We start from the raw sequence: 72,089 nt of genomic DNA, 5'->3' as shown, positions 1-72,089 counted from the left end.
TACATCCACATTTGTGCCGGAGATCTCAAAAATCTGCTGTTGTTTCCTTCCCAAGCTGTAAGGCGGGGGTTGTTGGGGGGAGCGGAGGAGTGGAGTTTAGCATGAGGGAAAGGAGAGAGGGAATGTGGTTGGAAAAGTGAGGAGAGAGAAGAAAGAAAAACTTCACCCAGTAAGCATTTTCCATACTTAATAATTTGATTTTGAAGGCTAGTCATATCAAAGAGCAAAATATTCAATATTGTTAATTCAGTTTTGCAAAATATATTCTTAATTTAAAAATGATTTTGCTCCGGGTGGTAGTGCAGTAATAAAGCAGTTATTGACCAGATCTTATTGATTGTAGAGTCTGCGGGCAAAGAGCACTGACCTCACTCACACTCTTATTGCTTCCTCCCTCCCTGGCCTTCTTCATCTATGCTCGCTCAATAATATATTATTAATATATATTTTTAGCAAAAACTGTATGTTACAAGGTTAAGGACTTCTTAGTGATTTTTTTCAAGCTACTCTCTGCCTTTGGGGTGTTAGGAGAAGAATAAACTCAGTAACCAAGTGTCTGGATATAAATGTCTTGTCGTGGAAATACTTTACCCACGACTGGGAAGCATGTCGTCACCAACCACTTCTTCTGTCACATAGGGCAGAAAGAAAAGACTACCTAAGCCAAAAAGGGTTGCAGCTTGGGCAATGGTGTAAGTATAGAGAAGAAAACACACATGGCTCTAAAGACCAAATTCAGGACATGTCTGTGTCTCTTCCAGGAAAGGAACTCTGAGCCCCAAAGGAGAGAAATCTGTAGTCATAACAAACTCAATGACCAGTGGTGTCCAAATCCTTCCACTCCTTCTGGAATCTCTTTCATGAGGCTTTCCCCAGCAGCTTCCTGACCATCTTCTTTATGTCACAGTCATGTATGTCATGCAGCAATTGCTTACCTTCAGCATTTGCACATAAACTATCTTGCACGTCTGCCTGGGGTTTTTCCCAGGTTGGCCATATTTCCCTAATAAACATGTAAGTACTTTGAAGGCAAATACTATGCCACATGCTCCTTCAATATCCCTTCTGGACCTGTCATGTGCTAGGTTCACAGAAAGCATCTGGTAAATAATTATCAAATTGGAGTGTAAAGGATGTGCACCTCTGTACTGAACTTCCTTTCAAAGAAAGCAAGAAAACAGAGCAGCATAGTACAGTTTCCTTCTGCCCTTCACCCTGGAAACCCCGCGAAGCATGTGTTTTACTTGTCTCCACCTGTGCACCAGGTGAGGGAAAGAAGAGTGGGGACTGTTAAGTCAGATGAATGTGGTAGAGACCGATCTCACCCTGTTGCATTATGAAGTAGAGTGTTTGGGTGGGCAGTTTGCTCTCATGTCATGTATGAAGAAAGAGGAAAACGCAGTGATCACACCTCCCAAATGCTGAATTCAGAGAGGCTAGCAAATCCCCAAGTGCACGGAGAGATTAGAATTGAAAGTGAATGGACATGATCGTCATCTGCTACTTCTGACTGTACGACTCCACCCACATCTCCTTGCATTGCACTCATAAATGTGGTACTTCCTCAGATGACAGAACAGACAGGTTTAAAAAAAAAAAAAAACCTGAATTTCTCTCATACCATTCACACTGTCTATGCCCACGCTTGGGTTCCTGCTTCTACAAAGAAGTCAGACCATGAAATCCAATATTCATAAAGAGTGGGAAAGATGGGACAGGATCCAAATCTCTTATTTGCTGGTGGTTTCACAGCCTGCTGAGAAGGAATGAAGAAGACACCAGTGATGCAGTGATGAGACATCGTGACCTAACAAAAACAATCCAGATGAACAAGGAGGAATTCTGGGCTTTCCCTACTTAGCTGTGTGGTAACTGGCAAGCCACTCATCTTGCCATTTGAGGTCCCAGCAGGCATCAGCTGCTTACTCAAAGAGTTTAATAGAGAAGAATGCAGGAAAGAACTTTTTATAGATATGTGGGGAGAATTCAGGGAACCAGTAAGAAATGGCAAAGGGGCTAGCATCCACACTAAGTCTATAAGAGCCGTAGATCTGAATGGGGCAAGATGATTCAAAAAGGTTGCTGAAAAATAATGGAAGGTGTAGGTGTGGAAAAGCAGCCACCAATAGCAATGTGGCCATCTATGGGAACACAGGTACTGCCACCACCAGACAGGTGGTAATAAAACCTCAACCTCTGCCTCCTAGTGCCGTCTAATCTCACAGAAAATCTACAAGGGATGAAGGGGTCCCTTGAGGTCAGCCTACAAGAGCAGAGAGCGAGGCAAAGCAGCAAGGGGAAATGGATCTGGAAGAGCAAACCAATGAAGAGCCCCATCTTTGTGCCTCATTTTCTATTTTTTCACACAGCAATAATTATGCAACCCTACCTACTCCATAGGGTTCTCTTAAAGATTGTGTGTAATCATAGCTGTGAATGCGCTTTGTTAAAGTTTCCAGCTTGGCACAGATGCTGCGTTGGAGAAGACCTGCTCCCTCTGCTCTCTGTGGAGTCCTCCACCCACGCCCACGCCCAGGCTACCCCACCCCCAACCAGAGCCCGAATGATGTGAACAGAGCAGAACAGGGCTCTGCAGGTGGCAGGGAGGGGGGAGCTGCACACGCAAGGAAATAATAGAGACTGGATTGTTTATGCTTGTGAGAAAGGGCGCATGAATATGGATAAAACCCTGTGCGCATTTTGCTAATTACCCAGCATCAGTGTTAAAGGAGAAAAGAGCCCACTGCAGATTTTCAAGCCAATTCTATCCCTTCAAGCCCACCCCCACCTTTGCACACACGCACACACACACGCACACACACACACACACACATCACTGCTGCCACCACCACCACTGCCACCACCACCATTTTCTCTCCTCTCATATAAATAACTGACAATGTTCCCCTGAATATAAACCACATGGACCCACTAAAGCTACATGCAAATTGACAGAAGATTCCAATCCTGCATCATGCCAGAGAGCTCAAGGAAGAAAGTCCTATCCTGCGGTCTCAGTTGGCAGGAGCCTCTGTCCTGCAATTTCCTGACCCGGTCAAAGCAACCTTATAACCTCACCGGCAAAGACATGAGATGAATCAAGAGGGTTAAAGCAGTGGAGAGACAAAGAATCACACAGAAGTGGAGGCCATTTCTACAGAGAGCCAAAATCATGGAACAAAAGAAAAAAACATCCTCAGTCTTTGGTTCCAGTCTAAATTGAGGCCTCTTTCCTTTTGCTGCCCACCTGAACTTGATTGATCAAACTCTGGCAAGATGTTTGGAGTTGTGCAAACCCAGCTCTGAGCAAAGTTAAGATGGGAGTTCTATCCTTTGTTTCCTGGAAGCTCCTGGACTCCTCCAGACATCCCCCAGGTAGATGTCAGCTGATTCATCTAAACATCAGCAGAAATTGGGGCAGTTGGGAAAAGTGCTCAGGGGAAGGGCCTATTCAGGATACAGATGGAGGGAGGAGCTCAAGCCAGCTGGCTTTGGTCCTGACGTCCATCACCAAAGGCTGCCAGGGGACACACTGCACCTTCATCTCAAGATCATTGAAGCTAAGAGATGGTCAGTGATCACCTGTCCTGAGCTACATGCTTTAGGGCAGTCGATACAGTCTTTTTATATTAACCCCTATATTTGTTCTCTGCAAAAAATAAAAATAAAAAGGCAGTCAGATGCACTAGAAAGGCACCGTCCTGGGAATCTGGAAACCAAGGTTCTTATACTGGCTTCATCCCATGTAGCTGTGTGACTATGACTAAGCCATTTAGCTCTTCTGGGCCTCAGTCCTACAGTTCTCTTCATCTGTTAGATTTTAAAAGCTTGGCCTAAAGGACTCTCACTGTTCTAAACTTCAAAAACTCTATAAATAACAATGCCAGTAGCTAACACAGATTAAGTTTCTCCTATGTGCCAGATATTATTTTACATACCTTCACTCAATATTTCTCAACAACTGAATGAGTTATGTTATCTTCATTTAATAGATAAGAAAACCAAGTCCCAGAGAAGTGAAGTCATTTTCCTGAGTTGGTAAGTGAAGTGGTAGGGTGAGAATTTGAACCCTACAACAGCATATTGATTGTATAGCATTTCTATTAAAAGCACAGACATTTTTCCAATTTTTTTATAGTGGTAAAATCATATAACATGAAATTTACTATCTTACCCATTTGTATGTGTACAATTCAGTGACATTAATTACATTCATATTGTTGTACGACTATCACCACTATCTGTAAAACAATAAGTCCCCATTTTCCTTTTCCCCAGCCCCTAGCAACCACCACACTACTTTCTGTCTCTATAATTTTGACTACTCTAGCTATCTCTTAGAAGTAGAATCATACAGTATGTGTCTTTTTGTCACTGACTTATTTCACTTAGCATAATGTCCTAAAGGTTCACTTCTGTTGTAGTATTGATCAAAGTATCCTCCCTTTTTAAGGCTGAATAATATTTCATTGTATGTATAAACCACATTTTGCTTATCCATTCATCTGTCCATGGACACTTGCATTGCTGCCACATTTGGCTATCATAAATAATGCTGCTATAAACACGGTTGTGCAAATATCTCTTAGAGACCCTGCTTTCAATTCTTTTAGATATATACTTGGAAGTGGAATTGCTGGATCATATGGTAAATCTATTTTTAATTTTTTTGCAGAACCATACTATTCTCCACAGCATCTGTACCATTTTACCTTCCCACCAATGGTGCACAAGTGTTCTCATTTCTTCACATCTTCATGAACACTTTTTGTTTTCTCTGTGTGTGTTTGATAGTCGCCATCCTAGCGAGTGAGTATAAGGTATCTCATTGTGTTTTGATTTGCATTTCCCTAATGATTAGTGATGCTGAGCATCTTTTCATGTGTTTAATCAGCCATTCACACACCTTCTTTAGAGAAATATCTATTCAAGTCCTTTGCCCAGTTTTGAATTGGATTGTTTGGGTTTTTGATGTTGAGTTTTAGAAGTTGTCTACATAGCGTGGTATTAGTACCTATCAGATACATGATTTGCAAATATTTTCTCCTATTTTGTGGGTTTGCCACTTTACTGCATTGATAGTGGGTTTTTTCATACCAGAGCTGATATCTGATGATAGTGTCTTTTGATGCACAATGTTATATAATGAAGTTCAATTTGTCTATTTTTTCTTTTGTTGCCTGGGCCTCTGGTGTCATATCCAATAAGTTACTGCAAAATTCACTGTCATGGGGATTTTGCTCTATGTCTTCTGCTAAGGGTTCTGTAGTTTTAGGTCTTACCTTTGGGTCATGGATCGATTTTGAGTTAATGATTGTGTATGGTGTTAGATAAGAGTCCAACTTTATTCTTTTGCATGTAGATATCCAGTTTTCCCTGCACCGTTTGTTGAAAAGGCTGTCTTTTCCCCCACTGAAGGTCTTGATGCTTGTCAAAATCATTTGATCACATATATATATAAGGGTTTATTTATGGACCCCATACTCTATTCCTTTTGTTTATCTGGCTGTCTTTATGCCAGTACCACACTGTTTTGATTAGCTTTATGGAAAGTTTTGAAATCCAGAAGTGTGAATCCTCTAGCTTTGTTCTTTTTCGGGATTATTTTGACTATTTGGGGTCCCTTAAAATTCTATGTGAATTATGAATTTTAGAATGAGTTTTTCTATTTCTGCAAAAAAAAAAATCATTGGAATTTTTATAGGGATTGCATTAAATCTGTAGATCACTTTGAGTAGTATTGACATCTTAACAATATTAAGTCTTCCAATCCATAAATGTGGGGTGTCTTTCCATTTATTTATGTCTTCTTTAATTTGAAAAGTGTGGGCTGTTCATCAATATGCTTTTCTATCTAGACTCAAGATTCCTTAGTCTAGTGTTTCTTCTACTACACTAAATAGCTCCTTGTCACTTTTCTGGAGGTATTCATTCATCTCCAGCTCAGTCTCAGAAAAAATCAAGAAAGGGCATTGCACCATGATCCAAAACTTCTGAACAAGTTCTGATGGTTATTCCATCTTTAGTGGGCTGATATGGGCAAAATAGAACTTCTAGGTGAAAGCTGGTCTCCAGCTCTGGCATACAGATTCTACACAGTAAATACTCAGTAAATGTTGCACATACATTGTACCTTGCAGATACTCAACAAATGCTTAGCACAATACCTAGCATACATTAAGTACTTGACAGAATCCTGGTACAGAGATTAGGAAACATGGCAGAGACTATCAGTTGGAATGGATGAGAAAGTTATTAAATGACATCAAAAATAAGATTAGATAATAAAGTGTACGAAGGCATTGTATTATTAACACTGGTAACTTCAAGCCATAGGATAACTCCTCCACCCCTGTTCCACCACTGACCCTATCCAGAGCTACCCATCTAAACCCACACTGCCTCCATGTGCCAAAAGAGAAAATTATCTCCTAAAACCAAAGCCTCCCTGGGCCCAGACATACTGCCATATTTCTGCCTTGGACTTTATATCTAACTTTTCAGCAGGGAAGGCTAGAGCTGATTGGATTATAGGAATACAAATGGATTAATTTGGGGTGGATTAGATACATCACAAAACATAAGTTTGACTTGCATTAACATAAAAATGTCATAAAAATGTAGATGCTGAGGCAGAGCTTATTTGTGATGCTGCTAATGCATTGTTACTCCAGCAAAAGATGTACACAATATTTACGCTGTATCTGACCACATAAAACATGCCATATACATATGCAATTTTTCATTATGTCGAGGGAAAAGAGCCAGAGGGCCCTTTAGAATTCCAATTCTTGGGCTTCTGATTTTTCATTCTTTTTTAAATTTTTTTCTTTATTTTCAAGAAACAAATACAGTTTTACCATCATTACTGTATTTTGAACAGTTAATATTTCATATTGTGACATCTCTACTCAGAGGTAACAGGTTTAGTTGATTACTATTTGTTTATAGAGCTGGAGAAACCTGCAATCACAGGGAACATAGAAGGATTGCAATTAGATCCATTGGCTGAGAGCTGCACCTCGCTGACCCACGGTTAAGTGGTTAGCGCTATCAGAGAGAAAATGCCTACTGGCAGCTGGCACATCTGCACATAATAATACAGGCAAAACTGACACGGCCACTAAAGGCTGCTGCTCTCCTCTTTACCCACAAGCTGAAAACAGATCATGCTTTTTAATAGTGCATCAACACATTTCTTCTGAATTAGCATAATCGTGTGAGTTATGGGAGGAAACGGGTACATCCTGGCTAAGCTGCTGTGAATTCTTCAACGTATTCAAATAACTTTTTATTTGAATATGGGGGGATATTCAAATTATGAGGTCCCCTCCCATAAACCTGATTCTATACCTAGCTCATATTTTATTAAAAAGAGAAAGGAGAGGGAGACAGCAATAGGAGAAAGAGAGTTAATCTAAGTGTTTTTAACAAAACAAGTAATGCCCCATATGTAGCCAATGTGGATACACATCACCTGAGGTAGAGGAAGGGGAGTGGTTAGCATAAATGCACAAACAGGATTCTATCAGAATTGCAATGCCGATGGCAATGTTGGTGATAACTGATTTTAAATAAGACCTCATTGTGTGCCTGGTACTGCATGAAGACTTTACAGGAGCTATCAACTCTCTGGCCAACACTTTTACAGCCAAGTATCCCAGCTCATCTCTCTCCACCCATCATTTTTGTAGTTTCCAAGATGAACAGGATTGGGCAACTCAGCTGAAGATGCTCTAGCAGGTTTGGAAGGATGACCTCTAGACAGCAGGCCAAGAACATTTCCATGCTGCTCTGAAACAAGAAAGGGTATCCAGGGTACTGGTGGCCTCTTACCCCCCACCGGGGGCACACAGAAGCCATAGGTGGTCTCTGGAATGTTATCAAACCAGCTGCCTTCTGAGTCTGGCCCTCTTGTGTCCCAAGAATATCACTATCCTATTGTAAAAGTAAGAGTTAAACTTTAATCCTTTGGAATGGTGATTCTAGTCCTTCGGTCTCCACCACATGGAGAGTCAATTGTGACTGGGCCCAACTGGCCAAAGCATCATATTTATTCACTCATAGGGATTCACTTAGCCATTCATTCTTTTATTTAAGATTTTGCACTGTAAGTCTTTAACAAAAAGAGAAGATTGTTGAAAAAACTGAAAACGAGAAATAAAAGAAGAGCCACAACAAAAAAAGGTTTTGCGATACACTAAGATGCTGACAAAACAGACTTTAAACAGTACTTTGAAAATTATTCTGTTGTGCATTCCAGATTCTGGGAAAATAATTAACAATGAAATAAATACGTACTCAGCACCAGGGAAAATTCATACCAAATTTTCGAGGCTCCTTATAAGTTAAGTTCACTTATATTACCAGTATGCTAGGAATCCCAGTTTGCACACGGTTAGAAATATCCTACAACAGGAAAGCTAGATTCCAAGGAAAATAAGTTATTTTCCAAGAAATTTTCAAGTTATTTTTCATGCTGGAGCAAACTGGTACCTAGACTTCCCAGAAGAGCCCAATAACAACCCAGCAAGACATCCACAAGAGCATCAGCTAGTAGGTAGCTGAGCTGGGACTAGAATCATAGTCTGCCAAACATTTAAGTATGCATTCTTGACATGTGTTAGGTGTAATAGACATAAAAATTGAAGGCATACAGTCACTGCCTTCAATTTTTATAAAGTATAATTCTGTACAAAAATACTTAAATCATTAAATGAGACAAGATTTGAAAACAACTTCACTTTCAGACCTCTTCAAATCCACAACCTCAGTCATAAAGCAAATCTTAGCAAATTTCAAAGAATTTCAATGGTCACAGCCTCTAAGCACAATGCAATTAAACTAATTTTTTTAAAAAAAACAAAAATGGAAAACTCTTATATAGCCCTGACATATAACCAATTGAAAGTCTGGAATGACAATAAAAAGATGATGAAGTAGAGACAGTATGTAAAAATAAGAATGATAACGGAAACAAAAACTTACCAACGCTAATAGATTCAAAATGTAGAATACATCCTGAGCTCAAAAAAATAAAAAGAAATACACGCCTAGATACATGATTGTGATAATATTGTATACCAAAGACAAGAAGTAGATTTTAAAAGCAGCCAGAGGAAGCAATAACATTATTTCAGAGGAATGACAACTACACTAACAGCTGAGCGCCCGGCAGTAGCAATAGCATCCTGAAGCAGTGGGGTAAGTATCTTCAAATTGTTGATGAAAGTATCTGTCGTGTTTATCTAGAATTGAATGCCCTGTTAAAATATCTTTCTAATGTCAGGAAAGAATTTTCAAACAAACACAAGCCAAGAATTGCTACCAATAAATGTCTACCAAAGGAGATCCTACAAGATATGTTTCAAGCTAAAGAAAAATAATCTTAGATTATTAGATTAAAGGTTTGTGATGCAAGAAGGAATGTTTTCTGATGGCAATGTAACATGTCAATTTGTCTAGGATAAACTACATTTTGCAAATTCTGTAGAATTCCCTTTCTTGTATGTTCCCAGGTAGGGTGGGTAACAAGGAAAGTTTCAGGAAATTTTGGAGGACAGCACAGTCCCCTTGTAATTGAAGCACACTGTTGCTGATCTGCTGACTCACTTCATTGGTGTGAAGCAGCTTGGGGCCTGCAACTGCCCTACTTTCCCATGGATTCTCCTTCAGCTTCTCTGAATGGTGGACCAGACGTGTATGTTTAGCTTCATGACAAAGGGCGTCATGTTCTGCAGAACACTCATGCTGCCAAGGTCAGAGGCACCAAGAACTGATACGAGTTTCAGTCCAACTTCACAAGTTTCCAGCTTGTACTTGTGGGGCCGAGCTTGCTCTTCATCTCCCTCACTTTGCATTCATCTTTCCTTTCTGACCACTTGGGGACTTCAAGCTCCAACAACAAACACGAAGACAACAGGCTTACAGAGCCTACCTAATAAGGTCCTACAATTGATTAAAGCCAATTCCCTATGACAAATCCCTTATATAACATATATGTGTACAATATATATAATTACACATTGCCTGGTGAAAATCACATATCATGCTGACTTTGAATTTGTGGGTATTAAGTTAAAGTGTATAATATAACTATATGTCCTATTTACATTATTTCCTTCTTTCTGTTTCCTTTGGAATCATTCTAATATTAGTATACATTGTTAAGTTGGATGCTTAAATCATTCATTTTATTACGAATGTTTAAAACTAAATATTACAAATGTTAACAACTAAATATTACAAATGTTTACAACTAAATATTTTAAACACTAAATATTTAATGATGCTTTAGCATCATTCCATAGAGTAGTAAATATGTGGATAAATCTAAACAAATATTATTTAAGATGTAACAATAATAATTATGTCTTCTGCAGTTTTAACAATCAGATGGGACTTAAACACATGACAAAAATAACATATTAGTTGGGAAAGTATTATAACAATACTTAAGTGTTAAAACTTAAGACGTTAAGTTTATATATTATTCAGAAAGAGGATAAGGATTTTGATTAATTTTAGACTTTAGTAAATCAACTATTTGTGTTAAAATTTCTAATTAGAATGGGAATAGAGTTTACAATTGTTAAAGTACAAAGAGAACAAGAAAGAAAAAAGAATCAGCCCCAGAGTAGACCACAGAGGAAAGAAAGAAACAGACAGGTAGAAAAAATAGAAAACAAGCCAGGCACAGTGGCTCATGCCTGTAAGCCCAGCACTTTGGTAGGCTGAGGTGGGAGGATCACTTGAGCTCAGGAGTTCGAGAGCAGCCTGAACAACATTGCTTGACCTCATGCTGGGCATGGTAGTGCATGCTATTAGTCCCAGCTACTCAAGAGGCTGAAGTGAAAGGATCACTTGAGCCCAAGAGATCGAGGCTGCAGTGACCTATGATCATGGCACTGTGCTCCAGCCTGGGCAACAGAGCAAGACTCTGTCTCAAAAAAAAAGAAAGAAAAGAAAAAATGGAAAGTGCAAAACAGCGTGGTAGAAGAGAGTCAAAATTTATCAGAAACTGAATATAAGGCAGAATAGGGGCCTGTGGACCTGAAAAATAAATAAGCTTGAACGACTACTTCACTAAATCTATAGATGGTACCAGAATTGGTATCATGACAAGTCAGGGCCAAGTAAGAGCTTCAGATGAGAAAAACACAAAGAGCCTCGGAGAAACAACCCATAGTCTGATAGTAGAATGCAGGAGGCTATCAAAGAGAAGCACAGTCATGAAACCACATTCCTAGAGAGTAAAAAAAGACCAAAAAAAAAGGAACTTCTGGAGAATGTCCTAGTTTCCAGGAATCACAGCTTCTCTTCCTGCAGCCAACTTCTATAAGACACAGGACACATCAGAATGTACAGCACCTTTCTGAGAATTAGAAAAAAGGTATGCACTCTTAGCAAACCAACTGGAACAAGGCAGCTCAACTAGGAAAAAAAAATCATAAGTAAACTCAAAAGACAAACAAACAATTGGGAAAAAATATTTAAAGAATGTTAAGAACCCCACACTTGCACAGGCACATATGTGGGTGGATAAGTGTGTTTATGTGTAAATTAAGAAAAATGTAAAAAAAGATATAAATATATTTAAAGAACTTCTAAAAGTTGATTTAAAAAGCAAAAATCATAGAAAAAAATGAGCAAAATATATGAACAAACAATTCCTCGGAATATATAAAAATAGCTCTGAAACATGCAACATTCAACCTCATTCCAAGTAAGATAAATGCAAATAAAGATACAATGAAATATCATTTCTCACTCATCAGGTGGACAGAAAATCAAAATCCTAACAACTCACTCTATGGCAATGTTACCAGGATTCACTCTCATACATTGCTGGTGGAAACTCAAAGTTGTATAGCCTGTATGAAAGGAAACTTGGCAATTTCTAACAAAAATTTCATGTACATTTTACCCTTCAACCCAGCAATTCCACTTCTAGTTATTTACCCTGTAGTTACACCTCTGACAATACAAAAATACGTACACATCAACTTAATGCAGCAGTGTTAGTAATTGCAAAATACTGAAACCCATCTACATGCCCAAACATAGGAGATGAGTTAGACTTTGGCATATACACATAATGAAGCAACTATTTAAAAACAAGCACACAAAACAGGAAGATCTTTATGAAGAAATATGGAACAATTTTTTGTGTGTATTGTTAAGTGAAAGAGTAACGTACAAAAAGGTGTTCTGCATGCTATGTTTTATACACGAAGGAGGGCAGTCAAGCATACACAAATATGTTTTTGTTGGGTTTTTTTTTTCAAAACAAAAACACAGAAAAGATAAAACAGGAAACAATAAAATTGGTAACCTACACAGGTAAGGCTGCTGCAAAAGTCATTGTGGTTTTTGCCATTACTTTTAATGGCAAAGACTGCAAGGACTTTTGTACCAACCTAATAAAAGTTTGGGTTAAAGGAATAAGAGCAGATGGAACTTCTCTCAGTGTGCTTTTGTATATAATTTTGATTTTTAGACATGTGCTAATGTTTTAATATTCAAAAGATAAAATTAAATGTAATTAATTGAATTTTTAATCTTCAAAAGATAAAATTAAAAGTAAAATATTAAAATTGAATGAAAACAGAAAAAATAAATCTATTTTTAAAATTAATAATATAAATATACTGAATGATATTTTAACAAAGGACTAATGCAAGTGACACAGCACAGGCAGGCAAGCTCTAAAATTGGGGCTTAGTCCGGGAGGGTTCTTGGCTTTGCCCAGGAAGGAATTCAAGGGTGAGACAGTGGAGTTAGACAGCAATCTTTTATTGAACTGGAGCTGCTCCTGTGGAGCAGGGGTGACTCATACACAGTGCACCCAGAGCCACATCTGTGGGCTATTGCAAATTATATTTATATCCACTTATATTCCACTTTTTTCATCATCATTATTATTATTATTATTATTTTAGATATATGTATTAGTTCATTTTCATGCTGCTGATAAACACATACCCAAACTGGGAACAAAAAAAGGTTTAATTGGACTTGCAGTTCCACATGGCCGGGGAGGCCTCAGAATCATGGCGGGAGGCAAAGACTCTTCTTTCATGGCTGTGGCAAGAGAAAATGAGGAAGAAGCAAAAACAGAAACCCCAGATAAACCCATCAGATCTCGTGAGACTTATTCACTATCATGAGAAGAACACAGGAAAGACCAGCCCCCATGATTAAGCTACCTCCCCCAGGTCCCTCCCACAACACATGGGAATTCTGGGAGATACAATTCAAGTTGAGATTTTGGTGAGGACACAGCCAAACCATATCAATATACAATCATTTTGTGTTTTATTTTTTTAACTTTTATTTTAGGTTTGGGGGTACATGTGAAGGTTTGTTACATAGGTAAACTCATGTCATGGAGGTTTATCGTACAGATTATTTCATTGCCCAGGAGCTAAGCCCAGTACCCAATAGTTATCTTTTCTGCTGCTCTCCCTCCAACCACCATCCCCCATCAAGCAGACCCCAATGTCTGTTATTTCCTTCTTTGTCTTCATAAGTTCCCATCATTTAGCCCCCACTGAGAGCATGTAGTATTTGGTTTTCTGTTCCTGTGTTAGTTTGCTGAGGAGAATAGCCTCCAGCTTCATTCATGTTCCCACAAAAGACATGATCTCATTCTTTTTTATGGCTGCATTGTATTCCATGTTGTATATGTACCACATTTTCTTTATCCAATCTGTCACTGATGGGCATTTAGGTTGATTCCACATCTTTGCTATTGTAAATATTGCTGTAATGAACATTTGCATGCATGTGTGTTTATGGGAGAATGATTTATATTCCTCTGGGTATATACCCAGTAACAGGATTGCTGGGTGGAACGGTAGTTCTGCTTTTAGCTCTTTTAGTAATCACCATACTGCTTTCCACAATGGCTGAACTAATCTACACTCCCACCAAAAGTGAAAAAACATTCCCTTTTCTCCACAACCTTGTCAGCATGTTATTTTTTGACTTTTTGATAATAGCCCTTCTGACTAGTATGAGATGGTATCTTATTGTGGTTTTGATTTGCATTTCTCTAATGATCAGTGACACTGAGCTTTTTTTCATATGCTTGTTAGCTGCATGCATGTCTTCTTTTGAAAAGTGCCTGTTCTTATCCTTTGACTGCTTTTTAATGGGGTTGCTTTTCTCTGGAAAATTTGTTTAAGTTCCTTATAGATGCTGGATATTAGACAGTTGTCAGATGCATAGTTTGCAAAAATTTTATCCCATTCTGTTTACTCTGTTGATAGTTTCTTTTGCTGTGCAGAAGCTCTTAAGTTTAATTAGATCCGACTTACCAAATTTTATTTTGTTGCAATTGTTTTTGGTGTCTTTGTCATGAAATCTGCCTGTTCCTATCCAGGATGGTATTGCCTAGGTTGCCTTCTAGGGTTTTTATAGTTTTCGGTTTTGCATTTAAGTCTTTAATCCATCTTGAGTTGATTTTTGTATATTACACCTTCTTTCAATTACATACAAATTAAGAGATAAGTTACTGCAAATTGAGGGGTGGGCTATTCAGAACTTTCTAGGAAAGAGATGGTAACTTCTGAGTCATTGCCATGGAAAGGGGCAGTAACTTCTGGGTTGTTGCCATGGCATTTGTATAGTGTCGTGGTGCTGGTGGGAGTGTCTTATGCTAATCAGTAATGAGGAATACTAGGAATAACTTTTGTCACCATCTGCTGGTTCCTGACAGTTTCTTTACTTATTCCATCAGAACAGGGCAATAAATCCTGTGGTCTCCTCCCTCACAAGTAAGTTTTGAACACAGTACTTTGATGTAGACCTTAAATCTAGGGAAAAATAAAACTACAAACAAATCTTGGACTCCTCTTAACTTTGTTTTTATAGCAGTATGTGCATAGCAATTTTGAAAGTATTATATGTGTATCATAGGATTGAGCAAATGAGTAAACATGTTGATGTTTTGGGGATCTGAAGTTCTCAATGTGGAAAAGACACAAATATAGAATAAGAATAAGAAAAAATACAACTCTGTGGGGGAATATTAATTAAAGGTATGGGTATAAACTTCTTTCATAGTCTAGCTTCATCTGCTGAAAAGACCTAGAAGTAATTGCATGCCAATAACAGTGAGCACAGCTAGCATTTGGATTTTGGTTTCTAAATTCCATTCTCCTCGGAAAGGAACCAGGGGTCTCCCTGGAGAAATAGACTATTGCGTGGCTGGGACAGAGATAATACAAGATAAGCCTAGAACATCCTCTTACTCCAGAAAGTAAGGAAGTCCTTCAAAAAACGAGGGAAACATGTCAAAAAAACATAGAAGCAGCTTGAAAAATCTCCCCATGGGTCACTGATCATTTGAGCATCAAAATGAATAACAGATTATAATCCACTGTAAAAAGTAAAAATTCATGAGTCCATATTGATTATAAATAGAAGAATATACATATAAAAGAAAAGGGAGGGCTTTTTCTTACAATAGAATGCTGACTGATCAATTTGAAGGACATGGTAGAGATGAAAAGTCACCATATTAAACCATCAATGAGCAGGAATTATAAACGGCTGTTAAATTTTGGGTTCAAAATTTGATGAGTCATAAACTGTGATCTTAAAGTGTGTCCCCACAGATTGTTTAATCATTACAAGGCTTTTTTTAAAAAAAAACTCACTACACAGTGGACACACCAGACAATATTTTCATCTGGTTATCAAAATTAACCTCAACAATAAGGATCAGACAGATCATGTGTCTCTACTTGTGTTACTCTGAGAAGCACACAATATCACACATATAGAATTCTGGCCAAGAATTCTGCATAACCTTTATCTCCTCATGAGAAATTATCAGATAAACCCGAACTGAAGAATGTTCTATAAAATAACTGGTCTGTGTTTTACAAAAATATCAGTATAATGAAAGACAAAGAAAGGTTAAAGAAATACTGCATTCACAACTAAAAGAGAAAAAACACACAACTAAATACAATACATAAGGCTGGATTGGGTCTTGTACTTAAGGAAAAAATAATATTATAAAGAATGTTATTGGTATAATTGACAAAATTAAAATAAGGACTATCAAGTAGATAAAAGCATTATGTCACTGTTAGGTTTCCTATTATTTGATAACTATATTCTGGTTACATAAGAAAATATCCTTGCCTTTAGGAAATACACACTGAAGTATTAAGGCACAAAGAATATGACACCTTCTTTCAAATGATTCAGAAAACAATACAATAGACAGATAAAACAAATGTGCCAAAACATTAAAAATTGTTGAATCTTGGTAAAAGGTGTATAAGTGTTCTCTGCATTATTCTTGCAACTTTCCTCTAAGATTGAAATTATTTCAAAATAAGATTTTTTTTTAAATAACATACGAAAGTGAGGAAAGAGAAAAGAAAATGGTGCCCTCTACAGCCCCATGTCAGAGTTAGCACTACTGAATTTCAGCACTACATTCCCCTTAGGGCACCTTGCACAATCCGCAGGAGTAGAATAAAAGGGGTGGGTTAGCATCTTTAAAGATCCCTATACTCAAATGATTGCTGCCTCTATAATTACAAGGGGAGGAGGACTCCACTTACCATAGACAATCAAAAATTTCCCATAACCAAATCCAAGAGTTCAGAATGTGTGAGTCTTTCAGATTCTCACTCTGAACAGATCTGATCAGTCCATGTTAAGAGTCTGAACTCAAACACAATGATATTGACAACTGCTCTCTTGGTCCCTTAGAAACCTCATAGACAAGGTAGAGAAAATCCAATAATAGACCACAATAGTAAACTTCTCTATCCAACTGAGACCTTTTCTTGAGATTTCTTCCCAGGTCCCTAGTCTTGGGCAATGTACAAGTTAATTAAAACAATGAGCATTTGGAGGGAAGAAATCTTGGAGTAGAATCTAGACCCAGCAAAACTGGAAATAAGCCTGGTCTACTCTATTTCAATAAGAACATGTCACTACAAATCTTACTGGGTCAAAGATAGCTAATCTACCTCCTAAGAATAGATAAAAGACAAGCAATTCTTGAGTCAAAACTCTCTTGGGTGAAGCCAAAATATGCTTTGTTTAAATATTATTTTAATTATTTTGAGGTTACAAAGGAGTTCATACTTGTGTAACTAGATAAAGAAACTTCATTGAACAGTTTTGTAATCTACCTGCATGATAATTGGATGTTTTGCAAAGCCTAGAACCCAACAAGTGAATCCAAATGAGAAGGACATTATAGTGGTCTTTCTTGAAAAGCTGAGCTATTTAGGGAGCTCTGTCAATACTACAGGGATAGTTTTAGGGGAAATTTTTAATTGGATGGAGGAAAATATATGTCCACGGAGTCTTTAATAGAGCTAAAACCTCCTTGGAATCCCTCACCCACCCACTCTAGCTTGTCACCTATGGGGGACGAAAGCCTCAACAGAATAAAGGAACGAATAGACACTAACAGTGATTTTGATGAAAAACTAATTAGGAATATAACAAGGAGGTTGTTAATTTCTGCCAGAATTAAAATTACAGACCTTATCATGTTGGAAATATGAATACTAGAAAAGAACAATTCTCAGCTCACGCTTTGAATACTGCCACCTGGAAGAGAAAGAACGATGAATTAAAATACCCTGAAGGGAATCAGAGACTTGGGAAAACATGAAGTTTAGTGGTAAAGAGTACATATGCGGATATTCTGAAATAGATGCAAGAATGAGAGGCCGTAATGCCCTGTGTGTGACTCTTAGAGAGTCAGAGTGGGTGATGGAGCGCATAGAACCAGAGCTGGAGCTAAGGCAACTGCTGACTCAAGGCAGAGTATCGAGAAGAAATGAAATGTATGTGGACATAGGGAGGGGAACATCACACACCAGGGCCTGTCAGTGGGTGGAGGGCAAGGGAACATTGGGACAAATATCTAATGCATGTGGAGCTTAAAACCTGGATGATAGGTCGATAGGTGCAGCAAACCACCATGGCACATGTATACCTATGTAACAAACCTACACATTCAGCACATGTATCCCAGAACTTAAAGTAAAATTAAAAAAAAGAAATAAAATGTATATAGAGGTAAATGGGAAGAAGAACTTCAACACTGAAAGGAAAATGAACTGTGTTCTACAGGCCATAAGAAAAGTAGGCTTTTAATTCTGTCTTCGTGTTTTCCCAGAGTTAAACCAAATAGGTTTTAAGATTTTTTCTTTTTTTTTTTTAACTGTAAGGAAATGTTGCAATTATATGCTAAATGAGACCTATGGTCAACTTTATGTGCTTTATTTCTAAGATGGTAGAAACTTTGGCTGATTTGATTAAATCCTTAGCCCAGGGACAGGAACCATAAGAGAATTCCCATTTTTTAGAGGAGAAGGGTAAATTCTAAGACAAGATTTAATGGCTACTTATTTAGCCACAGAAAGCTAATTCAAAGCCTTTTTGAAAATTGGGCTTCACATTGAGAAATCCTGCATTGGTGCTGGGCTCTACTGGGCAGCCCCTTCTCTATTCTCTGTCCTCACATGCCTCGGAAAAATGTATCTCTATTTTCTAAGATCATTTGTAGTTTTCTCTCCTCCCAAGTCCCCCATCAAGAGCTGGACGATGTTATAATTTTCTGTTACTAAAATTTTTATTTCTTTAAAGTGGTCATAAATGCTGGCTTGATGACAATCCAGAAATACTTCATATACTAAACACAAAAACTCACTATGAAAATTGCTTGGTTTATTTTTGTTTATGTTATTGAGTTCTTGCAAATGACACAGCTGAATGTTTATCCTACCATAGGGAAATGCATTTTGTTATTTGTATTTGTAGATTTTGGGTTTTTTTTCCTAGTTTTGCTTTAAAAGATAAGGGCAATAAGGAGGCAACTTAAACATACAGCCAGACCCTTCCCTAGCACCCCCTCCCACACACACAAATTTCAAATTTAGGAAAAAGTTACTTAACAACTTTTCAAAAATTTTTTTTTCATCAAGGTTTAAATAGCTCAAATTCAGTAATATTGAAACACAATTTGAGATAAACTAGACCTTCACCATTTTTTTCTATGCTGCCCCAAGACCTTTTCCTGGGATGGCTCTAGGAGGCCCATGAGCCTTCACCCCACCCTCGTGAAATAGGTCTCCTTGGATGTGGATGTCAGAGCAGGATGTGGATGTCAGAATGGACAGAGACAAAGAGGCCCAGTGAGAAGCAAAACAATGAGACCACAAGAGAAGGGCAGCTCTTGTTAATACCATTAGCGTATATAAGGCTTCTGAAATTATAGCGGCAATAGGCAATCTAACCAGATTTCAGGGAGACTGCTGTGAAATGGCAATTAAATCTACATGAATGAGTAAAGCAAATAATGGAGTCATAAGGGACAAGACATATGCATGTACAATCCCTTATTTTGCAATTAGATATAATAAATTAGAGTTTTGGGAGTTGTGCTAATAATTGGAATTACATACTTCTTGGCCACTGTTGGAAGGCATGTCTGCTCCAGACCTCAATTGAACCATTGTTAAGGCCTCACCTTGTCTTCTCCTTGATGGGAAGGGGGAATGTGTGAGCACCTGCATCATCATTTTATCCTTCTCTCTTTTCCATGACTCTGTCGGGTGAGCAGGTTGTGTTTTTCTAAAAGATGGCCGTTAGTCTCTAGCCCTCCAAACCTCATGACATTGAATGTTATAAAGAGGTGGCTGCTGGGCTTCCAAAAGTTGGCAAAGCCCACAGAGGAAACAAAAAATCCCAGTTGTATGTTTCTTCCTGGGGAGCAACATGCAATCAACTCATGGCAATCTCTTTTGAACACTTCCTTAGTGACAAAAATGTTTTAGATCATGAAAACATACATTCTTAGAAAGAAAAAAAAAGCCTGACTGACCATAGATCCCAAAGAAAAACATCAGCAACAGATGACCTCATGCACCCCTTGGGCAGTTTCCATCCTTATGGTTGCTGACACTGTAGTCACATGTCATTTTGGTAACGTAAATCTAGAGAGGCCATAGACTGAACAGCAACATGTAGATTATAAAGAGTATGGGCTTTGGATGGAACTGGGTTCAAATCCTGGCTCCTCTCCCTGGTGACTGTGGGGTTTATCTCTCTCCAGTGCCAATCTCTATAAATAGGGATAAGAGTGCCTACATCAGGAAGTCATGAGGATTAAATAAAACCATGCATGCAGTAGGCACTCAGTAAACATATTCCCCTTGCATTTAGTGTACAGTGCTTGTCTCCAGGAGGATCCCAAGTTTCCGGCGACAACATTCCTACAAACGCTCCACTCAGTACTTGCTCACACACTAAGGAAAGGCATCAGGAAGGAACCTTTGCACAAAATAGAAATTGAGGCCCAAATTGTGGAATTAAAACCCAGACATTGAATCCATTCCAATCATGGGACTGTGTCGGCTCCCTCAAACGAAGCTCTGTGCCATAAATTTGATGCTGGGAATGAACGTGAGATGATACATGGTTTCTCTGTTTGTTTCTTAAAATGTTTTCTAATGCTATATCATATTTAAAATAAAAACTAGGGAATTTCATGTTTAAAGTGGTTATTTTATACAAAATGCTAGAGCAGCACCACATTTTTCTCCTATAGAGCAATCTGGTAACTTAACTTAACTTACACCAGATTACCTGTGTAACAATATCAAACAGCACCCTGTAGTTTTTACAGTGAGTTCAGTGGAGCCATGAGGATCTGCATAGTTAGGGGTGGAGGCTGCTGAGTTGACAGGGATCCGGACCTCCACTTCCAGATCACTAGAGATCACCCCTACTTGAGATCACCAGATAGGGCTAGCCATGGTAGCTCATTGTGTCCTTGGTAAAGTATTTAACCACATGTGGCCTCTGTTTCCTCATCTGCAAAGTGAGGAGGATGGACCATGATTTGCAAGGTCGCTCAAAGCCCAGATATCTTCTAGTCAGACAATTAAAAGAGAAACAAACTCAACTTTACCCTTTCCACTCAGTAACACAGATCTAAACTGATAAATTAAGCTACAAAAAGGTAATGCTTTCAAAATTCCAAAGCATTCGCATTATAAGTTAAATGATTTTTTATTACTTTTTTTTCCTGATTTACTAAAGAGTTGAAAATACACTTCAACTATGTGTGACAGGCACTGGACCAGGTGCTTTACCTATAGCATCTCAGTTAATCTGAGCACCTGGATAGACAGAGGCAGGAACCAACACAAGATGAAGGCTGTAGGTGCCACATACTGGGCTGGATGAGTTACTCGAATTACCTCGCAAGGAGTGTATCAACATCCAGTGTACACGCTAACATGTCAAGTACGAAGCAAGCACAGTCACAATTCAAAGGCAGGTCTGACAGTTTCAAAAGCCCATAATCTTTCTTAAACTGCCTGCACCAAGTCAGAAGAGTTGGCCCATAGTGAGAGCTTTGCAGAAACAACATAACATTGAGCAGAAACTTCCTGTCTGCAGGCCTCGATGTTCTCACAATGAAATCCTTTAGGCTAAGCCTCAAAGTTCTCCAAGGACCTTACAGCTCTAAAATTCAATGATTATCTGGTCAGTGCAACAACCACAGAAAGAAAACATACTAAGTATCTGTGAAGCAGGGTTCATCTCTATGTCTAATTGGATTTCATTGCTATCTGAGTTCTTATCTCCTGGTTCATTCCCTTGTCCACACCCCCACCCCACAATAACAGATGATCTCCAGGGATTTGGATACTGCAGAATAATTCAAATTAGTGGAATAGATATTGCATGGTAATATACTTCACCATAAAAAAGGTGAGCAACCAGCTTATGGAAGCTTCCAAATCAAATGACTTATTTCTCTTCTCACAGCTAATCAACAAGGGCTCAAGGGACAGTTATTTGTTGATCTTTGAGTGTAGGGTGATGTCCTATCTGACCCTTTCAATTCAGACATCTACCAAAAGACTTGAGAAGTTACTGTATTTCTGGGACTTTTCTTTGTTTAAAAAAAAGTGCAGGAAGATATTCAGCGAAATAAAAGAGAAGCATCAACGTTTCCATTGGTAATCTGGTCCGTGTGTTCCCTGCTACTGAGCATTTTCAGAAGGCCTGACTGTCTGGGTTAATTGTTTAATGCTTTTAGTTAGAATTAAACTTTGCACCTGCTCTGACAGTGATAAATTAAATGTGCTCCTTTTCCAATACTGTTGCCCTCTTTAAGTAGAGACCAAGAAGTGTATCTCCCTTCTTCCCCTGCGTTTGAGGAATCTCTGCTACACTGGAGTGTAAACCAGCATAATTTGTCACCAGAGCTAGCGCCAATTAAATTGATTGCGTCGGACTGAACTCTAGGACCCCTAATGCAAGCACTAAGGGAAAAATGGGCTCTTTTCTGCCCATTCCCCCATGTGGCACTTAGGCATAGCTCAACAGTGGAAGGCTTTCAAGGTTCAAAAGGGTTTTATTTTCAAAAGAAATGGGCATTGATCAGCTGCATTTAAAGGCAAAGATAATTCCAGAGCTTGAAGGCTGGATTTGTGTTTAAGGTCTAAATCTCTTTCTTTAACCTTGGGGGGCCAGTATAACATAAAAGCAACAAAGAGATTAAGATTACAAAGGGTTTGCAAGTGTAAATGATGCGGTGGTATTCTCCAAACATAACACAGTCCCCATTCACAAGCCCAGGCACAGGCCAGCATTTGATCTGTTGGTTTTACACCTGTAAAAACAACTTGTGTTTATTTGTCACTCAGCAAACCGTTTTGGGCAAGAGGGGAGAAAAAAGGAAAGTGGAGGAGGAGTGAACTTGCTCATACCACAGAGTTCAAACGCCTTCCCCAAACCAACTGAAAAATAAACATGGTAAAGGTCAGCGTGGCAGACAAAATCAGAAAATCCCCACTCTTTGTCAGCGTAGCACACACCACACAGGAATACGAGAAGTGGGACACTGTTTCAAACCTCAGTTGTTTTCCTCATTATCCCAGCTCCTGATGCTTGGGTCTGTTATGCCACATCCTTCCAAGGGAGGTTGTAAACAAGCTGTAAGCTAATTCCAGCCCCTTCTTGTTCCTTTATTTATAGGCTACCAACTATGCATTCCTCCCTCTTGCCTTTTAGTTCAGTTTCCCACAATCAGTCCTGTAGAATGGCACCATTTGAATAATCTCACATATAAATCAAGTCTACCAAGTTAGCGACTCGGACTTCAAGTTAGTTGATTCTATCACCACACATGGTGAAACCGACACAAGTGTGCCAATTCTCTCAAGTTCATATATCATTCTTCATCTATTCTTTCATAACTTGTATCTCCCTCGGCAACATAGATCTTCTCACATTCACTCTATCCCCTAGTTCTTCTTTTCACAAACTGAAGCCTTCTCAGGGACCTCAAGCCTTCATTTCTAAACCAGGTGGTAACAATGGAGTCTTCTACTTTAAAGAAAGGAGAAAGGAACTGATGCTCATGGAGGTTTCCAAAGCCAGATTACACATCTGAGAACTCTGAGAAGGTTGGCAGTTTGGCATGAATACAGGTGGTTAAGAATTCAAGGCTCCTTTAAACTCATAGTCTTTAAAAGCAAACAAATAAGAGTTCATCATTTATTTAGGAGAGAAGCTATGCACCAATCAGAAGGAAATAGAAAGGGATGATTCAAGTGGCAGTTCCCTATTCTCCCTAGCTTCTTGAGGAGTTCAGCTCTGGTCCCAAACTTGCATACTCTACACAAAAAACAAAAGACCTATAAGGTAGTGACATCTAGTAATTATTGAATATGATTTTTGACAGTCTGATTCTCTTTCCAATAATTTGGTCATATTTCTCCTAACCCTATTATTGCATAATCTCCTCTGATAATTCTCCGTTTTTATAAAGTCCTATCTTCTTACATTTTCAAGGATGCTTTGCTATGCCAGTGATGTATTAGAGTCTGCTATTAGTTTTCTATATTGTGTAATAAATTATGATCAACAGCGTGGTTCAAAACAATACCCATTTGTTATCTCACAGTTCCTGTCCAACAGAAGTCTGAGTACGGGTTAGCTGAGTCCTCTGCTCAGGGTCTCATCAGACTAAAATCAAGGCTTCAACAGGGCTGCAATCTTATCCAAGCCTCGAGGTACTCTTTCAGGCTCACTAGTTTACTGGCAGGATTCACTTACTTCAGTTTCTGGTTTCTTACTGGCTGTTGGATTGGTCTCACTCTCAGCTACCAGAGCCACCCTCCTATTCTTGCTCTGTGGCCTTTTCATAGGCAGTTCACAGTGCTGTTTGCTTCCTGAAAACAACAAGAGAATCTCTGACTCCTTTTAAGAGTCTGCCTGTTTAGATCAAAGCCACCCAGGATAATATCCCTTTTGATTAGCTCAAACTCAACTGATTAGGGACCTTAATTGCATCTGCCAAACATCTTCACCTTTGCCATATAGCATAACCTAATCATGAGAGTGATGCCTTTTATATTCATATTTCCTGCCTACACTCAGGAGAGGCTTATACGTTGCATGTACACCAGGGGTAAAGAATCTTGGGGCCATTTTAGAATTGTGCCTATCACAGGCACCCTTAAAAAGAGATACCCCAGGCTGGCTGTTGACCTAGCTGTTGCTCCAAGCATTGTATTGGAAGTGCTACATACCTGGCACTTCTCTCTAGAAATTCTGCTCTGCTAAGATTTTCATTTGTTTATGAATTCACAAAAGAGCCACTGGCATGGGAGAGTTTTGTGAATGATAAAGGCAGCTAAAAGCCAGACAGAGAAAGAAAAAGAAAGGAAGGAAGGAAGGAAGGAAGGAAGGAAGGAAGGAAGGAAGGAAGGAAGGAAGGAAGGAAGGGAGGAAGGGAGGGAGGGAGGGAGGGAGGGAGGGAAAGTTTTCTCTTTTCTAGTTTACTGTGTTTTTATTGAGTTATAAGAGAAAATATGTGACATGTCTGTTAATGACAAAAAAGAAACGCATCCCTCTGATATGAAGGAATGTTGGTCCTTATTACTGCTACCAGATTATCCTTCCCAAAACACAACTTTCAACCACTCTCCTATTCAGTGACTGCCAATGGCATCCCATATTATACCACATCAAGCCAAATTGCCACATCAATTTTATTTTTCTCAGCCAGGCACTCAAAAGCCTTCTATAGACTGACCCTACTACTTAACAAACTAGATTTCCCAAAACTGCTTAACACAATTCCTATAAGTTTTTCCTGTTCCACAAGCAAAAATGCTCATTTCTTCTGCCATAGTTAGCCTATGTACATGCTTTACCTACCTTCTTACCTACCAACACCATTCTGCTTAATTCTCTTATTGCATTCCCCCATCTACAGTAGATTAGGAACTCAAGGCAGATTCATTCTCACGTGCTCCAGGAAAATTTTGCAAACCAACTTGAACCTCCTAGCTTTATCCTCCAAATTACTGATTTTACAGTCCAAATTGAATTTAGCCCTCATTGTGTATCTTTTCTAGTTTTTTGCTCCATGTATCTTGTTTCCTAAGATAGTTCTTTGTGTGCTCCAGAACAGGTTTTTTGTTTTTGTTTTTCCAACCATCTGAGTAATATTTTCTTTTATTTACTTTTTAGTTGTATAAAGTTATGGGGTACATGTGCAATTTTGTTACATGTATAGATCACATACATCTTTTAATAGTAAGATTTGAAATCAATTTAGTAGACTGAACCAGAATTTGTTAATTGAAATAGTTGAACAGGAAAGGGGAGGGAAGGTCAGTATTTTAGATATAGCAAGGATGTCTGGTTTTGTGAAATTTTTGGTTTTAATATGTATTTGTGTCTATGTATAAACTAAAACATAAATGTGTGATGTTACTGTGTGGTATTGTATAATTACATAAAATGTATTGGTATTTTGTAATATTGAAAGACAGTTTTTAAAGCACTTGAAGGCCTTGAAAAAAAGCAAAACTTCATGGCTGAAGTTCATGCAAAAATCAGGCAGGGTCAGAAAGACACCAAAGGTTTCTACAGGAAATCAGACACCCAGCAGCCCTAAACCAAATAAAGTACAGTGCCTTTGCCATCATGGAGGCAGATCTTGTGTCCGTACAGTCTACTGATACAAGGAATGATAATTAGTAATATTGACATCATTTTCTCATTTGCAAAGGGCTTTCACATTTTTTATGTCACCAGCACTTCCATAGGGCCAGCGAAGCAGACATTTCTTATGATTCCCATTTTTGAAAGGGAAGCTTGTGACTGGGCACGGTAGCTAATTCCTGTAATCCCAGTGCTTTGGGAGGCCAAGGTGGGAGAATCACTTGAGCCCAGGAGATTGAGGCCAACCTGGACAACATAGTGAGACCTCATCTCTACAAAAAACTTAAAAATTAGCCCAGAGTGGTGGCATGCACCTGTAGTCCTAGCTACTCAGAAGGCTGAGGTGAGGGGATCACTTGAGCCCAGGAGTTTGAGGCTGCACTGAGCTGTGATTGCACCACTGCCCTCTAGCCTGGGTGACAGAGTAAGAGCTCAAAAACTTTAAAAAAAATAAGAGTTTGAGAGGTTAGGTGGCTTGACCAAGGCCATATAGTAGGTAGGTCAATGTTAGAAAATGAACTCAAATCTTCTGACATGCACCCCAAGTTCTTTCCTTTTTGTACTTGGAAAATTATAGACCGATCCATCTAAATCCTTCCCACTGTTTTGTTGTGGTTGTTGTTGTTGTTTTGTTTTTTTAATTATACTTTAAATTCTAGGGTACATGTGCACAACTTGCAGGTTTGTTACGTACATATACATGTGCTATGTTGGTTTGCTGCACCCATTAACTCGTCATTTACATTACGTATTTCTCCTAATGCTATCCGTCCCCCATCCCCCCACCCCATGACAGGCCCCGGTGTGTGATGTTCCCCTTCCTGTGTCCAGTTGTTCTCATTGTTCAATTCCTACCTATGAGTGAGAACATGCGGTGTTTGGTTTTCTGTCCTTGCGATAGTTTGCTGAGAATCATGGTTTCCAGCTTCATCCATGTCCCTACAAAGGGCATGAATTCATCCTTTTTTATGGCTGCATAGTATTCTATGGTGTGTATGTGCCACATTTTCTTAATCCAGTCTATCATTGTTGGACATTTGGGTTGGTTCCAAGTCTTTGCTCTTGTGAATAATGCCACAATAAACATACATGTGCATGTGTCTTTATAGTAGCATGATTTATAATCCTTTGGGTATATACCCAGTAATGGGATGGCTGGGTCAAATGGTATTTCTAGTTCTAGATCCTTGAGGAATCGCCACACTGTCTTCCACAATGGTTGAACTAGTTTACAGTCCCACCAACAGTGTAAAAGTGTTCCTATTTCTCCACATCCTCTCCAGCACCTGTTGTTTCCTGACTTTTTAATGATCGCCATTCTAACTAGTGTGAGATGGTATCTCATTGTGGTTTTGATTTGCATTTCTCTGATGACCACTGATGATGAGCATTCTTAATGTGTCTTTTGGCTGCATAAATGTCTTCTTTTGAGAAGTGTCTGTTCATATCCTTTGCCCACTTTTTGATGGGATTATTTGATATTTTCTTGTAAATTCGTTTAAGTTCTTTGGAGATTCTGGTTATTAGCGCGTTGTCAGATGGGTAGATTGCAAAAATTTTCTCCCATTCTGTAGATTGCTTGTTCACCCTGATGGTAGTTTCTTTTGCTGTGCAGAAGCTCTTTAGTTTAATTAGATCCCATTTGTCAGTTTTGGCTTTTGTCGCCATTGCTTTTGGTGTTTTATTCATGAAGCCCTTGCCCATGCCTATGTCCTGAATGGTATTGCCTACGTTGTCTTCTAGGGTTTTTATGGTTTAGGTCTAACATTTAGGACTTTAATCCATCTTGAATTAATTTTTGTATAAGGTGGAAGTAAGGGATCCAGTTTCAGCTTTCTACATACGGCGAGCCAGTTTTCCCAGCACCTTTATTTATTTAAAGGGAATTTAGTAAATAGGGAATCCTTTTGCCATTTCTTGTTTTTGTCAGGTTTGTCAGAGATCAGATGGTTGTAGATGTGTTGTGTTATTTCTGAGGGCTCTGTTCTGTTCCATTGGTCTATCTCTCTGTTTTGGTACCAGTACCATGCTGTTTTGGTTACTGTAGCCTTGTAGTATAGCTTGAAGTCAGGTAGCATGATGCCTCCAGCTTTGTTCCTTTGGCTTAGGATTGTCTTGGCAATGCAGGCTCTTTTTTGGTTCCATATGAACTTTAAAGTAGTTTTTTCCAATTCTGTGAAGAAAGTCATTGGTAGCTTGATGGGGATGGCATTGAATCCATAAATTACCTTGGGCAGTATGGCCATTTTCAAGCTCTTCATTCTTCCTACCCATGAGCATGGAATTTTCTTCCATTTGTTTGTGTCCTCTTTTACTTCGTTGAGCAGTGGTTTGTAGTTCTCCTTGAAGAGGTCCTTCACATCCCTTGTAGGTTGGATTCCTAGGTATTTTATTCTCTTTGAAGCAATTGTGAATGGGGGTTCACTCATGATTTGGCTCTCTGTTTGTCTGTTATTGGTGTATAAGAATGCTTGTGATTTTTGCACATTGATTTTTGTCTCCTGAGATTTTGCTGAGGTTGCTTATCAGCTTAAGGAGATTTTGGGCTGAGACGATGGGTTTTCTAAATATACAATCATGTCATCTGCAAACAGGGACAATTTGACGTCCTCTTTTCTGAATTAAATACTCTTTATTTCTTTCTCTTGCCTGATTGCCCTGGCCAGAACTTCCAACACTATATTTAATAGGAGTGGTGAGAGAGGGCATCCCTGTCTTGTGCCGGTTTTCAAAGGGAATGCTTCCAGTTTTTACCCATTCAGTATGATATTGGTTGTGGGTGTGTCATAAATAGCTCTTGTTATTTTGAGATACATTCCATCAATACCTAGTTTATTCAGAGTTTTTAGCATGAAGCGCTGTTGAATTTTGTCGAAGGCCTTTTCTGCATCTATTAAGATAATCATGTGGTTTTTGTCATTGGTTCTGTTTATGTAATGGATTACGTTTATTGATTTGCATATGTTGAACCTGCCTTGCATCCCAGGGGTGAAGCCAATTTGATCTTGGCGGATAAGCTTTTTGATGTGCTGCTGGATTCGTTTTGCCAGTATTTTATTGAGGATTTTCGCATTGATGTTCATCAGGGATATTGGTCTAAAATTCTCTTTTTTTATTGTGTCCCTGCCAGGCTTTGGTATCAGGATGATGCTGGCCTCATACAATGAGTTGGGGAGGATTCCCTCTTTTCCTATTGATTGGAATAGTTTCAGAAGGAATGGTATCAGCTCCTCTTTGTACCTCTGGTAGAATTCGGCTGTGAATCCGTTTGATCCTGGGATTTTTTTGGTTGGTAAGCTATTAATTATTGCCTCAATTTCAGAGCCTGTTATTGGTCTATTCAGAGATTCAACTTCTTCCTGGTTTAGTCTTGGGAGGGTGTATGTGTCGAAGAATTTATCCATTTCTTCTAGATTTTCTAGTTTACTTGCATAGAGGTGTTTACAGTATTCTCTGATGGTAGTTTGTATTTCTGTGGGATCAGTGGTGATATCCCCTTTATCATTTTTTGTTGCATCTATTTGATTCTTCTCTGTTTTCTTCTTTATTAGTCTTGCTATCAGTCTATCAATTTTGTTGATCTTTTCAAAAAAAACCAGCTCCTGGATTCACTGATTTTTTGAAGAGTTTGTATCTCTATCTCCTTCAGTTCTGCTCTAATCTTAGTTATTTCTTGCTTTCTGCTAGCTTTTGAATTTGTTTGCTCTTGCTTCTCTAATTCTTTTAATTGTAATGTTAGGGTGTCAATTTTAGATCTTTCCTGCTTTCTCTTGTGGGTATTTAGAACTATAAATTTCCCTCTACACACTGCTTTAAATGTGTCCCAGAGATTCTGGTATGTTGTGTCTTTGTTCGCATTGGTTTCAAAGAACATCTTTATTTCTGCCTTCATTTCATTATGTACCCACTAGTCATTCAGGAGCAGGTTGTTCAGTTTCCATGTAGTTGTGCAGTTTTGAGTGAGTTTCTTTATCCTGAGTTCTAATTTGATTGCACTGTGGTCTGAGAGACAGTTTGTTGTGATTTCTGTTCTTTTACATTTGCTGAGGAGAGCTTTACTTCAAACTACGTGGTCAATTTTGGAATAAGTGTGATGTGGTGCTGAGAAGAATGTATATTCTGTTGATTTGGGGTGGAGAGTTCTGTAGATTTCTATTAGGTCTGCTTGGTGCAGAGCTGAGTTCAAGTCCTGGATATCCTTGTTAACCTTCTGTCTCGTTTATGACTTCCTTTATGACTCTGGATGCTCCTGTATTGGGTGCATACATATTTAGGATAGTTAGCTCTTCTTGTTTAATTGATCCCTTTACCATTATGTAATGGCCTTCTTTGTCTCTTTTGATCTTTGTTCGTTTAAAGTCTGCTTTATCAGAGATTAGGACTGCAACCCCTACTTTTTTTTTGCTTTCCATTTGCTTGGTAGATCTTCCTCCATCCCTTTATTTTGAGTCTAGGTGTGTCTCTGCATGTGAGATGGGCCTCCTGAATACAGCATGGTGATGGGTCTTGACTCTTTATCCAATTTGCCAGTCTGTGTCTTTTAATTGGGGCATTTAGCCCATTTATATTTAAGGTTAATATTGTTATGTATGAATTTGATCCTGTCATTATGATGTTAGCTGGTTATTTTGCCCGTTAGTTGATGCAGTTTCTTCCTAGCCTCGATTGTCTTTACAATTTGGCATGTTTTTGCAGTGGCTGGTACTGGTTGTTCCTTTCCATGTTTAGTGCCTCCTTCGGGAGCTCTTGTAAGGCAGGCCTGGTGGTGACAAAATCCCCCAGCATTTGCTTGTCTGTAAAGGATTTTATTTCTCCTTCACTTATGGAGCTTAGTTTGGCTGGACATGAAATTCTGGGTTGAAAGTTCTTTTCTTTAAGAATGCTGAATATTGGCCCCCACTCTCTGCTGGCTTGTAGAGTTTCTGCCGAGAGATCCACTGTTAGTCTGATGGGCTTCCTTTTGAAGGTAACCTGACCTTTCTTTCTGGCTGCCCTTAACATGTTTTCCTTCATTTCAACCTCAGTGAATCTGATAATTATGTGTCTTGGGGTTGCTCTTCTTGAGGAGTATCTTTGTGGTGTTCTCTGTATTTCCTGAATTGGAATATTGGCCTGCCTTGCTAGGTTGGGGAAGTTCTCCTGGATAATATCCTGAAGAGTGTTTTCTAACTTGGTTCCATTCTCCCCATCACTTCCAGGTACACCAATCAAACGTAAATTCGGTCTTTTCACATAGTCCCATATTTCTTGGAGGTTTTGTTCATTTCTTTTTACTCCTTTTTCTCTAAACTTCTCTTCTCATTTCATTTCATTAATTTGATCTTCAATCACTGATACCCTTTCTTCCACTTGATCAAATTGGCTACTGAAGCTTGCGCATGCATCATGTAGTTCTTGTGCCGTGGTTTTCAGCTCCATCAGGTCGTTTAAGGTCTTCTCTACACTGTTTATTCTAGTTAGCCATTCGTCTAATGTTTTTTCAAGGTTTTTAGCTTCCTTGCGATGGGTTCAAACATCCTCCTTTAGCTCAGAGAAGTTCATTATCACCGACCTTCTGAAGCCTACTTCTGTCAACTCGATAAAGTCAATCTCCATCCAGCTTTGTTCTGTTGCTGGTGAGGAGCTGCGTTCCTTTGGAGGAGAAGAGGCACTCTGGTTTTTAGAATTTTCACCTTTTCTGCTCTGGTTTCTCCCTATCTTTGTGGTTTTATCTACCTTTGGTCTTTGATGTTGGTGACCTACAGATGGGGTTTTGTTGTAGATGACCTTTTTGTTGATTTTGATGCTATTCCTTTCTGTTTGTTAGTTTTCCTTCTATCAGTCAGGTCCCTCAGCGGCAGGTCTGTTCGAGTCTGCTGGAGGTCCACTCCAGACCCTGTTTTCCTGGGTATCACTAGTGGAGGCTGCAGAACAGCAAATATTGCTGCCTGATCCTTCCTCTGGAAGCTTCGTCTCAGAGGGGCACCCAGCTCTATGTGGTGTCAGTCAGCCCGTACTGGGAGGTGTTTCCCAGTTAGGCTACACGGGGGTCAGGGACCCACTTGAGGAGGCAGTCTGTCTGTTCTCAGAGCTCAAACACCGTGCTGGGAGAACCACTACTCTCTTCAGAGCTGTCAGACAGGGACTTTTAAGTCTGCAGAAGTTTCTGCTGCCTTTTGTTCAGCTATGCCCTGCCCCCAGAGGTAGAGTCTACAGAGGCCGGCAGGCCTCCTTGAGCTGCGGTGGGCTCCACCCAGTTTGAGCTTCCCAGTGGCTTTGTTTACCTACTCAAGCTTCAGCAATGGTGGATGCCGCTCCCCCAGCCAGGCTGCCACCTCACAGTTAGATCTCGGACTTCTGTGCTAGCTGTGAGCAAGGCTCCGTGGGTGTGAGACCTGCTGAGCCAGGTGCAGGATATAATCTCCTGGTGTGCCATTTGCTAAGATTGTTGGAAAAGCACAATATTTGGGCAAAAGTGCCCCCATTTTCCAGGTACAGTCGTCATGGCTTCCCTTGGCTAGGAAAGGGAAATCCCCTGACCCCTTGTGCTTCCCAGGTGAGGTGATGCCCCACCCTGCTTTGGCTTGCCCTCCATGGGCTGTACCCACTGTCCAACCAGTCCCAGTGAGATGAACCAGGTACCTCAGTTGGAAATACAGAAATGACCCATCTTCTGGTCAATCACGCTGGGAGCTGAAGACTGGAGCTGTTCCTATTTGGCCATCTCAGAACCCCCTTCCCAAATCCGCCCCATTGTTAAGGCTCCAAGGCAAATCCTACCTCCTCCAGAAAGGCCGCTCTGATGGTCTCCATGACCTAAACCTGGACTACTAGCACTGTCTCACCTGGTTCTTGGGTTCTTCCAGATAAGTAATGCTTTCTCTCTAGCTCCATTCCAAGTCCCTAAAAGGTGGGGTCCGTTACATATTACTCTTGCTAAATTCTCATTTATTGCTTAACTGCTTCAGCCTGCCATAGTCAGGTTAGGCATTTCAGAAAAGTGAATAAACAGTATGGGACCAGGAATGTGTCAAAGCAATTGGCAAAGCTGAAGTCCAGCACCATGAAGCCCCAGCCTTTTATTTCAAACCATCAAGCATTTATAGGATGCCTACACCAGGAAAACACAGTAAAAAGTGATATGGAGCTTACAGCTTAATGGTGCAGACAGAGAAGTAGGCCATCAACTAAAGCGCCTGGCAGAAAGGAATGAGGGTTAACTCAGGTATGAGATACAGGCTGTGGAGATAGGAAAGGGTGATGAAGAAAGGGTAAGAGAGGGCTTCACTGTGAAAGTAGCAACTGAGTTGAGCCATGAAAATCAGTGAGGATGTCACCAGCAAAAGCCTTCAAGGCATGTCGTTAGCTCCATTTGCAAGACTCCTTTCAGATTATCTGGGGCAGCAGGATCAGGAGCAACAGAGATTAAAGCAGGAGATCACAGGCAGTCCAGAAGGCCCTGCCCCACTTGGCTTCAAGACCTCTGCCAATGTCTAGGCTTGAAAGAGGGCTGAGCAGCCAGAGGTCAGAGGTTTATCCTGGAGGCCCACTGCCTAAGTCATTCTGGTGGTCAGCTCCAAGTTGCAATGGAAGAGGCCTCGCCCCTGGCTCCTGGGAGCATGTAAAACCAATTGTAATCAGGTTGCTATTTTCCAGAGTGTAGATTGTATCAACTAGCAGCCCTAATCTGTGAATGTCTAGAATAGGAATGAGTGGATTAGCATTTCAAACCCTCTTGGATCAGGTCAAAGTCTTGCTGGGGCCAGTGCCCAGAGCCAGGTTGATCTACCCCTGAGGAAGGCTTGTATTTTTACATTGTTTGATCAATGGGAGGGAGATCTCTCTTCCCTTAATTGACAGTTTGTCTGGTTGCAAGACAATTTCACATTTCTCCTGGGGCTCAGGAAACCCCAGAGAGCCAGGGAGAAGAACCTATTAACTGAATTTTGGTCCACATGGACCCCCCTGCAGGGGTAAAGCCCATGACGCCAGGAACCTCAGACTTCCCACAAGTCCTCTGATCAGTTTTTTGAAGGCAAAGCCTGTTCGATTAAAGATTATTCCACACAAAGTTGCCAAGAACCAGCTGGGGGGATTTCCACACCTCACTTCCAACCCAGCAGAGGAATGCTGCATAACAGGATGCAGTCCTATCTTTCTCTTACAACCCAGAAGCCTGTGCTAAGGGTCTCTTCAGTCATTACCACCGACTCCCTCTGGGCTCTTTATGGCCAAAGGCTTAAGATTTCTGACGTGCTTATGAGTGTGAATTATAACTCCTTCCCACACCTATCTTCCTCCCTCTCCCAACGGAGGGCAGATGAATTATACCCATATGAGAGATGAGAAGACTAAGAGCAGAGAGAGATTAAATGTGCTGGCTCATTCTAGACCCACCTTCTCTAATCAGAATTCCCATTTCCCAGAGCCAGCGTTCAAGCCACATGAAGATTGGAGTGTGTGCTGCAGGAGAGCACGTGTTCCCAAGAGACTTGTTGGGAGGACTGTGTATAAATCTTACCAATACAGACTCCCTTCTTAAAAATAACATCTTTTGTTTCTCACTGATATAAAAGTAATAAATCTCCATTGAAAAAAATGGAAAATATAGAAAAGAAGAAAATAAAGATCACTCCACAATTCAATACCCAGCGACAACAATTGTTAACATTTGGTATCCTTCAAATATTTTTGGTATGCATGAATTTCTTTTCTCCAAACTAAAGTTACACTTCAATATACTTGAGCATTCTGTTGCTTTACACATAACAGTCTCTTGCTTGTCTCTGTGTTGATAACTATTATTCTACTACGGCATTTTAAGTAACTGCATGATCCTGCACTGTGGGGATGTGTCGTAATTTATCTTACCAATCCCCATTTTTGGACATTTGAGTTGCTTCCAAATATTCTCAAACATAGATAAGGCTGTGGTGGAAATACCAGCTATATTAAGGAAGGATGATACAATACGGCAAAAGCCCCAGGCTGGGCTTCATCTCTATAATTAATCTTTTTTTTTTTTTTTTTGAGATGTAGTCTCGCTCTGTTGCCCAGGCTGGAGTGCAGTGGCACAATCTCAGCTCACTGCAACCTCCACCTCCCAGGTTCAAGTTATTCTCCTGCCTCAGCCTCCTGAGTAGCTGGGACTATAGGCAAGCGCCACTGCGCCCGGCTAATTTTTGCATTTTTAGTAGAGACAGGGTCTTACCATGTTGGCCAGGCTGGTCTGGAACTCCTGACATAGGGTGATCAGCCCGCCTCAGTCTCCCAAAGTGCTGGGATTACAGGTGTGAGCCACCACGCCTGGCCAATTAATCTATTTTTTTATGGAAAGGGTACTCAAGTGAGGCTTGGTATCTCCTTCCCTGGGTCCTTTTATAAATAGGACATATGGCCAGCACATTTTGGTGGTACAGGTGGCCTCAGAAAGGGGAACACTAAACTAAGGGTTTGGAATGTGGATTCTATTACCAACTCATAATTCACTGTGTGACCTTGAACAAGTCACTTTATCTCTCTGAATACACTTTCCTCATCCATAAAATAAAGGGATTGGGTTAGATGACTTTAGTATTCTTTCTAGCCCTAATACCATGGTTCTACAATATTTTTAGAAAGACAACACTCAAAGCCAACTTAGTGAATTTTATAGGACTATCTATTATCAAAGGTCTTTTGTGTGATCTTTTGTGTGAGTCAGAAGAGCAGTTCTCAGCCTGTGTTGGAATGCAACTGTGTGTCCCTATCAAAAATGATGCACATCACAGGCAAATTGTTCCTCATAATCATTTATGATTTGAAAATAATCTATTTTGTTTTAATAATTGAGATTCAAGATTTCCCCCTGATAAGGTCCCTGTCACTCCCACTCTGGCATGTTTTTGAGAGGGCAAGAGAACTGAGTGGATTTGGAGTTCATGTGCCCAGAAAGGCACAGCACTTGGCATATATATTATTGGGTGGACTCCTTAGGACCAATCATCATGGTTTCCAAAGAGCCATAAAAGGGCATTACTGCTCCTGCCCACCCCCTTCACCCTCATTCCCAGGGGAAAGCAGACCAATTGACTCCATCTGAGAGACGAGGAGCCTGAAATAAAAATGTTTCTTCTCTAGACAACAATAAAAGAGACTCTCATGGTTCAGGCTCCTGGGCCTAAGCCTGCAGCACTCGTCTAACCTCAGCCCTTTGCTGCCTGATCAGGGCATGCCCGTGGCAGTACCTTGCACAACGCTGGGGAAACTGGTGGTCACATCCACTGGGCAACAGGATCACCACTACCCTGTGAGAATGGGGCTCCTCAGGGGAGCCGGTGAATAGACTGGACCCCAAGGGAAAACAGGGTGTGGACCAGCAGAGAGGAGAAGGGAAAAGAAATTCCCTGCAGGGTGAGCCAAAACCTCTGGGATCTGCATTCCTTCCCCGTGGGCTCTCAGCCAGTGCCATGCAGCCCTCGTCCGGCAGCCTGGGTTTCAGGGGCTGTCCCTGGCTCTGCCTCCATTTTCTCAGGCAACTAGCAACAAAGTGGCCACTTGGCTCACATCCAAACTTGTCTCTGCTTACAGCAATCACATTCACTGTGTCGGGGAGGGGGTCATCTCCATGAAGTTCTCGGTAGGCTCTGTGCCTGAGGGGCTCCCACCCTGTCTTTGAAATATGCAAGGGACACGAAGGCCAACATGAAGCTCATCTTCACTCCTGTGTCAGGAAACTATTCCTGAAGGGTACAGCCTCTGGTGAATCATCCCCTCAAAGCCAGTGAGTATAGAGTGTAGTTTATGCCTAGCTGAGAATGCAATACAGAACAAACTAAGAGAGTTGGCAGTAACAACCAAGAGCAAGAAAAGGCCTCCGGTGCAGAATGACACAGACTGACTCAAAAACTCAAAATTACTACCAGGGCCATGTTCCCAGAGGAAGCTCAGCTTAGGAGGGAGAAAAATTCAGTCAATCCAAAGTAGCCATAAATAGATGGATATATATCCATATATATCCAGATATATGTGTGTGTGTGTGTGTGTGTGTGTGTGTGTATCTGGAGAGAGAGAAAGAGAGAGAGAGTGAGAGTAGTGGGCAGGGGAAAAGAGCAAGATTTTTCTGTCCAGGGACTGCCACCCTCATTCAAAGCCCAGCTCTTGTTGGCTAGTCCAGAGACCTGAGATTCTGTAAGGCTACATTCCTCCTCCCTGTCCTGCTCCCCCCGCTCCTCCTCCCTCCTCTTCCTCCCCCCTCCCCCTCCTCCCCCTCCTTCTCCTCCTCTTCCCCCTCCTCCTCTTCCCCCTCCTCCTCTTCCCCCTCCTCCTCTTCCCCCTCCTCCTCTTCCCCCTCCTCCTCTTCCCCCTCCTCCTCCCCCCTCTCTCCTCCTCCAGAAGCTGGGTGACCCCAGGAAGTTCCCTGATCCTTTCTGAAGGACCTGGATACTTGAGAAAGAATAACTCATGGTTGGCCAGCCAAAGATTAGGAAGACTTTGAGGCAACTATCGGTGGAAGTTAGATTAGTCCCAGCTTTTTACCCCACGAGCCCATGTCCCAGGGAGACAAGGTATGGAGAGGAGCACAGAAGACTGGGCTCTTGTTGAACTTCTAGCAGGAACCCGCTATGGGACTTGGGGACCACGGAGCTTCAGCCAACTCAGTCCTCTTGCCTCTCAGTCTGGGGATTTCAATACACGCCCAGCCCCTCTTGCCAGGTTCTCATGAGGCTGTGTGGGAATAGATCCAGTTCAGCCAGCACAGAGTCTCCTTCCACGGGATGCTCCTGGAGTACAGACATGGGGACTGTAGGGTCCCCACCTGGCATTCCAATAGAGGTAACCCTTGTGTGAGCCAACAAGTTACAATGTAAGGCAACAAGCTTTTGCACCTGCAAAAGCAAGAAAGGATACGAATGAGGGAAAAAAAGAAAAAGACAAAATGCCTATGTACAAGGAACGCAGATGTATTGAAGCACAGGCTTCATTCTGGGGAGGCCAAACAAGGCTCTGTGGGAGAGCAAGACCTGGACTGGCTGCAGGTGGAACATGGAAGGGCATTCCAGCTAGAAAGAAATGTGTCTGCGAAAGCCCAAATGTGGTGTCTGTGGAGAATCCAAATCCCTTTTCCCAACAGTACCTCCCAGTCTGCAGTGCTTCACAGGCTCAAAGGGTGCTCACATGTTTTCCATTTTAGTCTTCAAAATTCTGTGAAGTAAGTGATTCCTCATTTCACAGGAACTGAACTTGTCAAAACTTAAACATTCATTGAGCACCAACTACATGATAGGCAGAAAAGCATAGTGGTCAGTAGCTCATTCACCAATTACATTGCCCAGCTACTCGTTCACTAGCTACATGACTGAGGCAAGGCATTTACCCCCCCAGGGCCTCACGTTTTGCACGTGCAAAATGAAAACAATAATTGTCTGACCTCATTGGGTTGTTCTGAGAATTAATTGAGATAACCAAGAGATAATGCAGAGAATTCAATGAAAGCATATAGTGTTCAGATTGGTGTCCAGCACATAAAAAACAACTGCTCAATTAACATTGGTGAGATAATTAGCACATAGTAGTTGAGTATAAGACCTGCTAGCTGCTGTGTGGTCTTGGGCAATTTTGTGTGATCTAATGCCCTTGGTCTTTCTGAACTTCAGTTTTCCTGTCTGTAGAACAACCTGGTTGGAGTAGGTCATCTCTGAATTTCCCATCAGCTCTAACATTCTGTAATTCTAAACAGATCAAAGCCTGTTATAAAGCATCTCAAATATAATCCTTCAACAAAATATTTCTGAACACTCTCTACCTGCCCAGCACTGTCCTGGAAACAGAGAAATTCCCTCAAGGATCACAGAGTTTGAAGGGGTAGATAGACATGTCAATGGATATTATGTTGCAATGGACTGTGTATCTATGGAGGTCTCAGATTGAGTTATGCAGTGGGGCAGAGCTTGCCCCAAGCTTCCATGGCTCTCCAAGCAGGGTCCCTGAAACAGCAAAATCAGCATCGCCTGGGAGCTTGTTAGAGATGCAGATCACCAGGCCCACCTCAGGCCTATGGAATCAGAAAGTCTGAAAGTGGGGCCCAGAAATCTGAGTTTTAACAAACCATCTAGGCAACTTGGACACAAGCTAAAGTATGAGAACTGCTGCTGTAGAATGACAGAGGAAGTCTCTGTGGCTAGGAGTCAGCCCTTGCTATCACTCAGCTTTCCTCATCTCAAATCATGAAAATCTAAGCAGAGGCAGCATGGGGAAGTTCCCCCAGCCTCCCCACCATGCCGTGTTTCTTTGCCTTTGGTCTCAAAGGTGACCAGTTATAAACAATCAGTCGGAGGCTGAGGCCAATTCGAACCCAAGGAGAGTGCCATTTCTGCATTCCCACCCTCCATCCCTCACCAGGTGATTCCCAAGACCCGACAATGCTACATCCAGAAAACATTACTCCGCAGCTCCACAGAAAGGGTCTGAAAACCACATGAATTGCTGAGGAGACCAGAGGAAATGTGAGGCCGCCTTGAGGGAGAGCCCTGGAGGGAAGGGAGTGTTTGTGAGGAGCTAACAGGAGGCCCCATGTCCCCAACTTCAGGTGTTTGGTGTCTCCCAAACTCACACCTCAACAGCAGGCAGTCTCAGGCCCCCAGCCCTGGGCCTCCACCCTGGATCCTGGAAACATCAGTCTAAGAAGGCTGCCCTACCACCCTCCTTCATTCCATCCTCTGTGGTCTCCTTTGTGGGTAACTAGAAGGAACAAAGCAAAAGTGTGTGTTTGGGTTTTGTTTAAGATTGGGCAGGGCATGTTTTTTTCTAACTTAGGAGAATCTTTTTTACATCTGGATAGATTTCTAACAGGCTGCAAGCCCTATCAGGAACATAGAACAATCACAAGGATCCTGGGCCCAGACAATATCCTACGCAGGCCAGGCACACTGTGGCAGAATGAAAGCGCTCTAGAGGTCTTCAAAGTGAAACCTTCTTCCTTCATCTCAACTCTCAAATTCTCCTGCTAATTCATTTCTTGCTTCTTCTGTTTCACAGCCTTCAAGGAAAGCCAGTGAGCACATTTCAGGCCCTTTTCTGGGCACAAGGCAGCCCCCTGGCTGATGGTTCCACACAGTGGGTTCAGGTACTTTCATAGTGAGGCCAGGATCACCTCCCTGCCTTCCCAGCACAGTCTGACTTTCAGGAACTTCTAAACGTGGTGCCGTGGGAACCCATGGACCCCGTCGCTCTTATCTACCTGTGCCTTTCGTTCCCCTCATCTACAATTCAGGAGAAAAGACAGAGACTAGGAAAGATAACCAAAGAGTGAATACTGAGATGACAAAGTATTAGTAAACAAATAGAAAGAACACTTGGGGATTCAGGACTGGGAGAGGGTACCAGGTGAGAAAAGAACCTCGATTTGGCTTCCTATGCTGTGACCAAATGGCATGGCACCACATTTTCTTTTTGAAAAGTTGATGAGTCTGTCTTTAGATTTATAGACAAAATGGTTGTTAATACAGAAAAACAGTCAATGTAAGATTTCCCACCACCTGTTGGTGGGAAATTTTACCTTCAACATTTTACCTTTCCTCTATCCCCTGGACAACTGTTGGATGAGCTGATCTCAACCTCTAGAGAGTAAAAGTAGGCAAGGACTTTAGACCTGTGACTAAATGATCAGCTTAAGCCATTAATAACTCATTACTCCAGCCAAACAGACTGTTAAAGCCACTTTTCTATCACCTGTCATCTGATGTCATCTTAATTCGCTTTGAAGGTTTAAAGACATTTGTGTTAAAAATATGACCATCCAGCCATCTTCCCAGGCAAAGACAAAGTCTTCCCCACAGACAATTAAGGAATGACATTGTTGTTTACTAACATTATGCTCTAAATGTGAGCTATCTAGGTTGGTGAAAAAGTCATTGCTGGTTTTGCCATTGAACGTAATAGCAAAAACCACAGTTACTTTTGCATCAACCTAATATTTCTGATAGAGTTTATAAACTTGGAAGGGTAGGTAGCCATGGAAGTTCGAAAATTATCTCAGCCTCATTGACATAATACTATTACCTTGATGTTTTACTTTTTCAAAAGAAAGTTTGTTCCTGAGTTCTTTTCTCTTCCTCCTTTTCCTCCTCCTTTTTCTCTTCTTCCCTCCCTTTCACCCTTCCTCCCTTTATTTATATTCTCCCTTTCATATCTCCTTTCTCAAACTAAAGTGATATATGACTTTGGCTAGGAAGAGTGATTACACACAGATTCAAGTGGAAGAACTTTTATGCATTCTTTTCTCTTAAAAAAGAAAAGACATCCCTAAGAGAGAAGAGCTAATAAAGTCCTATATCGTTGATGATGGTGATGCAGCAGCACAAACAAATTATAGTGTTCAGAAAGTTTGAGAGACTGAAAAGAAATGCACAACGTGTAACACCAAATTTGCCTGTCAAGGGTTTTTTTTTATTATTATTACTGCTTGTTTCATTTTATTATATTCTTAAAGCTGATGTTTGCAGCGATTTGCTTCACTATAGGAAATTCCAGATTCAAGAATACTGATTTACAACTTCAATCATCACCTGACAAATACAGCCCTTGCTAAGTGAGAGCTGATCCATAACAGGTATTTCAAATTTTCATAAGTCACAACATATCAACCCCAAAGTGAAGAGTTTCATTCACAGGAAACAATTTTCTGAAATCAGCAAATATTTTCTATAAAGAAAGAAAAAGTAAAGAATAAAGGGAAAAAAAAAAAAAAAACCCTCCTCTCAAGATAACTTTATCCCTGAACATAAGAATCCATATGCTGAAATATGGTGAGCTCTGTGGATTTTATTATTTTTATTATACCTCTCTCCTACACCCCAGGTTTAACTCTTGTCTTCCTCTGCCCAAGTAGCTTTCCAGAAACTGACATAGATGGGCTAGTAGCCTTAATGGAACACCCAGAGTTAACCTGTAAGTCCCACAGCTTCTGCCAAGAGCTATTGGCTGCTTACTGTCACAAAACATTGTGTCTGAGCCACTCTGACATCCTTCTTCAAGTTTTCATGGAACATGAGACCATTTCAGCATTGAATCATTGCCTCTGATCTATTGTGTATGTGACCAAAAAAAAAAAAAAAAGTGCTGCTGCTGCTGCTGCCAAAACTGTTAATCCCTAGTCTGATATAGAAGTACAAAGATTAGAAATGCCACCCTTTTAGTAAAAGTTCTTTCTTCTCTATAGCTCTTTCTACTATTCGGTTTTGGAAAATACATAATATTTTTACTTCCCCAAAAAAATTCAAAAAATTAATTGTGTCTGGAAAACTTACGCAGTCACTAGTGAAATCAAAATGTCCAGATAATTTCCAGATTAATCAGAAAAATGAGACTGAAAATTTGAACAATAAAAAAATTATTTCAAAGATACTTGCCAAGTTTTTCATTTTTAGTATATTTAATATATTTTCTTTTTGAAAATATCTTTTTTAAAAAAAGAAAAAGTTATTCTGTAAAAGTGAAGTCTTTTATCATTGCTAGAATGGCTCACTAATTTCTTTACAAAAACTCAATTAACAAACTTGGGAAATTTTCAGGCTAGCGCTATGGCTTCTAATTTGTCTAGAGAGCAAATATTTCTTCAGTGCAAACTTATCAAAAGACCAATATACAAAATTTAAAAACCATCGAGGCTTCTGTGCCCTCAAATTACTTTGGAGGAAAAATAATCCATGGTGCTCCATATCATATGTTAAAGAGCAACACCTAATGGTAGAATTAGGTATTGCAGGCCAGCTCTCTTAGGCATTGGAAATACGCCTGGCAAAAGAAGCCTAAGAAGTGAGGACATTCTCCAGAGTAAAACGTATTCCTTCATCTAGAACAGGTAGAGATAAAGGAGGCAATGATAGAAAAGTGTTGCCAAGAATCTTGTAGTTCTACAGTAATTGCAAAAGTATACTCAATATATCTTGAGGAACCCACAGACCTGGCTACCAAATTAGCATTCTTTTCATATAATATTTTCAACTCATTACTTGGTAACTTTTAGGAATATCCAAGTAACTTTTTATAGAATCAGTTGGAAAAATTAGATTCGACATAAAGCCAATTTTATTAAACAACAAATGATTTTGTAAAGTAAAATATAATGATATCATCAATTACTCATGAAAATAGTGGGATAGGACAAGGACGATGCAAAATTACACATAATCTATTTTATTTCTATTTGGCTTTGAAATGAAAAGCACAATTTCACTGCACAAAGAAACTGTCAAACCCATAAAATTTAGTGATAAAAATCAGTAAGATCATTTAGACTCAAAAAATCATTTGACTGCCTTTATTTTTTTTAAAGGTTTTGTCAACCCTTACTAACACACATAGTCGACAAAAACAAACCATTTTAAATAAAGAGGACTGTTTAATGAGTGGCACTTTTGTTGCTCACCTACTGCTTGATTTGTAATATGGAATTTAAGTAGCCAAATTGCCAGTCAAAATGTTGAGAGCCATTTTTGGATATAAACAAAGATAGGGAGCATATCTGAGAATGCTCCCACTCTGACTCCATGCCCAGGCTCTCTTCTGAATTAGTTTGAATGCTGGCAAAAGTAAAGAGCATTAGTTTGAATGCTGAGCAGAAGTAAAGAGGAGAGAACTCTAACCTCCATGAATAAGCATCAGTAGATTAAAAAGAGCTAAACACAATAGCCTTATGGAGTCAACAGAACACACACTGAAACTAAACCTTTTTCACCTTCAAAACAGCTTTATTTCTCCTAAATTATGATGTTAAATTTAGAGTACTACAAACCTGGTTTAGAGTGCTATTTTGTGAATGTTCAAACGAAAAAAAAAATGCATCTAGATAAGGGATAGTAAATAGATTATATATTACTTACATGTTATTAGATTACAAATTACAACCGCAGATTAAAATAACATACGTTTACCATCTCACAGTTTCTGTGAATCAGGACAAGCATGGCTTACCTTAGCTGGATCCTCTATAAGGCTGCCATCAAGGGACTGTCAGGGCTGGGGTCTCATCTGAGGCTCAACTGGAGAAGGATTCACTTCCAAGTTCACACAGTTGTTAACAGCACTAAGTTCCTTAGACTGAACACTATGGAACTGAGTCCTCATCTGTTTGTCATCCAGATAGGTTCCTTGGCAAGTGACCCTCTCCACAGGCAACTCTCAACATGGCAGCTTATTTCTTCAAAGTCACCAAAAGAGAATGATGAAAGACAGCTATCACAATCTTATGTAATGAAATCATGGACATGCAATTACACACCTTTGCTGTATTCTGTTAGTAGAAGCAAATTCCAAATCATTTCCACTCTCAAGGGGAGAGGATTACTCAAAGGTGTGAAAAGTAAGAGGTGAGGATTATGGGGGGAAGCCTTGGAATATGTCCACCACAGGTTATTAGAAAGCTAGTGGCAATTAATTGGCAACAGCTACCTACAATGTGAAGTCGGCAAAGATTCTGAACCTCAGCTCAGCTCATTCATTCAACATCTGTTTTTTTTAAACATGCACTATTTCTTCAGTAAATGAGAAGAATATAGTAGAGAACAACACAGATACAGACCTAACCATCACAGAGTTTCCATTCTCATAAGTGGGGACAAAAATAAATTGCAACATCAGAGAGTTCAGGAGGAGTTACAGAGAAACATCATCCCTTAGAGTTGAAGAGATTTTGAAATCTACTCACTCCGTGCCCTCATTACAGAGGCTGTGGTGATATGAGTGGGAAGGCCAACAAAGGCTGCAGCAATTTCACCAGCTCCACTGCTACCAGTTATGAGCTTTGTGAACTTATGTGAATTCATTCACTACTCTGAGCCTTAGTTTTTACAGCTGTAAAATGGGGAGAAGATTGGAATAAGTGGTATCAATGGTTCTTTCTAGTTTTAATCTTTCATGGGTAAATTTTACATAAAACAGGAACCAATCTGTTAAATGTTTTTGGTTTAAGGTTTTTAAGTAAATTTTTGTAAATTCTTATTATGTTCCTATTATATTCAAAACATTAAATGATCATCCTCAACAACTTACATCAAAAGCAAGTGTTTTCCTTACAGTTCCTCTCAGGGGAGTCCAATTTACCATCTTCAGTTAATACCAAGAAAGTTATTGATTTATCAGGGTACATTTCTATTCATTGTTATTTATAGAGTTCTCCTCTTACAGTTGATAATTATGAGGTCTCCTAATTTTGCCAATCTCTTGCTCTTTTGCAAACTCAAACCAATAACTCAGTGACAAAAGTCTGCCATGGGGAAGGAGGGCTGAGTCTCATGTGGTGTTTACCATTTTTCTTGTACATGCTTCAACTTTCAGACCCCCTAACAAGACTAATTGAGCAGAAGAAATACAAACACCAAATCCATGCAGAAAACTTAGCTGAGAAATTTACTCTTGCAAATGTCCATCTACACTACCTGAACTAGTGTAGACAGAACTCATCTCGCATTACCACCATCGCAAAAGTAAACCACATCAAGGTATAAAATATTCGCACCCCATCAATGTGATCAGGATCCTAATGCTAACCTTCTTGTCCTCAACTGTAGTCATTTAGCAGAGATCTTGCTTTAACTTTTTTATCTATGTCCTGCCATAATTTGATCCCCTATGTGAGCTTATACTAACAACCATACTAATGTAAGCCTGATGATCCACTAATTTTGCAGACAAGAGTTGATAAGGAATCATTTCAAAGAGGCATGTCTGTTCACCTTCTCTTAGAAAATATTGACAAATAGCAATAGTGTTCAAATCAGAAAACATTAGGTCCCCTGGCTATTTAAAAAATATCAGATAAAACCTCCTTAACTCCTCAGCCCAATTGGAGTGTGATGCATTTTTTTAAACTTTTTATTTTTTTTTAATTCTTCAGTACTTTTTTAATGGAAAAAAATTATTCATGTTTAGAATATTAGTCTGGTTGGTTAATTGAGTCTAAAAATAAACACTGTTCCATTTGCCTACATGTTCTGAAAAACAGGTCTTTTATCCCTTCTTTAGATGAGATTATTCTTCTTGCCTTTTCCTTTGTTTTCATTTAAACATTTGTTAGCTTTTCAGCCTTGCAACTCAACAGGGATGCAAAATTTTAAAACATGTTATGTCAGGCCAGTACTAAAATCTAAATAAGTTTTAGGTAATGTAGTAACATAAAACTCAGTAGGTCCATTACTTATGAAATAAGCATAAAACATATTCTAAAAATGTCACATTCTCATATACAAAAATCTTTTTAATATACTGTAGCTACAGATATTTTTTCATAATCATTCATTTATTTAATAAACTTCAATTGAGTTTCCTCTGTACTAGATCCCAGGCTTGGTGTTGGAGATAAGACTGTCTCTATTCCTGCCTTCAAGAAGTTTACAATCTAGTATGATTGTTTCCAACACACACACATTTTCAAATGTACATTTCCCATTACCCAATACATGTGTCTCCAAAATTCATGTTAAAACTCATTTTGATAAAGTTAGTCAGTTTGCTTATGCCATTTAAGTAATCCTATGACATGGTTGATTCTTTTATAATACAAATAATTTTTCTAATTTGGCATTTCAATTTTTATATCTTGGGTTTATCGAAGCTATATATAATTTATTCAGTTAGTCATACAGTTATGATATATTGGAAAGTACACTTAACTTGGAAGGAAAAAACTTTGTTTAAGTACAGGTTAAGACCTTAGGCAATTCACTGACAGCCTCAGTTTTCTCATCTGTAAAATAAGGGTAGTATCTCACAGGCTTGATGGGAAGAGGAGATATAAAATGGTATGTGTGATAACCAGTCTGTACTAGGGACCCCAATGATCCCTGCCTCCTGTCATCCATGTCCTTGTAAACTTTCCCCTCACACTGAATCAGCATTGGTCTATGTGACCCATAGGATATGATGGTGTGTGACTTCCAAGAAGAATCACGGGAGGCATTGCAGTACCACCATGTTCAGTTACATCACTCATTCTAGGTGAAGCCAGACACCATGTCATCAAGAACTCCAGCAGTCCTGTGAAGGGGCTCGTGTGGAAAGAAATTGAGGCCCCCCAACAACAGTCATGGGAGTGCATCATCTTGGAAGTGGATCCTCCAGCCTCCACCAAGCCTTCAGATGACTGCAGTCCTCACTAACATCTGACTCTAACCTCATGGAAGACCCTGAACCAGAGTACACAGACATTTTAAGAGTTAATAAGTCACTGGCTTTTGAAGTAATTTATTATGCTGCAATAGATAACTAATACAGAATGAGGGGTTTTTTTAATTTTATTTATTTATTTATTTATTGAGGTGGGGATCCCACTCTGTCACCCAGGCTGGACTGCAGTGGCACAATCTCAGCTCACTGCAACCTTTGCCTCCCCAGCTCAAACCACTCTCCCGCTTCAGCCTAGGGAATGTGAAAGTTCCGTGTAAATAACAAGTAGAAAAGTAAGTTGAAAGGAGTATCCTCTTTCAATCATTTATTAAACAATTATCCACAAACAGACCTCTTCATGCCCAGTTCAGTGCTGAGCCTATAGTCACAGTGGTGAGCAAAACACAGATCTTGCCCTTATAGAGATTACAATGTAGCCAGGAAAAGAGGCAACTAAACAAATCATTAAAATAATGTGTGAAAATTGCCATGTCAAGGGAATGCAGTATATATTTGGATCCTATATCAAGGGCAACTAACCTATTTGAAGAGGTCAAGGAAGGTGCTCTGGAGAAAAGAAATTTTGAAGCTAAGAGATTGCTGAGATGACCAGAGGTTAAAATAGACAAAGAGTTGCCTTTCTTCTTTAGTCAGCAAATTTGTAGTAAATGAGTTTGGCATTGAAAAATTCAGAATTGCCATACCAACTTCCATTCATTCTTTCAGCCAAAATTTATTGACAGCCTACTATGTGCCAGAAACTGTTCTAGTCTCTAGAGAGTCATTAGTAAACAAGGCAGACTAAAATTCCTGCCCTCGTCATTGGTGTTGAAGGAAGTAAGAAACTATCCCTAGAGAGGCAGTCAAGTAATAATAATTAGGAATATAGGCCTGGTGCAGTGGCTCACGCCTGTAATCCCAGCACTTTGGGAGGCCAAGGCGGGAAGATCACGAGGTCGGGAGATTGAGACCATCCTGGCTAACACAGTGAAACCCCATCTCTACTAAAAATAAAAAAAAATTAGCCAGGCATGGTGGTGGGCCCCTGTAGTCCCAGCTACTTGGGAGGCTGAGGCAGGAGAATGGCGTGAACCTGGGAGGCGGAGCTTGCAGTGAGCCGAGATCGCACCACTGCACTCCAGCCTGGCAACACAGCAAGACTCCATCTCAAATAATAATAACAATAATTAATAATAATAATAATAATAATGATTAGGAATATAAGTTTTGCACTCAGACCACCTGTTCAACTCCATACTTTGCATCTGACTGGCTTTGCGACCTTCGACAACATTTTTCACTGCTCTGTGCCTCAGTTTCCTCAAATGTAATAATAGCGCCTACCTCCTGGGTTGATGCAAGAAACGAAATAAGTTAATGCACATGGAGCCCCTGAACAATGTACAGCATATAATAAGAGCTCAATAGACTTTAGCTCCTTTTGGCTTCCTTGTGATCATGCGTATGAAGCTCAGGGCTTCACCATCTTAACTTACTTTCTCCTGTTCCCAGTTGAAGAAAAGGCACAAGGTTAAATTTAAAATACACAAGATCCTCACAAAGTAGGTCATTTCTGTTTCAGCATAAGGTTGACATCCTGAGTAATTTATTGCCTGAATAATTCTGAAACACAGAAATGCAAATGTACGAGAGTTCTAACCATGTTGCAGATGGAACAATGCTTCTTATCCAAGAACTCATTTCATCTGTTAAACAACCTCTAAAACAGGCTCTTTCTATACAATACGGCAACAACCTGTTGAGAAATAAGAAATTTAGTACAGTGCAGTCCCAAAGAAACTGCCTTTATATTTAAACACAATCTTTAAGAATAGTTTTGCAAGGCCAGGCTCAGTGGCACATGCCTGTAATCCCAGCACTTTGGGAGGCTGAGGCAGGTGGAGCACCTGAGGTCAGGAGTTCAAGACCAGCCTAATCAATATGGTGAAACCCCGTCTCTACTAAAAATACAAAAATTAGCCAGGCATGGTGGCATGCACCTGTAGTCCCAGCAACTCGGGAGGCTGAGACAGGAGAATTACTTGAACCCGTGATGTGGAGGTTGCAGTGAGCCGACATTGCACCACTGCACTCCAGCCTGGGTGACAGAGCAAGACTCCAAAAAAAAAAAAAAAAGAAAAAAAAAAGAATAGTTTTGCATTTGATAAAATATTTTGAGTGAATAAATAGAGACAAAAATAATAAAGTTGGCTTTGATAACAATAAACTCCAATTTCTTTCTTGTTTCCTTTATCCCATTTGTTTCTCTCCAGCCAGTTTTGAATGGAAAAAGATGGCCAGGAATGGAGGGTTCCTCAAAAGTGTTTCATCGCCATGTATTTTACTAACAAAGATTTCATATGTCTCAGGCCCCAGAGAGTAGCCATAGCTATAGCGCTTCAGTAAAAAGCAGACAATCATGAAATCATAGACATTAAAGGTGGAAAAGACCTTCGAGGTCATCCTGCCCACTCTCTTGTCAACTCAGTCCTGTTCCCCGCAGCATATTCTCAGGGGCTTTTCAGCAGCCAACTTGTAAATGATTCCAGCACCACCAGCCCTGCCACTGTCCCCCTGGAGAGACTACTCCACTATCTAATAGACCTGTTAGGTAATTTTTTTTCCTTGATATTCAGTCCAATTTTACCTTCTCTTAGTTTCATCCCATTATTCATCGATGTACCCCATTGGACCAAACTAAGCATCCCTTCTCTTTTAGTAAAGATGCTTGTCAGATTAATTATGGCATCAGCAGCTTCAGGGAGCCACGTTCACATGGTCCAGTACTGTAACATTTAGGGAGACAGATCCTGGCACGAATGCCTCATCTAGATATTTACAGAAACAATGTCACTGACTGCAAGATCTTTTCTTCTCTGTCCCTCATTATCTATTTCCACAGCTTGCTCAGGGTTCATGTGTTAAGGGCAGTAGTGTTTGATACTTTCACTTTCCCCTAAAATCCTTTCCTTTCCCTGGCTTCCTTTTTCTGGCTCCAGGATGATGAGAAGGGGGCTCAAGAATGTCCCCCCCTTTAGATAGCAGTTTACCAGGCCACAGTCTTTTACATCCCAATAATGGATTCCAATATTCACTCCAGCCTTTAGCCCTGGGACGTAACAGCCCTATTCTAACTCTCTAATTGTCTTGGATTTATAAAACTGAAGAGGACTTAGTTTCAACTTGGCTTTATTCATATTTGCAACTTAAGATGCCTGGTTTGTGTGTTGCTTTGGGGCAAGGCAGTTAACCCTATGTGTGTGCATACGTGTGCATGTGTGTATCTTTGTAAAATCACTTTGTGGTATATACATTTTGTCATTGTTCCTTAGGCGTAAAAAGTAGTGACTATCAAACATAGTTTTGCCATAGTCTAAAAAAAAGCATTCTATATCACAACTCAATACATTATATTTGTGTGTATATACATATGGATATATAAAATGTATACATATATAGAGAACTAAAATAAAATTTCAAGAAACAATATTTATCCTCACCATGTGTGATGCACTCTATTTCCTATTCTCATCCTTTTCAGTTATTTTTAAATGCTGGCTCAACCCATTAAGGTGATTTTACAACCCAGACCAGCAGTCTGGAAAGCCTGTGGAGAGGTCCCACCTTCAACTCTGACCCTAGAAGCAGTTGGTGTTCAGTGCAGCCTCTGCCTTTCCTCCCATCCTCACTGCGACCAGTGGCCAGACTCCCAGGAAGCCTCATTCCTCTTGGAAACCAGCAGGCTTAGCCCCCGTGCCACAGGCAGTTTCTGGTTCCCTGACCTCAGCTCCCAGAGCAGAGGAGGACAGAGGTTGATATCATGCAGAAGCATGCCCAGCCGAGTCGCCAAGCCAACTTTCTCCCAAGAGGCTCAATGCCCATCAAACACCCTGTGGATCAGGAGTAGCACCAGCAGATACAGGTGCAGAGACCAAAAGTCTTTCTGAGATTGTTTTCGTAATCAAGCTCTGAGGTGTAAGCCTCATGGAGTGGCCAGATTTGCCCATTTTGTCAAACCCATCAATAGCAGTATCAAGGGACATGAAAAGACACATCTCAAAAAGGGTTTTCAATGACATAATATTATTAGTATAATTACTGCGGTTTTTGGGGTCCCTTTTAAAATATTTTCTTTATCCTCAGGACTTTTCTGTTCCCTTGGTGTTTATTTATATTAACTACATTATATGTAAGACTCAGGGAGGTTATTTAAAAGCTTTAAATATAATACATTTCTCTGAAGCTTTTTTTTTTTTTTTTTTGCTTTTATAGTTAGTTTCATATTTGGCTCTTCTTAAACAAGTTAAATAATAAATCTTCTCTAAAATGACGATTCCCCTTTCTAAAAAGTAAAAAACATCCCATGCCACTCATACATGCGTGGAGTGGAAGATGCCTATTCCTGTCTTGGACCACCCATCCAAGGATAACCCTGAGTGCCGGAACCAGAGCTCCCACAACATTGGTATACAAATCAACCTCCCTTCGTGGACATCTGGTTTACAGAGGCCTGCATTACATGGCAGCTTCAACCAAGTCACAGGGATCTGATTAGTGCCATTTTGCAGCTGAAGCATCCAAGGCTCAGGGAGATGGAACAATGGGACCAAAGAACCTAAGAAAGAACTAGAATTTAACTCAGTGCTTCTGAATCAAATGCCTACTCTCCTTTGTCTTCAAAAAGAGTGCCTCCTATGAATGCACATGGGTTTGTGTGTTAAAAAAAAAAAAAGCAATTTTTATACCTAATAAAAAATCCATTACTTAAACATTTTTTTTCATGCAGACATATTTGAAAAATAAAAATTGAAGTCAAGGTTAAAATATGATTTGGGGCTGGGCATGGTGGCTCACGCCTGTAATTCCAGCACTTTGGGAAGCCAAGGCAGGTGGATCACAAGAGGTCAGGAGTTTGAGATCAGCCAGGCCAACATGGTGAAACCCCATCTCTGCTAAAAATACAAAAATTAGCCGGGTGTGGTGGTGGGTGCCTGTAATCCCAGCTACTCAGGAGGGTGAGGGATGAGAATCACTTGAACCCGGGAGGCGGAGGTTGCAGTGAGCCGAGATTGTGCAACTGCACTCCAGCCTGGGGGATGAAGTGAGACTCTGTCTTCAAATATATATATATATATATATACACATATATATATAATAAATCATATATATTTTATATCTAATAAATCATATATATTATATACATACGATTTGATGAACACAGTTTCATTTTAACCCCCAAATATATGTAGTAATATATATATACACATATATACGCATATATAGAAAGACTATCATACATTTTGTGAAGGCAAAATAGAATACTAGAGAGGAGGCATGACTCACCCTTTTAAAAATAGCAAAAAAAGATTATTTTTCAAAAAATAAATAAGGAAATGGCTATATTTTTTAAATGGACTATGAAAAAGCAAGCTTACTGTACATTCAAAAATGTATTTGATTTTATCTTTAAAGACTTTCTATACCATTTAAGAAACATCTATTAGATTAAGTGTGGTTAACCAGTATCTTAGCTCTACCAAACTGCACAAGAAAGCAACCAGAAGTTTCATCCATATTTAAAATTGGGCTATCTGAACTGGCCTCAGCACTGGTAACAATGATTAGGATGAACACATTTCTGTAACCCTTTAAGTTTATGATTAAAGCCAGAGCCCCTGTGTTGACTCTGGTAGGCTCACCCTCCTGGCATGTAGTAAGCGGCATTCCCTCTGGACATAAGGTGGTACTCACTGGCTCCCTGCCTTTCCAAAGCAGTCTTTTTTTTTTTTTTGACACGGTCTCGCTCTGTAGTCCAAGCTGCAGTGCAGTGAACACGACCACGACTGACCGAAGCCTCCACCTCCCAGGCTCAATCAGTCCTCCCACTTCGGCCTCATGACTATAGGCGCACACCACCACACCCAGCTAATTTTTGTATTTTTCCGTAGAGACGGAGTTTCACCATGTTTTCCAGGTCTCAAACTCCTGAGCTCCAGCGATCCACCCACCTCAGCCTCCCAAAGTGCTGCGACTACAGGCGTGAGCCACCAGAAGCAGTCCTCAACCTTGTTTTGGTTTCACACTTGTGAGAGCCACATAGGAGAAACCTCTGTCCAACTTTCACCTTTCTACTAAAGCCAACATGCACATGTGTTTATACACTCAAAAGGCCTCATCAGTCATTTCTGCTTCAGTGGAAACCCAGATGAGGAGACAAACTAGGAATACAGAATGAAGAGGAAAATGAATGGCCAAGGAAATCTTCAATGGAATGTGTCTTTCAGACATTTCACATATGTTCAGAAGAAGCCGCACTCCAGCACAGTCCAGGCATTCTCCAGCCAAAGATATTGACTTGAGATTTATATGATACGGTGCCTCTGATCATTTAAAAATAATTCTGACCTCCATCCCTGAATCTTTTAAGCCTTAAGATATATGTGGGTAATAAAAAATGTAAATGGATTGAGAGTTTGGTTCTCGTGAAATAAGATGGTTAGCTTCAAGTTAACTTGTCTAGACATGTAAATAAAGTGTTTTGCAACTGGAGGGCCCACTAGGGTCAAGATAGGTTTTTCTGGGGCTGTCCTGTGGCTGCGTAATTTTCCATGAGCTCAACTCACCTCACGGAACAACTCTAAAAATACGAAAGAAATAATTAAACCTCAACATATGGGAATGCCTGTGGTCTCTGCTTCATTTTCTGCCTCCTTTCTTTTTGTATCACAGCTTTCCGGAGGTGGTATGCAGGGAGTGTTTGGTTATCTGAATCCTCCCAACCTGCAAAGACTGGATCCCAGACCATCTTTCTGCTTCAGCTCACTGAGGCTGTGTTGGTCTAAATCACTAGGAATGGTATCACCCTAGGAATCCACAGGTGCAATTTAGGGCAGCACAACACTGGGAAGGGCACTGCAGGCATGAGTGGACGGGACCAGCAATCAGGACTCCTGAGGGCAGACCATGCCATTGGTACACACATCCTTAGGCTCCAGAGGGGTGGCCAAGAGGCAGTGCTAGCATGGGATGTGGACAAAGTGGGGATATGTGGATTAGGATATTCACCCCATACACGAGTCCCTCGCAGTGTAGGTCAGCACTGGAGAATGAGAACAGAGGCCTATGCCACCCAGGACCTCTACACAAGAACTGGGACCACGGACCGCCTAGATCCCACTCCACCCCAGGAGAATCTGAGAGTCCGTGGAAAAGAACTAGGAGGAAAACATCTTGGAAGTCGACAGAAATAAGTAATTAATAGCCACGACCTTGGGCTTTACAATGTGTGAACTTGTGTGAAATAGAAAGGAGGATGAAGATAGAGGTAACAGACTCCGGGAAAACTATGTATAGCTGGGAACTAACAAAGTAAAAAAAAGAAAAAATGAAAATACCGGGTTGCTTCATACCAATCATAGTCATTTATATGAACTGTTTACCATTTGTACTTACATACATCACAATCATGATTTTATATATATAATATGCATATGTATATAAGATGTAAAAATTGCAGTTTCAACAGAGATACCAAAATACCATAGATGTGAAAATCCAAAATGTGGACTGGACCATTCCAAGGAAATGAACTGTAACTAGTTTCACAACCCTTGAGCCCCTTACTCACTTGGACAATATAAAAGAACAGAAAGAGAGAAAAAAAATCTGTCAGAAAAAATTTCCTCTAGAAGAAAACACGGACTGCCCACCCCCAACTCAAACCTTGACATTGAGGCAGGACAGGGGATACTTCAATAAGCTGGTATTGAGACCTTGGGGTTTGGAAACAGAGTGGATGCCACCCAAATCTAGAATCCAGGAGCCTGACCAAGGAGCTGCTTTTGCAGAGGAGGGTAACACGCAGGTTAAAGAGCTCACCACATTTCCTACAGAGACTGGTGGCTGCCTTAAAAGAGTGCACTTCAGAGCCTGAATGCCTAGGTCTGAAACTCTGACACTTAACAGCTGTCGGTATTGAGAAAGTTGTTTAGCCTCTCTGGGACTCAGTTTCCTCATATGTAAAACAGAGATAATAAAAGTACCTACCTCATAAAATTGTTGTGAGAATTAAATGGGCCAATATATGTAAAATGGTACCTGGCACAAGGTCAGTGCCATGTCACTGCATGTTATTAACCAGATGGAGACTCCCCCCAGGAGGCTGAGCCACCTAGAGCCATTTTAAGTCCCAGAGGACGGGGGTCCTTTGTGGACTGGATCCCCGGAGAACAGCGACCTCCAGGGAGCAGTCTCCCAAAGGAAAAGCATCATGCACATCAGGGCCGTTCAAGCCACAGGGTCTGGAACCTCTGGAGCCCGCATGGAAGTGCCCACAAAAGAAAGAAGCAGAAGAAACAGCAGCCAGGATCAAAGGATCCAACCCTGACTTACAACAGTGTCCTTCACTCCAGGACTTTTCATGCCCTGTTCCCTCCTACTTCCCCATTGAGGGGTCAATTACTGCAGTCAGCCAGAGGGCAGAGAAAGTGACCCCAAAAGAGGGAAATGAGTCCAGGAATCCTCCCAACCCCCACCCCACCTTAAGCATGCAACCCACAAGGGGCCTCACTCCATATGGAGCTATGTGACCTTATATTATATTGGGACTCTAGATAATTACATAAGACTGGGCGTTCTAAGGACAGTGGGAGAATGTATGAGTCAGGATTCTCCAAAGAAACAGAGCCAACAGGAGTATGTATGTGTATATATAGAGAGAAAGAGGGAAGGAGAGGGAGATTTTAAGGAATTGGCTCACATGATTGTGGAGGCTAACAAGTCCAAAATCTGCAGGGCAGGACAGCAGGCTGGAGACCCAGGGAAGAGTTGACATTGCAGCTTAAGGCTGAAAGCAGACTGCTGGCAGTGTCTCCTCTTCCTCAGAGGAAATCGGTCTTTTTTCCATTAAGGCCATCAATTGACTGGCTGAGGCCCACCCACATTGTGAAAGGTAATCTGCTTTACTCAGTCTACCAATTTAAGTGTTAATCTCATCTAAAAAATACCTTCAAAGAAACATCTAATGTTTGACCAAATAACCAGATAGCATGACCTAGCCAAGTTGACACATAAAATTAACCAGCACTTAGAAAAATATGCTTCATGTTAACATTGATCACATCCCACAAACAGGTATGTTTCGTGTACCCCTTCTACACACACACACACATACGCACACACACACACACAATTTGTTGTGTGCTTTATATTAAAATAGTGAAGGACATGGATATGGACTTTGTTTTTTTGTTATTAATGGTATAACAAATGCTGGAGTGGGGTGGGGTGGGATCTAGGCAGTCTGTGGTCCCAGTCCTCGTTAGAGGTCCTGGGTGGCATAGGCCTCTGTTATCATTCTCCAGTGCTGACCCACACTGCAGGGGACTCGTGTACGGGGTGAATATCCTAATCCACATATCTCCACTTTGTCCACATCCCCTGCTAACACTGCCTCTTGGCCACCCCTCTGGAGCCTAAGGATGTGTGTACCAATGGCATGGTCTGCCCTTAGGAGATAAAGGGTCTTGGAAACAGGCTTGTGGCTTTTCAGGCAGGAAATCTGGGATCCTGGGGAGCTGTGGGGAAGGACAAGCCAGTGGAGGGACAGATCTGCCCCGAAGCGTGTGTCCCAGCGTTGGGACCTCTTGTTCTGTCTGAAGGCAGTCCTGATTGCTGGTCCCGCCCACTCATGCCTGCAGTGCCCTTCCCAGTATTGTGCTGCCCTAAATTGCACCTGTGGATTCCTAGGGTGATACCATTCCTATTGATTTAGACTAATACAGCCTCAGTGAGCTGAAGCAGAAGGATAGTCTGGGATCCAGTCTTTGCGGGTTGGGAGGATTCAGATAACCAAATACTCCCTGCATTTCTCTATTCCTCACTCAATTAAAATGAACATTGCCTGTCTTCCAAAGACATCGTGAGTTATACATGGAAAAGTACAAAGCTGTCTTCTGTATCTTTGCACTTCTAGCCTGGGGGACAAGGAGTATTGGTCTATGTTCAACGTGGACTTGCTTCCTGATTAGGCCTCCTTTTTGTAAAAGGAATGTCAAGTCTCCATCTAAATCATGTGACTGGATTTTTAGAGAATCAAGTTGACAAATGTAGCCCCCTAAGTAGAGAATTCCTCCTCTGCCTTTACTTGGAGGTAAAGTCAGGAGTGTGGGGGGAAAAAAAAAAGCCAACAAGGAAAGCAAAGGCATACCCCATGTTAGCTGTTGAAGGTTTTCTCAACCACAGTTATGGCAGCTTTACTTACAAACATCTGTTGGGCACCTACAATTTGATAATGGCTATCCCCTTTTAAAAGTTTTCATCCTTTTTCTAAGCAATGTACAGATGTACTTCATTCCCTGGGACAAGATGTACTTGTCTCCCTGGCCGAGGCCACGCTGAGAGTTCTAGACCAGAAGTGACATCATCTGGCTTCCAGCTTCAGTTGCACCACTATCTTATTTTGTGACATCAAGTTAGTCACTAATCTTCCTGGCCCATTTTTGCTTCTTCTCCTATTATAGGATGGCAATTATAATGGCTTGATTACTCACGGACTTGTTATAAGGATTAGTGAGATAGTATATTTGAGAGCACTTTTTAAAGAATAAAAGTAAATACAAATATAAGGTGTTCTGGAGATTTTTCCTACTGGCCTTCTTTTAGGAGAAGCTGACAGAACCAACTGGTGATAATATAATAGCCTCATTAGGGTGGCTTTCTATCTGCTTGATACCCCACCAGGGCTCCTCAAAGGGAAGATGCCAGCAAGGCTGGCCTTACGACTTTCTACTCCCAAAGAGTTCTTCCCTCGGCCTATTATTTATATCTGATATTCAATCACTAGAGTGTCATTCCTTTGAGCTAAACTGTTCCCTCAAAAAGCAGCTCAGTAAGTTATTAGGTTATTTAGAGCCTTCTCCGTTTTAATGTGTATTGGTTTATTAGGTCCATTCTAACAAAACAGCTAGAAGAAAAGATGTAGTTGGAAGGTAGGAAAGAGGGATCAGGAGGGATCAGTGAAAAACTTTCTTTTACAGATTGGGAAAGTGAGGCTTAAAAGAATGAAGGTAATTGTTCACTATCACACAGCAAATTAGGGAAAGAACTGCAGCAGTCTTTAAGCTGTGTGTCTTCTCTACTGTTTGAACTCCACGCTGACAATTTCTCTGTACCAAATGGATTAGAAAAAATACTTTGTTATTAGAAATCTACTCAACTAATGGGCTCTATTTAGAACCTCACCAAATTCTAGGTGCACAGTAAATAATCAGTAAATACTTTTTAATTGTTAAAAAGCTTTATTATAGGACATTGGAGTTATTTCTCCAACTGCTTTCAACTTTACAATCACATTTTTATCTGCATAGCTTATAGGGTGGTTATTATCTAGCCCAAGAACAGGAAACTAAGGTTCTGAAAGGTTTCATGCCCATCCACAGTAGGCAGGGAGCCTGGCTACAACTTTGGTGTCCTAACTTGCTGCCTGGTGTTCTTCCGTGGCCTGGAATCAGCACCACTGCGGGAGCCAAAAGAGTGAATGTGGGTGCTGCGGCAGCAGATGGCTCCTTGCTGCCTTGGGAGGTGACTTTGTGTCCTCAGGAAGCTTTCTCCACGCTCATGGTGATGGCAGACAGGCAGGCACCACTTTCATGAGTTCAGTTTATAATGGGGAAATACTGGGCTTGCCAACGTGCCCTGTGCTCCCACACAGGGCAAAAGAAGTGGCCCAGCCTTTGCCTTCAGGGTTCCCAGAGTGCCACCCTCAGAGATTCAGTTCTAGCTGCCATGCATCATAATTTTTCCCTGGGTCATCTAAAAGTCCTTCAGGCAAAATTAATGCCTTTTCTTTTTGCAGTGCACACACACACTTTTTACACAGTTTTGAAGTTATTTACATATGACTATTTTCTCCCACTTGACTTTTAGACAACAGTGTCAGAACTTTCTGCCGTGTTTTTATCTTTGTATCTCCAGTGCCCAGCTTGAGTAACATGGAGGTTTGACAAATATTTGTTTACATGAAATTAGGGTGGCCACGATACCCCCTGGCAGGGGTAAAACATTAAATCATGAACTCTTCAGTCTGAATGAGCTTGTCTTGGGTCTTTAATGAAGACAGGTGCCCTGGGACAGCAGGTGCCCTGGGACAGCAGGTGCCCTGGGACAGCAGGAGCCTCAGTCTCTTGAATGTATGGGGAAAAGAAGGAGGAGGTAGCTGAGAAGGAGGCCCAGAATAGACAAGGAAGTCTTGATTCCAGAATCTCAGGTCCCAGAACTCTCTTCATTTTATTGCAGGTCCTTTCAGTTCCACCTGAGGAGCAAACTTGCTCAAATATCTGTGATTCGGGACAGGAAAGTTGCAAATGCTGATACCAACTAAGCCCGTGTGGATTGTTCAGACAGTTACTCTCAGGCATTTCTACACCTCCACAGGCCTCCTCTTCCACTCCCAGAAATTTACATATGACTATTTACATAGGACTATCCTTCTTTCCTCCATACATTCAAGAGACTGGGGCTCCAGGCTGAGCACGGTGGCCATGCCCGTAATCCCAGCACTTTGGGCAGCTGACGCAGGCAGATCACCGGAGGTCAGGAGTTCGAGACCAGCCTGACCAACATGGAGAAACCCCATCTCTAATAAAAATATAAAATTAACCGGGTGTGGTGGTGCGTGCCTGTAATCCCAGCTACTTAGGAGGCTGCGTCAGGAAAATCGCTTGAACCCGGGAAGCGGAGGTTGCAGTGAGTAGAGATCGCACCATTGCACTCCAGCCTGGGCAAAAAGAGAGAAACTCCTTCTGAAAAAAAAAAAAGACTAGTGCTCCTGCTATCCCTGAGCACTTGTCCTCCCAGAAATGAGGGCTCAAGGAGTAGATCTGGTTGTCATTGTTCAAAGAAGAGAACTCAGACAGAAACAACTGGTGCTGCCTAGGTGGGCCATTATCATATTCTCCAGGAATGACTGGGAGTTCTTGTTTCCCTCACCTCCAGGTAGATTTCCCAAAAGTTCGGGCGTGTGCCTGTAGTAGGAGGAAGCAGAATGTCCAGATATGGATGCAGGGCCATAGGGGAGTCTGATGGGGTTGCTCAGTACTGCGGGGAAAGATAGAGGAAGAAATCTCCCTGTGCAACAAGAGGAAATAAAATCAAGTTCTGAATAAATCAAAATCATCTAGATTTTGTTTCATAGACATAGGCAACATTCCTTTAGACTGGGGAATATAGAGTTACTGTTCTTATCTCTATAGCACATTGTGGCATTTTCAGATTCTATTTGTTGTTGATTTTTAGGCAGTCCAGTGCTAATTATATGCCCAACACTGCTCATGGGTTAATCTATTAAGATTTTTCATCAGGTCTATGGGCTAGATGTTATTGTGCCCAATTCACATGTATGGACATTGAGAGAGATGAATTCGCTTCTCTAAGATCACACAGCCAGTAACCAGCAAAACAAAGTGATTCATATTCAGGCCTTGTTGATTCCAAAGCTCTGGTATCTTTCCATATCCCAGGCCATTTCTTTGTCCTACCATCCCCCTGCCCTGCTTCAGTGAGGCTTTTCTGGGGACCAAGAAGGTGCAGAACATTGTGTTAGTTCATGTGGAAGTAATGAAAGAAGTAGAAGCCCTGCCTCTCTATCCTCTACAGTGTCATCGACAATGAATAAAGTACCCAGCAAAAGCTGATGACTAAGAGGTATACCTCCCTTTGTGTGATCTAAGATGTGACAAGTCAAATGCATCGGTCCTACTCAAGATGAAGCTGAGAAGCCCTCATCATGCCACCCAGAAGAACTTGGAGATTACTCAGTTTACACAGCATTACCACTCATGGCTAACATTTTGCTTTTGACCATTTATTCTGCATAATTTTTAAACCCAGGAATTAGGAGAATTTGTTGGGAAATCAAGGTATGCAGTAGTAAATTTAAGCAAAGTTCATTTCTTCTCCATATGTTATTATTCTTAGAATCTTATCATGAAGTTTTAAAAAAATAAAACTCATGCATTGAAAGAAATGTATTTAAGAGAAGGAATCTATACTAAGAATAAATCTGGAAATGTAATGAAACCTGAATCATGGCATAAAGTCAGGCATTTTAAATCCAAAATATATGCTTGACTATTTTGCCATGGAGCCCAGACCTCCAAAGTCCAAATGCTTTACACTGGGCTAGAAGAGCCTTTACAGTCTGGTTGCAACTTAACCTCCCACCCTCAGTTCCTCTCTTTTCCTAAAACACAGCCACGGGCTGCATCATCTCATGCTCTTCCAGAACTTTATGCCTTTGAGCACACTGCTCTTTTTGCCTGAGTTGCCTCTTCACCATCTAGTGATTCATCCTTCTAATCCTTCTAAACCTTCTGTTACCTCCTCTTTAACTTTTTCTTCTGTCCTTGCAGGAAATATTCTTACTCTACTTCTCGTAACGCTATAACCAAAGTAGCCAAGAACTCTGAGCAGTGCCCAGACTGAGTCCACTGCTGAGAATAAGATCTGTTTGGGGATGTCCAATGAGTGGGTGGAACCTCCTGAGTTAGAACTTCTAAGAGAAAAGGGACTCATGCAAAACAGTCTTCTTCATAGGAGAAAGAATCACAGAGCAGGGTGAGATGTCCCCATCCAGGCCCTGATGAACTTATGTCTGCTTCCCAGGGAGCGAGATGGCTGTGAGTAAAACCCAATAGTTCTATTTCTCCTTAAACCTCTGTAAGATGTTGGGGAACAACTACCTTGGGTTTCTCCATCTATGCACATTGTATGCACACAAGAAGGCTGCAGTTGAAGCAGAAGTTGTGGCTAAAGGAGGCAGGGAAGAAAAGGATGTCTGCAGAAGGATAGTGCCCAGCAGCAGGGGCAGCAGAGCCCAGAGGGGGAAGCCCACCCAGTGGCCAGGACAGAACCATGAGAAGAAGAGGAATAAGGAGTGGTTGCCATATTAGCTGACTGGACTCAGATGTGAGCACATAGAAGACAATTGGGTGCCACAGGAATGCCAGGAAGGGGCATTCCAGGAAGCTAGGTAGGAACAGAAAACAGTGACTGACATACAGGTTACATCACTACAGCACTTATAGACTTGTTTTGGTGTTGAATGAGTGTCCATCTCCCATCCTGCCCCTTCTAGCCAGAAAAAAGCCACAGGGAGTGACCCTGCCTTTAGTCTATTATATCCCTCTCCCCACAAGGAAACTTGCACTACATCTGGAACATGGTGCCTTGTGGTCAAGACATCAATGAATGAATGATTGGATGGATGGATGGATGGATGGATGGATGGATGGATGGATGGATGGTTAGGGACACTGGTAGGGACATTGTGCTCATTTCAGGAAAAGCAAACAACATAAACAAGAGCATGGCAATGGAAATAAGCAAGCGTGAGGAGGACATAGGGAGAAAACACCAGCCTGACTCTCAAGTTACAGGTGAATATTAGGGAGTGGTGAGAAATTAGATAGAGAGTAGAGAGGGAAGGTAGGGCCTTGTGATGAGGAGCCTTAAAAGCCAAAGAGGTTAGACTCAGGGCAACAGGGAACTAAGAGTCTTTGTGAGCCAAAGCGTGTATATGTGTGTGTGTGTGTGTGTGTGTGTGTGTGTGTGTGTGTATCTGTATACCAACCAACTTGTCAGCAATGGGAAAAAAAAATTGAACTTCAGTCAAACCTTTGTTCCTTAGGGTCTATATGATGTTAAATGACAAGTTGAAATTGGTTCTCTCATCCAGTTAATTTGCTCAGTTGGTTTTCAGGTTTGGTTCCAGTTGGTTTTCAGTTGCTTTTAGGTTTGGTTTCAGGGAATATTTTGAGGGCTGAGTACAGGTACTTTTTTGTTGACTTGTTTAATTGTAGACACAATGTGCATGTTAAGCCTGCTTTCCAGGTGAGAACACTGAATATCAGATAAATGAAAGGAGCTTTTAATAAAGCTTGACAACAAATAGACCCCCATATACTTGGTCTGTTAGTTGGACGAAGAGTTTTTACCAAGTCTGTTCCTTTCTATGGGTGTTTGAGTGAATAGCCTGCCTCTAACTGCACCATCTCTGCAGCCCTCAGAGCCTTTGATAACTGAACTGCGCTGCTTCTGGCTCCACTCTCTGCGCAAGCACCCAGATACTGAAACCACCAGCTAGATCTTCAGACGTTCCAGAACTACCACACTTTCACAGAATGTGCTTTAAGCCCCAAAGAATCCTCTGCCACCTGCTTTATTCTATTCTTTCTTTGCTTGTGAGCAAAGCCCAGTGGAGCTGAAGAAGAAAGAAGAGGGAGGGAGGAGACGAGAAAGACAACTTTGTTTCATTTTTTAGTTAGGCAGCCCACTTTCCTTAGTTTCCCTATCTTCAGTGTAGGGGGCAGATATAATTATGTTTTTGGGGGAATTTTACTTCTAAATTCCTTTAAAACCCCTGCAAATCAGTGGGTGTCTTGGTGCACACCTGTAATCCCAGCTACTCAGGAGGCTGAGGCAGGAGGATTGCTTGAGCTCAGTAGGTCGAGGCTGCAGTGAGCCATGATTGAGCCACCACACTCCAGCCTCAGTGACAGAGTGAGAACCTATCTTTAGAGGAAAAAAAATCCATTTTTTTTTCCATTAAAATGGAAGAAAAAAGAGAAAAAGTCAAAGTAGGAAGGAAAAGAAAAAGAAAAAAGTAGTGGGAAAAGAAAAAAGAAAGAAGGGATGAAGGGAAGGAAAGAAACAATCCCATGGTTTTACGTCTTCTCCTTGCCCCTATAGAGATCACTCCCAAATAATTTCATGACCACTCAGCACATCTGCCCCACCTGCTCCACACACCCTTTAAATTGGCTTAGAATTTTACTATGTTTTCAGCTAATAAAATTATCCTTATTCATAGGACATGCTCTCCAGGTACGGCATGAGTGGCCCAACCTTCACTTCTTTGGGAACTCGCACATTGTTGGTAGGTGTGCCTTTATAGGCTGATTATATTTTATAGATGATTCCTTTTTCAAAAACAGATGTCTCCAATGTCTTATCTCCAAGACAAAGTGCCAAAGGCCTGGTCTTCATAAGCCACTGAATTCCAGTGAGAACACTGGATTCCAGTGAGAATTCCAGTGAGAAAGCCAGTGAGAACACGTACAATGAAAAAAGGCAGTATGCACCTCTATGTGGGTCCTGGACAAAACCTTTAAGGTGCTTTAATTATTGTCATAATGACTCAGTGGTCAGATTTCTAAAGGTAGAAAAATAAAGATTTTTAGATACTTTTATGGTCATGTGTTATTTATTACACTATGAGAAGTGGTCTTTTTATCTAGGTGTCTGAACCTGATTATAGTTATGATAAAAATAATATGTCGTATTTTTATAGGCCTCAAATTCCTAAGGCCCTTGAGCACCTCATATCATCATCATCATCATTATTGTTACTCATAGCTAATTATACACTGACAGTCTCAGCATGCAAGTAAGAACACTTGTCTATTATCTGACTCATTTGCAATGGTAAGGTCAATGGTTCAAATCCTGGGAAGGATGCTGACGAGCAAAGGTGGTTGCTGCCTCACAGGTGCTCCATGTCAACAGGACTGGAGGCTGTAGTCTCTAAGGGATGGCTGCAGTGTCAAAGTTGCTGTCATAGCTCAGGTCTGGGAATGAGCCATCACCTGAATTGGCCTGGGCTGGCTGGTGATCACATGGTTAGGATTTTCTGAGGCTTTCTCAGTTTCAAATACATTTCTCTTTTAACAGCATATTAGTTTGCTAAGGCTTCCATAACAAAAAAAAAAAAAAACACACAGTCCAGGTGACTGAAATAACAGAAGTGTATTTCTTCAGAGGTCTGGAGGCTAGAAGTCCAAGATCAAGGGATCAGCAAAGCTGGTTTCTTCTGAGGCCTCTCATTTTGGCTTGTAGATGGCCGTCTTCTCAAGAAGTCTTCCCTCTGTGTAAGTCTGCATTCTGATCTCCCCTTCTTATAAGGATGCAGGTCATTTGGCCCACCCTAATGACCTCATTTTAACTTAATTACCTCTTTGAAGATCCTGTTTTCAAATACAGTCACATTCTAACGTATTGGGATTAGAACTTCAACATATAAAATTTAAGGGGGACATAATTCAGGCCATAGCAGACAATAACTCAACTTGAGGTTCAGAAAATATGTATTGTATGATCCATATTGTCCCTTTCACCCAATCTTCAGCCAAAATCTGACATTCCAGTTAGGGGCAAGAGATAAAACTCTTCCCCATGATTTTCCAAGAGATAAAACTCTTCCCCATAGTTCCCACTCAAGGTCAAGCCTAAAGTCATCTCCTCAAAGAGGCCTTCCCTGACTCTGGAAACTAATGTTGTCATGTACCCTACCCCTGTATCACATTGCCCGACTTACTTTTTTCATAGCATTTATCACTATCTGAAATTACCCTGTTCCTCAATTTGTTTACTTGTTCACTGTTTATCTTTCCCACTAGACTAAATTCCAAAGCAACAGAAGCCTATTCAGGGTTTGTAGCTGGATCCCAGGACCTAGGAAAGAACTCAGCACATAGTAGGGTTCAAAATATGTTTATAAAATAAGGTGCTTGAAAGGGTAGCAAGTAGAAAGATGATTTTCTTAAGTGAATGTAGTCCTCCTGGGGGGAAAGTTAGCAGCCTGTTTCCTAAGAGTTTCACAAAAGGACCTTTGCTCCCTGATGAATGTACCTAGATCCAGTCACAAAGGTTCAGAAACCAGGTTTTGTCATCACTCAAAAGACAAGTCTATCACTCAGAGGAAGATGCACATTATACCAAGCTCACCAGGCTGATGTACTAAAGTGGATGCCATTTTAGTTAATTGCACTGAGCAATATCTGTCCAAGGACTGAATACCTAAAGTGCATGTGACCAGCACATCCTACCCATGTAGGTAGACCTACAGGGGAGGCCAAACACAGTCCCAAGGCTATGCAGTACACACGGACTTTGTGTGGAACGGAGTCTGATTAATTGAACATTTAATTACAACTAGCTAAATGCTCTAATCTCACAGAAGTTCTTGCCAATGGTCCTAGAGGACCCATCTTTCAGTGTTAGAGGCTCCTGGTCAGTGTTTGCAAGGGGTAATGCTGGCTTCAAAGACTTTCCTTGTAGGTTTCTGGGGGCTGGCCAATCACCTCTCTCATTGATGCACTCTTGCTTGAAGTATGTGAATTTAGTCCCTCATAGTCAAGTCTTGGCCTGGGAACTAATCTGTCTGTTAGAAGAGAGTTCCCACATCCCTGCCCTGATTTATTTCAAAAACTTCCATCTCAGAGAGCAAGCATTTCTCTCATTCCAAGCCTTAAGTATTAGCAAAATCAGAAATATTGGACTCTATGTAGTTAGCATATATTCATTTAAAAATATGCATTGAGCACTTTTTACGTGGGGGGGGAATGAAAATACAATGATGAATAAGATAAAGATCTCTCTCCTCAAAGTGACCACTTTTTAGTGGAAGAAAAGGACAATACACAAGTAAACAAAGGAACAAACAAGAAAGTATCAGGGAATGACGCAGGCTATGATGAAAACTCAGAGAGGGCAATGTGGAAAATGACCTCCCTTCTCAAAAGAAGGGACAATGAAGTTGAAAACAATGACAGGAAGGCACAGCGTGTACAGATCTAGAGGAAGAGCATCTTCACAAGAGGATACAGCAAGTGCAAAGGCCCCTGAGCAGAGCACACATGGGGGGCAACAGGCTCCGAGGAGCAGCAAGCAGCTGGCAGAGGCATTAGCAGGGTATGCGGTGGGGAGCATGACGCATTGGGAGGCTGCAGGCACAAAGAAGCCAGGCCTCCCTAGGCTGGTAGCAAGAGTGCAATGGGAAGCTGTTGAAGAGTTTTGACCAGAGAAGACACATGATCTGATTTACTTTTTAAAATATCACTCTGGGTGCTGTGTGGAGAGTGGATTACAAGAGACAAAGATGGGAGCAGAGAGACCAGTTACGAGGCCACAGCTGTAGACCAGGAGAGAGATGATGGCAGTGGGGACCAGTGGGAAGCAATGAAGATGAGGAGAAGTGGCCAATTCAGATCTGCTTTGGAGGTAGAGCTGGCAGTTAGGTTTGAGACGCCTATCAGTCAAGTGGAAATGCCAAGTTGGTCATTGTAGAAAAGAATCTAGAGTTAAAGAAAGAGTTTAAAGTTAGAGTTATAAATGTTTAAGTCATCAGCATATATATTGTAGTTAAAGCTGTTTGCCTGGCTGGAATCACCCAAGAAAACAGTATGATTGAGAACAGAAGCAACCCTGGTACATTGTAACATTCCCATCTGTGATGGTTAATTTTAGGTGTCAACTTGACTGGGTTGAGGGATACCCTGATAGCTGGCGAAGTATTATTTCTGGGTATGTCTGTGAGGGTGTTCCCGGAAGAGATTGGCATTTGAATCAGTAGGCTGAGTAAGGAAGATCCTCCCTCACCCAATGTGGGCAGGCACCATCCAATCAGTTGAAAGCCCAGATAGAACAAAAAGGCAGAAAAACGGCAATTTTTTTCTCTCTCTGCTGAAGCTGGGACATTCATCTTCTCCTACCCCTGGATATCAAAACTCCAAATTCTCTGGGCTTCAGACTCCAGGACTTGAACCAACAGTCCCTCTGCTTCTCAGGCCTTCAGGCTCAGGCTGGAAATTATCAGGCCTTCGGACTTGGACTGAGCTATGCCACAGCTTCCCTGGTTCTCCAGCTTGCAGATGGCAGATCATAGGACTTTTCAGCCTCCATCATCAAATGCACCAATTCCCGTAATAAATCCCCTCTCATATATCTACGTGTATATAGCCTATTGCCTCTGTTTCTTTGGAGAAGCCTGACTAATATACCATCAGAGAAGAAAGAACCAGAAAAGGGTTTCAAGAAGAAGTGGACAAGAGGTGGGAGAAAAACCACGAGAATGAGGTGTTATGAAAGCCAAGAGATGAAGGTGTTCCAAGGAGAGGGCATGGTCAACTAGCATATTTGCAGGAAACTGAGTCAGATGAGGATGGAGAAGCAATATTGAGATCAGTGATGAACTTGAAAAGTGCAGTTTGGGTTTAATAGGTTGGAGCCCAGTTGAGGTGTGTAGAGGAGAAAAGTACAGTAAGGAAGTATAAATAGTCATTATAGACAGAGTTTTCTTAATTTGCTGGAGAAGTTGATGGAAGGAGTAGCCTCAAGAGGCAGGTATTGTTTTAAGTGGTTTCAAAAGTGTGTTTGTTTGCTAATAAGAATGACCCCATAAACAAGAAGAAATCAATGATGCAGCTCTTGAGGTCAAAGAGATAAGATCTGGAACACAGGGGAAGGTCAGCCTTTGTGAGGGGCAGGGACTCACTGCCCAAGGGGAGGGAAGATAGAGTATAGCTACAGAAGCAGTTCAGTGGGTCCAGCAGAAGAGGGACATGAGGATTTCTTCTATCTTCTCTGGGAAGTATGAGACCAAGTTGCTAGTGAAAAAGAGGTAGGAAGGAAAGGAGGTGGGGGGGATGCCTGAGTAGAGAAGAAAAACATAATAGGATGCTTACACATTGCTGAAGGTGCATTCGTGATTTTGGCTCGTGAATTTAGAGTTAACCCAGATGGTCCCAAATTAATGATAGACATCTAGTGGCTATGGTGACTCCAGGGAAGGAAAGAGAACAGTGAGCCGGCACAGTTAGTGAAGGCTTCACAGAAGAGGCTGTAAGGGGGGACTTGATCGATTTGTGTAATTTAGATACACAGGCCATGCCCTCCAGGTAAAAGGACTCGCTAGCACAGAGCAAAGCACAGGAGTGGGGATGAACAAGGTCAGCCAGTCCAGCTGCAGAGGAGTAATGGAGATGGAACAGGCCTTATGCAACAGTGGACGCTTCTGAAAAAAGGGCTACTAGCAAAGATAAGGTATCATTTGGGAAGATTAACCCAGTATTTGATATATTGAATGGGTTGGAAAGAGATTTCTGGCCAAGAAGGGTGGCCATAGTTAAGCCCAAGAGACTAAGATTGTATCCTCCTCGGGAGGAAGAGGACACAAATGAGAGACTCCCATCCTTAGGATGACATCTTCAGCCCTTCACTTCGTTTTGGAGATTTTATATTCCTTTTGGGAAGTACGAAATTTGAGAATATTTTTCAGGATCTTGTTACTTTTGAAGTTTCTGAATGACTTCTAATGCCCATCCTTCCTAAAGAAAACAGTCCGTCCACTGAATGTTCAAGGACAAACCCACATGGTCATAGTGGTGGCCATGGTTAATACATTGAGTGCTTAAAATATCGCCAGTAATGTGCTAAGTCCTACGCATGCATTATTTCATTCAATCCTCAGAACAACCCTTTGAAGCAGATGTCTTTACTATCCCCATTTTATAACAAGAAAACTGAGCCACACATAAGTGGAGTAAGTTGCCCAAAGTCACACAACTGGTGACAGGAGGGGCCAGGTTCAAACCCAGGATACAGGCCTGCCCAAAGTCACACAACTGGTGACAGGAGGGGCCAGGTTCAAACCCAGGCTACAGTCGGGGCCATGCAGCCACTGCCCACAAGATCCATAACTAGACAGTATCCTTGTAAAGGGAAACACCAAGAGACTTTAGCCTCAGGCTCAGCAGAGAAAAACTAGGGCCCAAATCATTTGTGGCCAAAGTGGAATGCAGAGGAAATACATGGAGGAGATCACAGACCCTGGGCTTCTCCTGTGAGGCCAGGTGGACACCTGTCACCTTCAGAGGCCCGAAGAGAAAAGCAGAGAGAAAAATGCCTCACTGTTCCTGATACAGCACCTGTCCCCAAAATAATTCCACAGGAAAGCACCAAATCAAGGAATTACGGTGCTATCCTGACACCCAGCTTTTGAGAAGAGATTATAATTTATCAGTGAGAAATAGAAACAAGATACATAGCCTCTGGGGCCCAAAAGACTTAATATTTTAATTTGTTTGGGGTTTATTTTTTCCATGATTTTACCTATTTCTTCTACGTTTGGCTCCTGACCCACCCATAGCTGAAGAAGGTATCTGTGTGGCAAGGACACACTGCGGGGCCTTCCCAGAACGTGTAACCGATAATGCACTTATGTTAGTTGTTATCACCCTGGAGCCAGCAAGCTTGATGATAGGTGTATAAAGTCAGATCATTTCCAAATACGTTTGGAGAAAGAGAAGCTGGAATGGAAGAGTTTATTTTGTTTTTCCCAGTAGGTCAGTTTTAGAATCACAAAGTGTTCTGGGGTCACTTGGAAAATAAAGAAAACAGAATGTATCCAATTGCTGCCCAGGCTGGGGAAGCAAATCCCCAAATCACACAGAACTAGGAAGGATTTGGTTTCATTAAAAGCAGCCACTAGCATTTGGCCCTTGAAGATGAAAGTAAAAGCCCCTTAAACAGGCTCAAACACGAGCTGAATTTCCGGACAAGTCCCCGGGGTGCTAGGATTGTTTCAAAGGAAGGCATGAACGTCCACAGCTTCCCAGAGATTTGAAAAAGGAGAACAGTTCCAAACACATTTATGCCAACCTCGTGGAAGACACTGGGGAATGACGAGCCAACGTTTTGGTGCTAAAGAAATGCTTTGATTTAATACTTATAATAGCCATATGTATATTACTATTCCCATTTTACTGATGAGGAAACTGAGGCCTCGGTGAGGATCAGTGGCCTGCTGAAGTTCATGTAATAAGTGATGGTCTCAGAAATGCAACAGAAGTCTTTTTTCTTTTCTTTTCTTTTTTTTTTTTTTTTTTTTTTTTTTTTTTTTTGAGACAGTCTCACTCTGTCACCCGGGCTGGAATGCAGCAGTATGATCTCAGCTCACTGCAACCACTGCCTCCCGAGTTCAAGCAAATCTCCTGCCTCAGCCTCCCAAAAAGCAGGGATTACAGGCATGTGCCACCATGCCTGGCTAATTTTTGTATTTTTAGTAATGACGGGGTTTCAGCATGTTGATCAAGCTGGTCTTGAACTCCTGACCTCAAGTGATCCACCCGCCTCAGCCTCCCAAAGTGCTGGGATTACAGGTGTGAGCCACCATTCCTGTCTCAAGAAGTCTTTTGAACATCAAAGTCCATGTTCTTGTTACCGCTTAACAGAAAAATTCATGTTTTCAAGTCAGTGGGTCAGATTCTTGCCAGGCCTAAATTTTCAGGTCATCATAAATCAGGCCCTTTGGCCTTTTCCTTTGAGTCCACCAGTTTATATTCTACTCTAGCCTGGTTCTCAGGCAATTACTAGAAGTCTATGTCCCAGGCTCAATGTTTGGGTTACTATGCTCATTTACTAATTGGTGTGTTCATACCAGCCTTCCTCCAAAAAGAACAAAAGGTAGTTATGCAGGCTCTGTAAACTCCACAAGAGAACAAAAGGAGTCAGAAATGAAGCCCAAAAAATGCATGTCCTAATTGACATATACTTTTATGTCTGATTGATAGGCCACAGATCTGTGGTTCTGAGTTAACACTGATCTTAAAAAGGAAATAAAGAATGAGAGAAATAATGGAGGAGAGAAGGAAGAGAGGAAGGGAGGAAAGACATCAGATTCACTATGTCCAAAAAATGTTTAAAAACAAAACACCAGATGAAATAATAACACTATCTCTGACATTTTTATAATCATAAACTAAGGACACACTATATAGAGCTAAATCATAAATCAGCTTTTATCCTACAGAACATTTCAGTGAAAGCCGTTCTGCAGAAAGTTGGTGCAACGCTGTCTCCTAGGCATCCTTCTTGGCTTTCTGCTAAGACAGCACCAGGGTCTCAGTTTCAAAAGCCTCAGACTACACTCTCTTTCTGGGGACAACTCATACTGGCTCTTGGTCACAAGAAAGTTCACAACAGAATGTGCATGGATCCCTACAAAGCCTACCCCAGGTGAAAAACATCTGCCCTCTGGAAGTTAGACATCTTCCCTATAGGTGCATGTCAAAGCTGATTTGGGCAATCTTCCTAAAGGCCCAGAGTCACAT

The 72,089-nt window shown here is 40.9% G+C and overlaps 1 long non-coding RNA gene across 1 annotated transcript; it reads right to left on the bottom strand.

Annotated features, from left to right (window-relative positions):
- Positions 1–12,721: 12,721 nt before the first annotated feature.
- On the bottom strand, positions 12,722–48,279 carry LOC129143129 (uncharacterized). Its single transcript, XR_008546246.2, has 3 exons — positions 44,690–48,279; positions 43,957–44,182; positions 12,722–13,083 (listed from the first exon to the last, which is right to left on the bottom strand). It is a non-coding gene; the product is annotated as an uncharacterized LOC129143129 (long non-coding RNA).
- Between the last annotated feature and the right edge of the window lie 23,810 nt (positions 48,280–72,089).

This window comes from Pan troglodytes, chromosome 12, assembly GCF_028858775.2.
Source record: "Pan troglodytes isolate AG18354 chromosome 12, NHGRI_mPanTro3-v2.0_pri, whole genome shotgun sequence".
NCBI classification, from domain to species: domain Eukaryota; kingdom Metazoa; phylum Chordata; class Mammalia; order Primates; family Hominidae; genus Pan; species Pan troglodytes.
Note: the sequence above shows the minus strand (reverse complement) of the source record. Positions and strands in the feature narration are given on the sequence as shown.